At 36.8% G+C, this 72,089-nt stretch overlaps 4 long non-coding RNA genes across 10 annotated transcripts in view; 1 reads left to right on the top strand and 3 right to left on the bottom strand.

Annotated features, from left to right (window-relative positions):
• The window catches only part of LOC134479376 (uncharacterized), a 161,132-nt gene extending 157,572 nt beyond the window's left edge, over positions 1 to 3,560 (bottom strand). The window contains exon 1 of one of the 2 annotated variants that reach the window (XR_015622402.1): positions 3,384 to 3,560. This is a non-coding gene — a long non-coding RNA (uncharacterized LOC134479376). The remainder of the gene's footprint in view (positions 1 to 3,383) is intronic. The other variant, XR_015622403.1, reaches the window with a different exon arrangement.
• Positions 3,561 to 17,462: 13,902 nt separating this feature from the next.
• On the bottom strand, positions 17,463 to 25,839 carry LOC108351230 (uncharacterized). The gene is made up of 5 exons (XR_015622401.1): positions 25,801 to 25,839; positions 24,577 to 24,626; positions 21,506 to 21,694; positions 19,346 to 19,480; positions 17,463 to 17,593 (listed from the first exon to the last, which is right to left on the bottom strand). It is a non-coding gene; the product is annotated as an uncharacterized LOC108351230 (long non-coding RNA).
• A 71-nt stretch (positions 25,840 to 25,910) lies between these two features.
• Positions 25,911 to 30,735, top strand: LOC103692627 (uncharacterized). 3 transcript variants are annotated; one of them, XR_015622399.1, is made up of 4 exons: positions 25,911 to 26,007; positions 27,162 to 27,186; positions 30,227 to 30,275; positions 30,357 to 30,735. It is a non-coding gene; the product is annotated as an uncharacterized LOC103692627 (long non-coding RNA). The 3 variants fall into 3 exon arrangements; XR_015622398.1 differs by having other exon boundaries at positions 25,919 to 26,377; XR_015622400.1 differs by lacking the exon at positions 27,162 to 27,186 and having other exon boundaries at positions 25,912 to 26,029.
• Positions 30,736 to 31,437: 702 nt separating this feature from the next.
• Positions 31,438 to 66,830, bottom strand: LOC102555435 (uncharacterized). Of its 4 annotated transcripts, XR_015622395.1 has the most exons (8): positions 66,646 to 66,816; positions 58,909 to 59,027; positions 58,476 to 58,546; positions 52,687 to 53,125; positions 51,214 to 51,300; positions 34,602 to 34,762; positions 32,749 to 34,338; positions 31,438 to 31,938 (listed from the first exon to the last, which is right to left on the bottom strand). It is a non-coding gene; the product is annotated as an uncharacterized LOC102555435 (long non-coding RNA). The 4 variants fall into 4 exon arrangements; XR_015622394.1 differs by lacking the exon at positions 31,438 to 31,938 and having other exon boundaries at positions 33,809 to 34,338; positions 66,646 to 66,830; XR_015622396.1 differs by lacking the exon at positions 31,438 to 31,938 and having other exon boundaries at positions 33,809 to 34,338; positions 34,602 to 34,731; positions 66,646 to 66,820.
• Between the last annotated feature and the right edge of the window lie 5,259 nt (positions 66,831 to 72,089).

The raw sequence follows: 72,089 nt of genomic DNA, 5'->3' as shown, positions 1-72,089 counted from the left end.
AACTAATTAAGGGACAGACAAAGTGACAAATCAGAAAAAGATTTGACAGAATGAGTCAGCAGAGACAGGATATGACCAACTCTCAAGAGAATAGGAGAGGAATAGAGGCTACTTAAGACAGTAGCAGGAAGGGGATGGAAAAAAAGGAGGAGGAGGAGGAGAAGGAGGAGGAAGAGGAGGAGGAGGCAGTTTTAATGGGACAGTTATATAGAGACATGTTGTAGGTGAAGACAGAACCAGCCAGAAAATGAGAAAGAGTCAAAAGATTATAACAGACTGACAAATGCCAAACAGAGAAATTCATTTAGAAGCTGAGAGAAATCTGTTTGAACCATTTTGCTTGGAGAGGAGTTTGAGCCAGAACTGCTGAGTTGAGCAAACCAGCCAGAGTTCAGAAACAGCTAGAAAAGGTGAGCTTATTTAACAGTACGCCTACAAAATAACTATTACATTTGGAGAATAGAAGTTACTTTTACACACACCATATACTCATAATACACACACACCAAACATACCACACATATGCATATCACATAGTACATACATGTAAACATGCATACATGACACATACACCACATAAACATACATATATTATACACGTATACAAAACACATACATACACCACACATATATACACATTAACACATACACACCATATATATCAACACACACACATACACATAAAACAAACATACACACAGATTTGGGGACAGAGAGAAAGAGATAGGGAGATAGATAGATAGATAGATAGATAGATAGATAGATAGATAGATAGATGGATGGATGGATGGATGGGTAGGTATATAGGTAGGTAGATAGATGGATGGATGGGTGATGGATGGATAGATAGATAGATTGATAGATAGATAGATAGATAGATGGATAGGTAGATAGATAGATAGATAGATAGATAGATAGATAGATAGATGATAGATAGATAGATAGATAGATAGATAGATAGATAGATAGATAGATGGATGGATAGGTAGATAGATAGGTAAGTAGGTACGTAGATAGATAGATAGATAGATAGATAGATAGATAGATAGATAGATAGATAGATAGATATGGATGGATGGATGGATGGATAGATAGATAGGATAGGTAAGTAGGTAGGTAGGTAGATAGATAGATAGATAGATAGATAGATAGATAGATAGATAGATATAACTATTAACGGACATAGGTGCCTCTTCCCAGGAAAGTTCTTAAAAAGATGTAATAAAAATCCCTGGGATGGTGTTAATTGTCACTTTGACACAATGTAGAACCACTTGTTAAAAGGCTCTGAATGAGAGGCTGACTAGATCAAGTTTAATTTCACATTGGCCTGTGGATGTGTCTGCAGTGGATTGTCTTGATAATAATAATTAAGCTGAGAAAATCTTCGCACTGTAGGTGACTCCATTCCATAGGCAGAGAACCTCAAAATATGACAGAGTAAGCAAACAATCTGTGAACATGTTTCCTGCTCTCTGTACTTGATTATAAATGTAATGTAACTACCTTCCTCAAGTGACTGTCACTAAGACTTCCTCACTGCGATGAATCTGCAATCTGGAGCATTGAGCTAAAATAAAACTGTTGTCTTCTAAATTGCTTTTATTGGGGTATTTTATCACAGCAACTAAAAAGGAATCTAAAGTGACCCCTAAGAGAGGACTGTCTGCAGTATGTCTAAGAACAGAGGGAATTAACTACTAAGAACAGAGGGAAATAAGGGTCTCTGGGAATATATGCTTAAAGGTCATTACAAGAGCTGAGATTTAATCTCAGTGGTAGAGAAAACCATTAGTAAATTTTATGTGCATGTTTAATAATTTCTGACTTAATGTGCATACTCACCAACAGGCATTTTGGGAAACAGTGAAATGACCCAGATCCAAGGTGAGGGTGGCTTAGACTGGCATTACATTTAGTTAGTAATAGTCAAGAGTGTGAAAGAGAAATGGAAGAAGATGCCATCCATAGGTCCAGACTAATAACGAACTAACAAAACATAGCTTCCTACATTGCTGAAAGACCCAAAAAGGCTTGAATGCAGGAGTAGATATTTAAGAAAAGAATTGCAGTGGAGGTAATAACAGTGATTTGAAGCGTGTGGTGTGGGTATGTTGTAGGGTAGTGATGAACAAGAGAACAGAGTAGCAGCATAAGAATATCAGAAAGTGGAATGATACAGGAGAAGGAACATGAGAGTTTAATGTTCTTTTTGGAGTGTTCACAATAGTGCCTAGAACATAGACTAGAAGTTGTATTCCTTCATTCATTCACTTCAAAATCACTACTGAATTGCTTTAAAATCAAAATGAATTGAAATTTTAGTAGCCTGGTAATTTACATCTGTGAATTTGATTGTTTCAAGTAACAGAAACATGGTAAACATATTTATTTTTGACACATAGTAATTATACATTTTTATAGATATATATGTATATATGTATGCATGCATGTATGTTTTGCATACGTATAGATCTTATGTACCAATGATAATAAGTGACCATACCATCATCTTAGATCACTTTAGATATTTATCTTTGTCTGTGCATTGAAATATTTAAAATCCTCTATGCTGCAGATCACATTATTCATTCCAATTACCCTCAGCTTCACTTATTCTACTATGCTATTAATTTTATTTTCAATATGGGGGATTCTTGTGTGGACCAAGCAAACATTCCCCCACTGAGCTTTATAGTCCAAGCTCCTCCTCCTTTATTAGAAGTTGTTCTTCTCATCCAGCTGTATTATATACCAGTACCTCCTAGCTGTCTCCTCTCCTTCACCACCTCCTCAAATAAATTTCAAAGTGTAGTAGTCATCCTTCTTTCAACTTCTATGAAGTCACCTTTTATATATGAGTTACACTATCCCGTATTTGTGTTTCCATGTTTGACTAAGCTCATTTAGCATAATAACATCCATTTTCTTCTGGCTGAAAATGACAAAGTTTTATCATTTTAGAAAGGAATATTATTTTTGAGTATAAACCACATTTTCTTTATCCATTCATCATCTGAGAGATACCTGCGTTTCTTTCATCTCTTGTTTCTAGCAAGTACCATACCAGTCAGGATGATGTACTTGCCTTCATTTAGATATGTAAAGTAAGGTTTCGAGGTCATATGGGAGTCGTGTTTCTAGCTTTGTTTTATAATGAGGAAATTCTATTTTTCTCTTTTGAAGGGTCCTGCCTACAGTGTACAGCATTTCTCATTTTCCTACCCTCACAAACATTCATTATCCTCTTTTATTATTTATTTTATTTTTGAGATTACAATGTAATTACATCAATTCCCTTCTCTTTTCTTCCCTTCAAATAGTCCCATATGTCTTCTTGCTCTCTTTCAAATTTATGGCCTCCTTTTCTATGTTATGCTTACCTCAAGGAGATGCTCTAAGCGGAGTGCATGGATCTCCCTGGGGAAGGGAAATAAAATAGAATTTGCAGGTGGACTTGGACAGATGGAAATGAGAACAGGAGGGAGTAGGTGTGAGGACGAATGGAGGGAGAGAGTAAGGGAGCGAAGACTAGAATTAGAAGGCATTTGGGAGGGGGCATGTAGAAACTGCAGTAAAATCTCCCTATAGTCTACAAGGGTGACCCTAAGCAAGTACACCTCATAATAGAGGATATGAAGTCATCTTCTATTACCAGGCAACTGGAGTGAGGGGACTTGGACAGTAAACCAGCCATGAAATCTTGAACATCAATCCTGCCTTCAAGATATATTGGGGAAATGGAGGCACGGAACTTGTGGGAGTGACCAACCAATGACTGGTCAGAGCTGAGGTCGTGTAATGAAAGGACATGCTTAATATTGCCTGGGTGTCCAGAAACAAAAGTCTAGATCGCCCAAAGACTTAAGAAACAAATGTATAAAATTATTTTTAATGATATTCTGCTATACTCATACTTAGGTAATTAGCCCAGTAGTTCACAGAGAGGCTTCTGCTGGTAGCTGATGGGAGAGATGCAGAGACCTACGTCTAACATTAGGTGGAAAGAGCCCAGTGGACCAAACTGGAGATGTCCATTGTGTACCTCCTCTTGGAGCTTTCAGAACTTTGCAAAAAGGGGAGCAAGAATTATAGGAGTCAGAGAGGCCGAAGATACCAGGAAAACATGGTCCAACAGACATCAACTGGTCTGTAGGGACTCAAAGAGACTAGAACCACAATCATGGAGCCTGTATGGTTCTGCAATACGTCCTCTGCATATATGTTATGGTTATAGGTTGGTGCTTCTGTGGATCATCAAACAGTGTAAATGGAGGAATATCTGACTTTTTTGCCTGCTCTTGAGACAATTTTCCTCCTACCATGTTGCCTTGCATAGCCTTGATATGAGGCTTTGTGCCTTGTCTTATTGTATCTTGTTATGCTGTGTTCTGTTGACATCTCTGGGAAGCCTGTCCTTTTCTGAAGAGAACAGAGGAAGAAAAGTATATCTGAGGGAGTGGGGAGGTCAGGAAAGCAACTGAGAGAAATGGAGGCGGGGGCGGAAACTACATTTGGGATGTACTGAAAAAATATTTGCATATATGTGCATACATATATCCCTAGGTACAACCTGCTCAGTCTATACAATGTTATTTGTGTGTGTGTGTGTGTGTGTGTGTGTGTGTGTGTGTGTGTGTGTGTGTGTGTGTGTATTCTCATGGTTGATCATTTTATACTGAATAAGCAATTAGTGTGCTCTTCCCTGGAGAAGTCAATTTCTCATCTTTTCAACATTCCTTAGTTGCCTGTAGTTCAGTGTATAAAGCTGAGGCTTGTAGTCTTCCATTCATCTGCTTGGGCATGTCTTTATCACTCTGACTGTTATCTACCTCATCTTGGCTTTAATTGATATTTACCCAGTGAATTATTACATTGAGCATTTTTTCACATACTTGCTGCCTATTTATCTTTATTAATTTAAAAAATCTCCCTTCAAGTCATTTGTTTCTTTTCAGGTCATCTATAAGTCACATCACTTATTTTTAAATACTAAGCTCCTTTCACTTCTGTATTATCAATCTCTCATCAATTCAATATTTTAAAAATTCCTTTTTCCATTTTGTAAGTGTTTTTGTTGATGGAATCCTCTTCACAAATTCCTTGCTTTTCTAATCTACCAATTTGAGGTCATAGCCAATTGTCTGCCTCCACAAAGGTCTTAAGCTCTCCCCTAAGTTATTGCTTTAATGGCTATCACTTTGCAGGATATTTTGAAACCAGGTTGTTATTGTAATAGTCCTGTTTTCATTTTTTTCTTAAAATATTTGTGTATTCAGGGTCGCTATGGTTCTCTACAAAACTTAACCCTTAACAAACATGTGTTATTGTTTTAAAACATTATTGTAGGCAGCCAAATTTCCAGAGGTGCACAGACATATCACCTTTGTCAATTTTAACAAGGAATTTCCATCCTTGGGAAAGGAGCACAGGCAAGATATTTGATCTATATGGAATAATAGATACCACAGCAGAACCCAGGAAACTGAATGTAGGCACATTTTGAGGAGTGTACCTCAGTTAATCCTACTAAATATGCAGCTCTACTACAAAAGATATTAGCCTAATACATAGAGAGACAGAGTATGAAGGATAGACACAGAAGAACACTGTCAAAGGATTGGTAAAAGATGAGTATGCTGAAAAGGAGGGGATAGTGAAGGGAAGGAGAACGCGGTCAGAGACAGTGATGGAGAAGATAAGTAGACTTAGACCATGGGAGACCTTGCACCATGTAAAACAGTTTGCATGCTTTGTGGATACAATAGACGGACACATAGACTGAGAAACAAATTGCTTTTCTTTCAGGTCAGTCACTCTGTCTCTTGAAGAGCAAGGTGCTCTGAACATTTCTTATGCGCTAGGTCAATGGAAACAACCCAAAACTCTAATAAAAATATACTCAAATATTTGTCCTCCCTGAAAATGACTATAATTATGACAATATAAGGTGATATACAACTAATCATAACTTTGTTATTTCTTTTTTAGTTCAAAATGCTTTTACAGTCACTTATACATTATCATTTATAATATTTTAATGAAAAACCATGACATTATATTTTATTAACTTGAAAATGTTAGCTTCACTTTTGGGGAAATAGTGAGTTGAAGTCTGGTTTAAACTTTACTTCATTTAGATGGTTTAAATAGCTGTCATTTCTAAAATATGTATCTGCCCAAGGCACATTAAGCTGAGATAGAAGACATAGTTGGCTGTATTTAATGAATGCCAACATTCATTATTTTGATCTCAACTAATTTATGTTTGTAAACTTTAAGCTCAACTTCAATATGAACTCAGTTTTACACTTGTTATGTAACGGTTTACACTTGTTACTCTGTTCTTCTGTGCTGAGGATTGAACCAAAGGCCGTGCGTGTGCAGGGCAAGCTCCTCCCACTGAGCTACAGCCTTACCTACCCCACCTTGTAAAGTTTTCTCTGCTCTGATATACATCCATCATACTGGAAAGCTAATTAGAAAAGATAGCATTTGCCTATTTTTTTGTGCTTTCCATTAAGATAGTTATAGATTTATATGCAATTTTAAAAAATCATACAAAGAAATCTGTTATAATATGTTCCCAGTCTCCTCTAATGGTAACAATTTGCAAAACTAGTAATATCAGGGAAAGAAGCCTCTATATGCCTTGCCTTTAAGTCCCTGTGATTCAAACCACAGTCTTAATGTTTGTTATTCTGTTAGCGATGGCACACCCAACTATATTTATTCACCTGAAGCTTCAGACTCAAAATTAAAAATTTCTAGAAGACCTTCAGAAGCAGTTAACTCGGAGGACAAGAAGCAATAGCTCAGGCTACAGGGGTGGGGGGATCTGACTCCTGAGGCATCGAAGGACATATGAGCATGTATGCACTTACTCTCTCCCATACACACACAAGCAAAAATAAAATCTAAAAAAAAAGATATAGAGTTGTTATTTGGGGGTCATTTGTACAACTAGAGCTTTTAAGCCTGAATATTTTTAAAGTTCTGTAGGTCAAACCAACCCATGGAAAGAAAATAGTTTATTCTCCTGCCCATCGAAGTCAGGAGAGCCATGGGAAAGTTGAAGAGGGGAAAATAGTTTATACTTAATTGTTTATAATATTGTATAAGTCTAGATTGGATATATTATTACTTAATACTACCCATAGAAATGTAGAAACCTTTCTCGCTCTTGTAAGACTTACTCTTGTAGCAAAGAGAAACAGCAACATGTTAGAGTTATATCTTGCTAAAAAATATCCTTCTACCTCAACGTGTGGAGGAATGTCAATCAAGGGCATAGGGCAGCCACATTTTATGGGTGATAAAGTTTGTATTTCTTGAAATTAAAGCAGTTCTAGACACATAGTGGATATTCAGTAAATACTTATTGATTGTCAATTGTAAAACTTTTAATGAGATTTCTGTATTCATTTACTGTGTTGCTAGCAGAATCTAGACCTCCAACTTTTATTGAATACACTGTATCACATAGCTTCTGCCTTTATGGCTTATTTTCCATTGGAGAAAAACTTGTTTTCTCAGCACAGAGGAAATAATGAGGACCATAAAGCCTGCTCTTTTTAAAGCATTTATAGTAAAATAATTTAGTTCTCTGAGTTTTTACATTTCCCACAACAGAACCAAGTTTTCTTTGGTATGTTGTTCAACTAAATAATGTTGTAATGAATAATGAATAACAGCAATCTACTGCATACAAGTAGATTTTCTCAGACAGTTGCATATGGTAGAAAAGTGTTTTCAGAGTGAGTAGGCCTGGGGAATATTCAGAGTGTTCAATAATGCAAGAGCATAGAGATTGAAACTTTCTTGTGACTGAATACTGTTTACAGGCTAGCATGACTGGACAGAGAATGGATATGAACTTTTAAAGAACTGGAAATTGTATGTGGATAGAATAACATACAAGTGCAAATCATAACTTAATTTCTTGAATAAATAAAATAAAGGAATTCTCATTCAATTCCTAGCTTGGTAACTATTGGGCTTCAGCCATTGTCCTCTTAGAAGCCCCCTCTGGCATTCCCACGCCCTGCTAAGAGAGCAATGACCTTCCACACTGGCAACAGTACTAGACAGTGCTTTGCAGCACATTGCAAGGACATACACATTAGTTTTATCTCAAGTTGCTGGTTCCTGTTCACTCCCAAAGAGTAGTGTTTCCCTGGCTGTCCTAGAATTCAATCTGTAGATGAGGTTGACATTGAACTCACAGAAATCTGCCTGCCTGTGTCTCCCACGTGCTGGAAATAAAGGTATGAACCGCCACCACCCAAAAACAGGTGAGCAATTAAATTTGTCTAGAGCTTATCTGTACTATTGGCAAATATCATTTTGCAGTTTACATTTGTATAGGAACCTAAGTCAAAGATAAAAACAATCTTGCCATCATTGAATCAATAGTTTTCAAAGATTTAAAATGATGATACTGTTATCATTATTTTGACCAAAATTCATTTCTTCTGCATCTGTGATTGATAGAATAGCTGTATAGTTCCCTAAGCAACCTGCAATAAAAAAGAAATATGTAGAAATCCCTTTCCCCAGGGACCAGGAAACCCCATGGAAGAGGATAAAAGTCAGAAAGAATGGGGGCTATCCAGAAAACGAGACCTCTAAATCGCCATGATTAAAATTCTTATGAAGTCACGGAGACTGAGGCAGCATGAGAGCCTTCATGAGATTCTCTGCGTATGTATTATGGTTTTCAGTTTAGTGTTTTGGGGCTATTCTTGAGTGTACAAACAAGTGAGTCTCTTGTTATGTCTTCTCTTGGGCTCTTTTTCATCTGTATGCTGGGCTTGACCAAATCTGATGTGTTAGTTTTTGTTTTTCTTATTATATTTTATTTTATTATTATCCCTTAGAAGCCGGTTTGTTTTCTAATAAGAGACATATAGGGGGGTTTATCCACATGGGAGTGGATCTAGGAAAGAACTAGGAAAAATAAAGGGAAGGGAAACCATAATCTAAACATATTTTGTTGGGGGAAATCTATTTCAATCAATGGAAAACAAGAAAGAAATGGATGAAAATAAAACAAAAAGATGTATACATAAGTAAAGTCATACTCAAATTCACCAATCTAATGTCATGATGATTATATATTTTGGAAACAGACTTCATGAACATGTTTTTGGGAATTTCTCTATAACTCAGCTGTAAGGTGAACTAGAAGGCCTTCAGATGCTAAGCCAATTTGGACAGGATCCATATTTCTTTTGTAGATCCATGAAGCCCAAGTTGAGTAATCATGACATAAAAGGCTCTTCCTAATTGTACAAGCTCAAAAGAGAATAGGGCCATAATTTAGTAGGAGAAAAAGTGTTGTTATTCTGAATTGTTTTATGAAATCTCTCTGGTATGTTCCTTCTATGCCTTACCTTGCGAAGTCAACAGGAAAAGAAAAAAGAAAAAAGGGGGAAAAAGAGCCCTGTATTCTTAAATCAAACAAAGAAACAGATGTGTTTAGCCTTCACATTTTTTTAATCTCTGTCATTCTATACCAGATAACAATTCTTTATTCAGCATAAAAAGTAATGGGTTATTTCAATAATTAGCCATCTTCTGATTGTTTTTTCCTTCTTTAGTATTCTCCAAGTCATGTGTGTCATTGTTGTGGACGAATTACTAGAGATGAGACCAACAAAGAATACCAGACCAGAGGGAAACTAATATTCCTTGACCTCATCCAGTGGAAACATACTGTCTTTTGAAATAATTACTGTGGAAGCAGAAAATCCTTACTGGTTGAAAGCCTGAGTATGTGTGTTAGAATAAAGGTTATAGACATTTGGAAGTCATAAATATATTTGTATAATGGATCCTTCCATAAGTGGCTGCCTCCCTATCATTTGTATATGTAACATTTTGAAAGATGAAGAAGCCTTTTAGAAATTGGTTTCTAAATAACTCTACTTAAATCACGGTCTTAGTACTATTCCACTGAGAATTATTTTTTGCCCTTAGAAAATATATTTTATATTGTGATTTTCTAAGTAATTTTAACTTTGTCTCAAAACAATGGCTTTGTGGTAGTCAAGGCTATGGATGAAATCTGTCATTGAAAACCAGTACTGTAGATGGGACCTGTATTTATCCAGGGGTCTGTTCAGCATCAAAGAACACAACTAAGGACAGTGGGTGAAGGAGTCCAGACTCGATTGCTCTGGAAATGCACATATAAAATCCTCAGTGGGTCTTCAGATGTCCCACAAAAGACTTAGATAACACAATCTACTCTATATATGTATTGTCAGGCTCAGAATAGTAAATGTAGGAAGCACATGAGAAAGACATCTACTAGTTAGTGCTGTTACTAAAGCTGAGGATCTGCAAACCTCATAGCTTGATTATACACCAAGTGATGTCCCAACTCCTGCTTAACCCAAGCACAGCCTTCTTTGAACTTGTACAATACTCTTGCCCTCCTGTCCACTTGTCTAATTTGAGTGCACATTAAGGGTCATCCAATGAGTTTTTCATGCAGTGTTTAATTTTCTTCCACAACAAAATAGCACTACAAATGAATAATGAACTCCTTATTCATGGCAGGGCTCTAAGTTCAATCTATTTCAATATTTATTGGTGATAAAACTTTGGGAGACATCCATGAATTTTTCTGTATCCAATAAAATTATTTAAATTGTTGAAATCCTGGCAGCCTCTGGGAGACTACTAGTTAGTTATAAAATGTGTTTGTCAATGCAGTCCCTGCCTAGCACATGCAAACAAACAAAATTATACATGAGAAGAGTACTGGAGAGATGGCTCAGAAGTTAAGAACATTGTAAAACTCAAGTTTAATTTTGAGCTTCCGTGTCAGGTAGCTTACAAGCATCTCTATCTTCTGCTCCAGAAAATTGGACATTTTCGCCTGGCACCTTCTATCACCTGCTCTTGTGTTGCTTGCCACATATGCACACATATCTTTTAGAAAATTTCTAGACAGAGAAAAGTAAAAAGTGAAAATTGAAAGAAAATTCTCTGATATCCAGTCAATTCCCATATTGCTAATATCCTGCTGCTGTTCCCTTCTCAGAGCTAAATAAACTAAGGAGATAAAATATTTAGGGCACACTTCATATCATAAACTCATTCTTTAGGATTTGTGAGACTTTGAAGCCATAGGCAGAAGCTGTCTGGCAACAAGGAATACATGGAGTCCAGGAACCTGGGCTTTCCAGGCCCTCAGCACCCTGCTCACTTGAACAAGCCAGAAATGCAGAAGTTTCTTAACAAAGCCACCCATTACTTTTAGTTGTCTTGAATGCTATGAAGAATTCAGAGAAGCTGAAACTCTGAACAGATCTTTAAAGAAAGTAGGAACTGTCCTTTTGTTCCTGGTTTGGGGACTAGTAGAAGACTGTCTTAGAGTTTTCAGAGAAACAAGGATAAAGGAGCAAACCATGAACACTCATTAAAGCTGTGTCTCAGATAACTCACAGACTACACACTGAGCTTTAGCATGGCTCAGGCTCGACTCGACCATGGCTCAGGCTTGACTTGAGCAGCAAATCTTTTCTGGAACTCTTCAATGTGCTCAGCAGAAGAACTTGGAGCTGAAAACAAATTTAGCATTAGCAGTTCAGAAATTGCAGCTTCTGAAATGAGACATTCCCTGAGAATGGGCTGAGAGGAACAGAAATGAAGCTACACAGACGTGGTTGGTGAAGGAAACAGGAAGCCTTTATAGAGGATCAGAGTTGCTTTGGAGGCAAGTCTTAGAAAGCTGTGATAGTGCCTTCTGAAAGTCTCTACTTCTGCCTCCTCTGGTTGGCAGGGGCTTCGCTCAGTGACCTTATGAAAACAGCGCTCTTGTTTTTATGTCTGGTGAGAGCTAAGGCTGAATAGTTAAAAACCACCAGATCCATTTACTCATAATTACAGGGACATTGTAAAAAAAAAAATCTGGTCCTACTATGTGCCCAGCACTGTTCTTAGCACTTTTATTTATTAGCTCTTTTATTTATTAGCTCTGTATTTCAACAAGCCCTCATCTCACACCATTTTCCTGACATACATGCCTGTGAGCATCAGCTACAGGATGTGCCAATTAGATCAGTCTGGCTCTGATGTCTCCCTGAAACTCTAACTCAAGATCTAAAAGGATGTCCAGCCACATTCACAGGGAAAGCATACAAATTTGAGCTATCCTGAGATATGTTTTTGCTTATTGGCTTTACAAAATCAGTGTTTCAACACGATAAATCATCTCCATGTAATACAAAGGGGGCATTTTCATGGATTTTCAGTGGGAATATCTAGACAGGACAATTTTTGGCCTATTTCAGAAAATAGCAAGTGCATTTATATTTTGACCCACTGGGGCAATTTTGGTGTATTTAATAATGTGACATATTTTACATTTGGTGCAACAATCCCACTTATCAAAATGTATTTTGCCAATAGAAAGCAAATGTTATATATACAAACTACTAATTGCAATATAGGTTGAATTGTGAAGCTTTAGAATTGCTCAACCTAAATTGACATAGGAGGTATTGATTCTTTCTAGAGCCTGTGAGGATGGGAAAGGAGACAGAGGGGACAGGAGTGAGTGCAATGCTTCTCAGTATAACTTGGACAAAATTGTTTCAATAGTTATTTTTCTTATTGTGTACTTATGTATTCTTTTTGTGTGAAAATTTGGTGACTGTTGTGACCTGACTGATATTTTGAACAGATATTTTAATACTATGAAAGTGTATTACCTTTTCAAAACCACAGTAAAATAGAAATATGAAGTTTGTAACATAATATAGTAAAAGACCAATTCAAAAACAAAACACATGTTAATTTAATGGTGTTTAATACTATGTTTAAAAGTTAGAAAACTCAAAACTACTCTACTATTATGGGAAGAAGTAGAGGGGCTTGCATAATTTTTGTTTATCTTTAAACCACTTGTTGAAATTTGATAAGGTTTTAATTAATGAGCACAATACAGGCTGGCAGCTACTCAGATTTATTAGTAGAGACAGAGCTGTGCACCACAGTGGACACTGCTTCTGTTCTGGGCTCTCTACGGTCTTCATAGGCTGGCCTCTATAACATAGCCTACAACAGTGCTACCTACAATGAGCTCAGGTCCTGCTACCTACTCAATTCTCAAAGCTCCCCTGTACATTTGAACACCACAGAGAGCCTTTGCAGTCAGAGTTCACAAATGAAACCTTTTCCTTATTATTCAAAGAACACTTGGACAGCTCTAGGCAGGACCTTAACAGCCCTTCCCCTCCAGACTGAAGATGTTAGCTTTCTCTGTGGGCATTCTCCAAAGGAAGTATGGAAAACCCAGGTATTGTGAAAATCTGTGCTGTATCACTAAGAATGAGATAGTTTTCAAATATGACACTGATTATATTCTCGTTATTTGCAGATGACATGATTTGAATTACTATGTAGTTTGGATTTTCCCCACGGAATTTCTGGTTTTGTTGTTGTTGTTATCATTATTGTTGTTTGTTTGTTTTTAATATTCTTCATGCAATCATTTGCCATTTTTAGGTGGCCAATGTAGAAGAAGCACTTAATTGACATGAGATAGTAAGATATATACCTCACCTAAGTAAAAAGATTTGGTTTCATAAAGATCTCATCAAGTTATCTAGGAGGAGTCCTTCAAATGTGAAAGTCGGTTTGGTTAATACTGCCAAGGCTTTCAGAAAATAAAATGGATATGTAAGATAGAATCATTCTTTTATAGTTCCCATTAGTAGTCAATGTGGGAACAAAATATAACGCTGTAAATCCTTCTGAGGTAACTAAATAAAAAGGCTCTCACAAAGGTCAGTTTTACAGCCATCAATTTGCTGTGATGGGACATTTGGTTGCCAAAGGAAGCAACAAATACAGCCCCCAATTATGGTAACACTAAAGAAACAACATGCTGCTATGGCAAGGGGTGCTTTGTGGAGACTTAAACTGACACCGCGTACACAGGACAGCCTGTAAGTAGCAGTGTGGATGTTCTGCTAACAGCAATTCCTGTGCAAGGGCTTTGCAAGAGATGAATGGCTATGACTGCTGCACTGCAGTGAAATAGATCTGCCACAGTCACCACAGTAAGTTACAATGGGCATTTGAAATATATGCAAAAATAAAAAGGAAAGATGGTAGTTTCATGAGCAATTAATGTGATCCATAATTACCATGTACAAACAAAGAAACCACTGGAGAACAGCAGCACAATAATTAGATCTGAGGGCATTAATCTCCTGAATGGCAAGGATACAATTTTTATAAAAAACAACAGTTCAAACAGTGGCACAATGTAAAAGTATAGAGGCTGCTAATATGTACAGTGGCATCTTTTATTAGGGACATGTGCAACTTTAAACATCACAAAAGCATTAAACATCTGAGCAATAGCATGGCCCTTCCCACCTCCTTCTCTATCTGGTCCTCTTGTATTTTATCTACAGATAGGAATAGGCTCTTGTGTAGATATGCTTAGGGCCTCTTGGAATTTGTGCTTCTATTCAAATTCACTTGTTAAACCGAATGCAAAGTGATATTCATGTGTACAAATGGCTTCGGGGCCTAAGTGACAATTGTCCTACTTAAATACATCAACAGTGGCACTGATATTGAAAAAATATGACCACCAAGTAAGACTTCTGAAACCACTCTTCTCAAGAATCAGTGAAACACTAAAATGGCTACTTTTAACAGCATAAAAGAACAATTAAAAATAAAATAATTTATACTACCAGTACCAAGAAAAACCCGCTATAACATTTTAGTATATCTTTTCACACTTTCTATTATTTTCTATACTCCATCTGTGTACATGTACATAAATATATTAATATATTGCATATATCATGTTTTATTATTTATAGTCATCATGTAATAAATTAGAAGTATTTTCCACATAATTCTTTGAAATCTTTTATGATTATTTTATATCATCGAATAAATTTATCTCTGTGCACCACATGTGTGCTTGATGCCGTGGAAGCCAGAGAGGGTGTCAGATCCCCTGGAATCCCTAGCAATGAGCAGTTTTGTAAGTGTTCTAGAAGAGACAAGTGCTCTTAACTACAGAGTCATCTCTTTCACCTCCAACATAAGTCTTAATAAACATAATACTTTCTATAAAATTGCACAATCATGATTAATTTAATAATTTTTTTATTTTTCAATAAAATAAATACTATCAACCATATGACATATTGTAGGTTTGAGTATAGGAAAAAGAATCACGATATCAAAAAACAATGAGATCACTGTAATGTTGGAAGTATGTGGTTAGTGTTGAGTGACTACCACATTAGAGAGAGTGCAGACAAGTAGCAGAAGTAGCAATCTCGAGACTCTCCCTTGCTCTACAGATCTTAAACCAAAATGGGGGAATGTTGGTATTCTGTCTAAGCTCCATCCCCACAGCTACCTGGCAACAGCCAGGTATGCTCCACCCCACAATTGCCTAGCAACGGCCAGCTGTGCCTCACTATAAAGGGGTTGACCCCCTCCTCTCTCTCTTACCCCCTCTTACTCTTTGTTCTTCTCTATTCTTGCCTTCTTCCCCCTTTCCTCCATGTGCCCACTGCCAGCTGCCTTTCCTCTCCTCTATTATTCTTCTCTCATTAAACTTCATTAATTTCATGGTTCCATGTGGAACCATGTTGTCTTGGTGTGTTCTGTCCGGGCACGGGCTGAGATTTAATCAACAACATTCACACAGGTAATGTAAGTAGCCATAAGGTTAACAGAACATTCAATAAAACTGAGTATTTTAGACAGACAGGAGGGCATCTATTCAGTGTATACAGACATCCATATGAGAAATATGAAGTCTTCAACTTTCAAAACTTGTTCATTGTAATATAGCCATGGAACATGATATAATAGTGCTTGAGATAAACACTGGAGCATGTCTTTCTATCTTCATACTTGACTTTAATAATTGCCTCATTTACTTATGGGCTTTGTTTTTCCTGAGCACAGTCTCATACTGCCTGGGAAGAGAGGGAGAGAGGGACAAACGAAAAAAGTCTGTGTTAAGGATTCATGAACAAGTATATTCTAAAAAATAATTTTAGTAATTACCTTATGTAGGGAATTTAGGCAGCAAATTAGTTTTGATACTAATAAGGACTTATTGTAATTAATTTTTAAAAAGGAAAGATCAATATTAAAAAAACATATAAAAGAAATAAGAGAGATGGCAAAAACATTTTGTGTCAAAGGTACCTCCAAATCACTATTAACCCTTGAAACCCAAAAACAAAATAGTAACAGACAATGCGGTTCTATAAGGATTTTTGAGTTTAGAAAAGAAAATCTGGGACTCTTAAACCTACAGATAATGAGACATTTTTGTTCTCCTCATCGCTCTGAACTGCTTGGATTTATCCTTTGCATAACAATGACTCCCTTTGTGTGATGGTTTGCATATGCTTGGCCCAGGGAGTGGCACTAATAGAAAGTGTGGCTTTGTTGGAGGAAGTGTGTCACTGGGGTGGGTTTGGAGACCTGTCTCTTAGCTGCCTGAGGATGCTCAGTCTGTTCCTGGCTTCCTTCAGGTGACATGTAGAACTCAGCTCCTCTTGCACCATGACTGCCTGGATGCCGGGCAATGCTGCCATGCTCCTGCTTTGAGGATAATGGACTGAACCTCTGAACCTGTAAGCCAGCCCCAATTAAATGTTGTCCTTTATAAAACTTACACTGGTCATGGTGTCTGTTCACAGCAATAAGACCCTAACTAAGACATTTTGCTTCAAGTTAGTTCAACATGTGACACCATGGAAGACTTAAAAACACACAAAATTACTTTACTACTCGTAAAGGTGGTGACCTGCTTGCTTTCCCATTAAATAGTTAATACTTTCACTTGATATTCTAAACAGCTTTAACAATTTGTTTATTCTAAAGCAGACCCGCTGTTGGAAAAAAAAAAACATATCCAACATTGACATGGCAAACTAGATTTTTGCCAAACAAGATATAAATATGAAGTGTTTGAATTGTGTATGGCAGCGCTGAAAGAACAGTCACTAGTGCTCTCAGCTCTACAAGGATGGCACTTCCAGTGCTGCGTCTAAGGTCCACTGTGGAGATTGGAGAGATGTCTCAGCATCTCTCTTCAGAGGATCTGTGTTCAATTCCCAGCTCTGACATGTCTGTTCACAACTGTTTGTAACTCCAGTTCCAGGGAATCCTACATCCTCACAAATATGCACACTCAGATGAAACACTAATGCAGATAAAATAATAATAAAGAGATCTTTTTAAAAAAAGATCTGCTGTGGACTTCCTGTTAAATTAGAAGATATAGTCTAGTATGTCAGGGAACTTGGCATCTCTTTTACGAAGACAATATACCCTCAACATAAAGCATGGCAATTTTTACAGCAGAGGAAGAAAGTAGATGGTTTCTCTGGTGAGAGACATCCGTAACTGCAGGTGACAATGCACTAGGAATCATTTCAAGCTTTCAGTGCCTGATAAGGAAATTCAATTTTATTATTTACTTCCTTAGGAACTAAAGAGTTTTCAGAAATATTCAGCACTTAACTTCTTCATTACATCTTCCTGAATGTTACTCTTGTCAAACAGCTTTTGTTTTGAACTGGAAGAAGAAAGAAGGTGTTAGAAAGGAATACGTTATTTTAAACCTCGATAGTATATTAATCAACTTATATTTTAAAAATTAAATTAAAGTGTTTATTATAAATGTTTCAATAGACATGCACATATGTATGTATGCATGTATGTATGTATTTATGTATGTATGTGTATGTACACATAAATTGTCTTTAAATACCCACTGTGGTAAACATGTCTATTTTTCAAGCTTTAAAAGGAAACCCAAATAAATACCAGCTCTGCAGGTTTATCTAGGGACAGAAAAATTTAAAATAAAGTGAGGCACAATGACACCAGTGATACATAGTGAATTGAAGATGTGAAACCATGACAATACTGGGGTGATGATGCTGAGAATATGAGAACAATTTCTTGACCAGTGACATGTGTCAGTCACAACAGATGTGTATTTGAGAGGTCATGCTTCCCACTCTATTCTTCTGCTTGACTCCTCCTTCTTCACTTCTCCATCCCCACTCTTCCATTTCTGTTCTGTTACTCTATCTTGCTCTTGTTCTGTGTGGTACATAATGTCTGTCTCAATTTCTATATTCCTTACACATGTGAGTCTGTCCTTCAGAGTCTTATATGCTTCTCTCTTCCTTTCTGTGTGTCCTTAATTTTGGTCTCTTTATTTCATGTTAGCAAATTGTTATGTATATCTATCATCTGTCTACTTGTCTGTCTCTCTGCCTATCTAACGATTGATCTATCTATCTATCTATCTATCTATCTATCTATCTATCTATCTATCTATCATTCAAGCAATCATCTATGTGTCTATGCCCCTCTGCACCCAAGACCCCACATTATCCCTGGCCAGTAGGGATGAGACACCCCGCAGTTGGGGTCGGAGAGAAGGCACAAACAAGGCATGCAAGCAGGACTCATATTGTCTATCTATGTCTTTCATCTATGTATGTATCATCTATCCATCTACCTATCATCTATTATCTTTATCTCTATCTATGATCTATCATCTAGCTATTATCTATGAATATACCTATCATCTATCATCTATTTCTCTATCATCTACCATTTAGCTATTTATCATCTATCTATTAATCAATCCTCTATCTATCCACCCATCTATCTATCATCTATACTTCTCTCTCACTCTCTTTCTCTTTCCCTACCATCTCCTCATTTTCTTTATTGCTGCCTGACATTTAGTTTTTATCTACTAAGTTCAGAAAACCAATCAAGAAGTCTTTAGGCCTTGTCCACAAATGTATCCTAGAAACCAAGATTAATTAAAATCAGTCCTGATTTTAGACTTCTAAGAGAAGCAATTTAATGGGTTCTTGTTTGACCAGCTGTATACATTTACTTAAAATAACTAAGGTCATTGACAGGTATGTGGAGTCTTTCATTACAAATATAGTTTTAGGGCAACAGGTTGGGTGAAAAGACAGATGGGTAATTTTCAGACAAAGCAGACAGGTAAAGAAATAACTTCAGAAAGACTACCTAATTAAGCTAATTCAAAAAGATATTCTATTTAGTCCTTTATCTGTGATATTTTCTTTGGCACCTGCTAGCTGTGTGGCCTCAAAGAAATCATTGTTTTGTGTGTGTGTGTGTGTGTGTGTGTGTGTGTGTGTGTGTGACTCTTCATTGTCTCCTTTTCTAAAATTCTTTTAAGTATTTGTTTCATTTCTTTTCTTTCAGTGTTAGTAATAAGAATCATGTTATTCAATTGAATAGGGAATGAGAATATAGAATATAAACTGACCTTTGTATGGGACCAATGATCAACTTGAGGATGACTAGTTCTGAATGATATTCTCTAGGATTCAGATCTGTGCCAGGTCTTTGGAGACTTTGTACTCTTTGAGTAAATCTTGCAGTAGCTAGCCCCATGGCAGACCTAGATCAAGTGCTCAGAAACCCCCAAATGATTAATCAATTATGTAAATACTCTTAGGAACCTAGGAACTAAAACCCAAATGAACATGTTGCATTTCTAATTAAACTCTGCACAAGGAATCCTGAGGAAAAGGAGAGGCATATGACGAGTTATCAAGTGGCTAAATGAGTAACAGTAGATGCCTCCAGAGACAAAATGTGGGGTTTGTTTTGCTTTTAGGATGACAGATTTCAAGGGCGAGTGAAAGAGAAATAAATGTGGAAACAGACAATATTGCTAATATCCTAATAATGTCATATAAATTGATGTTAAGGTCCTGTGACATGATCTTGAAGTATTTAGATGGAATCAGTGAGCCTATCATCAAATCTCACCAGCCACAGAATAAAAATAGCTACGAGACCAGAGCCTTGCTTGTTGCTTTCTCTGTCCTGAACCCTTATCATATTGTCACAGTACAGTAGATGCTTAATATACTCATTTAAAAGTAGATTAATCAAATGAATGCATACACTATAATTCTATTTCCAGTTGGGCCACCTTCTTGGACATGCAATAAATGTAGTTCACATATCCTCCTCCAAGAAAGAGCAACACTGAGCTTAATGCTATGTGGTCAGGATCATGACAGTTAAGATTACTTTAATAAGTAGATAGTTTTATTTTACATATTTTTTTGTATTTATCTAATCAGTTTTGTTAACCAACGTGTACAACTAATATTGGATGACTATCAGATTATCATCCTGTCCACAAGCCAAGGAAATGGTCACAGGATGGGGATGTTTACAGTGAAACACTAGTGAAAATCCCATAGAGACAAGCCCATTAAAACAATATCTTCCAGATCTGTAACCAAATACTTCTCTGGGACCAATCAACTTCTCTGGAAACCTCTATTCCACATCACACCTACTTTTGACTTTGCCTCTCAAGGAGATACCAATATACAGTCAACGATCTCGCAAACTATACTAATGTTGATTTATTTACTCAATTTCAAAGTCCAATGGTGTCCTTTAAACCCCTTCACACAGTATCTCAATATCCTTGTTATTTCTGGGTATTTAGTTAGTGTCTGTGGTTTTATGTTTATTGTTTATATTGTAAGTTTTAAATAAAAGCAAACCAAATTGCTTGGGCTGATTTCAAATCATGTCACCTAAATAGCTATGGCAATATTTTAGGGCTAACTATTTAGATATTAAATCCTCAAGAGAATAAAGAGTTAAGAGAAGAAATTAAAAATTAATATATATTTTATCACATGCATCTACTTGACATGTTTTTCTTTTCAAATATCATTTTCATTATTTTTTATTTTAATAGAGTGGTTATCTTCAATTCAAGTACCTTGCGTCTGATCATAATATATGTTCTCACTTGCAGTGAAAATTTGCTCTTGTCACATAGAACCCACTGTTATTAGAGTCTATTGCAATAATTTATTAATATCAAGTCTATTAAATGATGACACACTACGCATAGAAAAATATCCTACACAGAAGAAATCATATTCCTTCAGAATTTTTTAGTTCCTTTAAAATTATTTGGAGGCATTCATAATTATTTCAGAAGATTTGTCATCCAAAAGAATAGAGCCAATATTTGAAACTAACAAAGACTCATGATTTTCTTGTGAACAATTCTGAATATGCTTGTTAGTTTAATCTTTCTATAGCTCATCACATTTTAAATGTCCCCATTAAAGTAGCACAAAGTCCTTAAGATATTTAAAAAATTTCAAGTTAATAAATGAATATAGGATTTATTCCTGTTTTCTGAATTATTTAGAACAATTCTCTATCATATCTCGCACAATTCCTAAATCTTTTAACTCTTTCTATCCTTCTGCTTTGTTTTTATTGGTCCAGAATAATATTTTTTAAAAGACAAGCAAGAGTATCACTGCCCATTTGACCATCTCCACCTCATTCACTTCTACCAAGGCTTACTCATCTTCTTGTACCTAAAATGTATTCATTTTATCATTCATGCATCTTGTTGAGAAAAATATACTCTTACCTGTACAGTGAAAGTCCTGTATGGAGAAAGCTAAGCTCAAGTTATAAAACATATTTCACTGAAAACAACTTCAATATAAAAACAGAAGAACGTATGACAAGTTGGGAAGACATTTTCTGTAGATAAATCAGTGCCGAGTCAGGAGGTTTCTCAGTAAAGACAAATTTAATACTGTAGTCATCCAGAGTTCTAAACATGAAGAGACAGTTAATCCAGATGTGGACACTGCTTATTGGTGGCTATTGTACTATATGCAAAACCACTGGGATCACTACCAAATAATTCTGACATAGTAAATAAACCTTTGCAAGCTTATTACAGGACCAAGAAACTGGAGTACAATAAAGGAAGAAAGGTTCCTGTAGATTTATTATCCCATCTATACTAGGTATTCCTGACAGGGCAAAGTTTAGCCCCTCACCTGGTATCAGACTAAACATTCTCTTTCTCATGCTTTACATAACTGTCTCACAGATGCTCATGTGTTAAAAGGTGGTCAGCAGCCAGTGACACTGTTGGGAGCTTCTGGGATGTTTATGAGGTGAGGCATAAACAGAGGAAGTTGGCTCACTAGGAGAATGCTCTACAAGGTGACATTAGGACTCTAGTTCTCTTCTTTCCATCTCAGTCACTCCCTGCTTCCCATGCAGTAACCAGTTCTCTCTGCCATGATGTGCTGCTCCAGCACAAGCCAAAAGCAAAAAAACAACTAGTTGTGGACTGAAACCTTGAAATGTTTAAGTCCAAAACAAAGTTTCCTCCTTTGAATGTGATTTTTGTTACGGTAATGAAGCAGACTATGATATTCCATAGTATCTCAAAATGCACCTAGACATTCATGTGCTGAGGTTATGAGCTGTTAAGCCTTTACCTTTCATTTTCACCTGCTTCTGCAGTTTCACCTCTGAAACTGAACTAAAGACTGTGCACATAGTACTTCTGTATTGTTGGTGTGTCTCCACTAGGTCAGCCAATAGACAGTAATAAATGAATGCTTCAGAGTGAGAAAAGGCAGGAAAAATAATTTCTTCCCATTTGCTCCCTCTTCACTTTGCCTTTCCTGTGAGCATTAACACAAGGGATGCTTTCCTGTCTCCAAAGTAGCCATTTTCTTGCACCAAAGTAGCTGAATTCTGTTTACAACTTTCCTGCCACTTAGACAAGTCTCATAATGGGCCCCTTGAAGATATCAGTTCCAGTCATCTCACCTGTTCTCTTCAGATACATGAATCCCAGCACACATGCCTCCTTTGCACACACCAAAGTTAAAATAATGCCAAATTTTTCCCATTGACTTGGTTCTCATAATTATTCATTATATATTATATTACTGTTATTTATAGATTGTTTTAATTTTCTAATTAATTTCAGGCATAGACAATTCCAAAGGCACACGTATACGCACACACACGCACACATACACACACACACACACACACACACACACACACAGGCACACGTGCACATGAACACAGTAAATTCATACAGATGCACTGCAGTAGCAGCCAGCAGCCAAAAGGGATTAGTTAATTTATCTCTGACATCTGGATGACTTTGTACTTGTGCTTGAAATCCCCCAAATGTCCTCTGGAGATAGAGGATAAAATGCTCTCACATACTATCTTAACCAGTGTATTTATAATGTTTTTGTTGACCTTCTTAGAGCTGCTCATTTGTAGCTATAATTCCAGTGTACATGTTCTATAGTAACCAATTTAAAACTATAATTATTTATTGACACATTTTGTGCTCTGGTAAACCATGAGTTCTATAGAGGCATGTATGTTTTACCTATCTCTTTACCAGATGTCATCTGGCAAGTAGGGAAATACTATGCATGATTGTTAATGGGTATGTTTGGGGCTGATAATCCCAAAGTCCTTTGAACAAATTGAAAGGCATTTCTGAGTTTTAGCACCTGAAACATTTACTTTTATTAGCATAAGAAGAACTGCCTTTGAGAGATACCAAATCATGGAAAATTTCCGTGTGCAGTTAGTCACCTTAAAGTCTGTCTGTATCAAGTATACACAATAATAGACACTCAATAAACATTAGCTATGATTTTATTCTATTTACCAATAATAATGGTTTATATACTATTGACTTATAAGCAGACACTTCTACATCCTCTATATATTTAAAAGTGTTGCTCAAGTCAATTCATTTCCCAATGATATTTTGACTCTCTACGGCAGGAATTGCAGAGTAGACTGCATATCAACATTGTTGTAATTAACATTTATTCTTAATCGGCTATGTTTATTCATTTATGCTCTGTTAGCTCCAACTACCTTCTATACACTTTACTAATATACACATGTGTGTTCTATGTTTTTAAGCTATAAAATGTTTAATAGTCAAAATATGAATATTATCCTAGCAAATGCCCTTATACATCTTACCCTTTATGTAAATCATATGCTAATGCCTGCTATAGGACACCACCAAAACAAAATCTCAACATCACTTCATCCATCATGCAATGTTTGCCAGTCCCTTCACTATTGCATTTCACCTCTTATATTCCATTAGTCTTTGAAATTTTCTCATCAGTCCAAGTGAAAGGCATCTGTTTTGTACTTTGAAATTTAGCTTTTATTTTTCTATGCAGTATTTAAATTTTATACCAAGTAATCATTTTATGTGTGTATACACATTTAAAAATATCCCTTAACTGATTATAGATTATCAAAAGATTAATTTTTTATCTTTAAGAGCCATAAAAATTAAGACATAATAAATATTTGTCATATTTTAATAAGTTGAACTGAATTGTGTGGCAGTTGTTTACCTATCCTCTCTTAATGGCTCAAGATACTCGATGATGCTTTACAGTATGGAACAGTGGGTAGACAAACACCCGCCTAGTTCCTTTCTTGAAACTTAACAACAGTGCTCAATGAAAGTCATCACTGTTGATTTGACTATTATTAACCTGTTATCTAAAGTAATGAAGTAAATCAGACTTAAAATGATTTGGAATTTGTGGAAAACAATGACTTCTTTTAAGGGAACTGAATATGGCCTAAGTCAATGAGTTAAGCTTATAAGGCTATTCAAAGACTTACCTTCAATTTCCTCAATGTCATTAGCTAACGGGTTGTTTTCTAGAATCCTTCTGCAAATGAAAGGAGATTTAAACTCATAGTAAATTCAGCCTGCTTTGATAATTAAACTCTGTTTAATCTCAATCCATAAAATGATGTATTCTAATTATTTTAGTACACGAGATAAATTGTACAACTGTAAAACTTTACAACTCAGTGGATGTGTTTGGTGCCACAATATACTGGAATTTATTGTGTTAGATGCAGGCACATAGATGTGATACATTACTATGTCTTAATGAGAATTAGCTGATTTTATTTCTCCTTCTCAACTCATCTTCATTACTTAAGAGCATAAAATGAAGAGAAACTTCTAGAACGATAACTATTTCTAGACACCCCCCATCAGGTGATAAAAGACTTCTTTTTTAAGAAAGAAAACTACAATTTATTCGCATTTACTGGCTCCAGTAGCATTTTTAACCAAAGTCTGAATTAATGAGTAATAGCTCAATCTTTCAACATATGACTACTGTCTAGAGCAAGTGGCCTAAGGTTCAAAGCATAAACTTGTCAAAAGAAAATGCATATGTGTGAAAACTTTGGCTGAACAACGTATGCCTCATTCTATTTTTTTGATGCCCTGGTATCTTAAAATACATTAATCACATCATAGCTCCATCAATATTACTTACACTGTTATTTCAACCTGGCAGATTATTTCATCCAATCACAATGATTGAGCATCTACATGAAAAATGATAAGTTTTCAAAAGCCCTGAGCTTCAATCTGTTCTTTGTGTATAGAAAGTGCAACTTATCTATGAAAATGAGTTGCCACTGTTCAGAAGAATATGTGTCAAAGTCAAAAGGCACAGAATACATGTAAACATGGGATATGGTTCTCAGAGCAAACCAGTGCTCTATGTAAATCATAAAGTCCATTTATAAAATGGAAAATGAAACTTGGAGATAGCAGCCATAATTTGGAATTGCCCTAATAAAAGTGCTATATGAGAAAATTCAAAGGTTTTATATTAAAAAAGATGCAAAGAAGTTCAGAAAATGACAACTTATTATATGAGAATGTTAGCTTTGCTGACTCACTATAATTTTGATATTTTAATGCCTATAGAAGCATACATGCACTAAACGACCTCTTAAGATCAGAATGACTTTAATTGTCAAGTAGATAAGTAATTCCCTTTTATAAAGGGGAAAATGAAATGCAAAGGGCTGTTATACCTTACTTTAAAGTCCATCATCAATCATGATGTTTGAATTAGAATTCTTATCTCCTAAAAATCTATAACCATTCTTCTAAGTTCCACTGTTTCTTAGGAGATGCAAATATTATATATACATTGTACATGTAGTTTGTATATCAAATGAAAGCTATTGCTTCCAAGAAGGAAGTACAATCATGAAGAATAAGAAGCCTTAAATCAAAAAGTGAGATAGACAAGGAATAATTGTTTTATCAGTGTTCTCTGGCTTTTCCGTCCACAATAAGAAGTTAGAGGTCTTCCTTTTAATTGACCATTAAATCTTTGACAAATTTCTCCCTTTGAAACAAGCCAACTTTTACCTTTTTATCAAGAATGAACAAATGATGATACATGTATACAATGTCCTATACTGTATCATGTACAATAAAAGAAAACGATTTCTCAACAATTTGTGCAAAATTGTTAAGGATTTTCATTAATACTTACAAAACCATCATTATTGCTGACCAAAAGAAAGATATAGGGAAGAAAGAAGAGCAGAGGAAAATATTTAACCAAGAGGCATTGGAAGTCCACACAGGCTAATTTTCAGGGTACACTTTTTTTAATTTTCTCAGTCATGCTGATTATTAGTCTTAATAATTCAATAAGTTACCTAGGTATTTTCTTTTTGCTTACTAATGTACTCACTATTAATGCACATATATTTCAAAATATGCAAATGAGAGTTAATGTCATTGGATGAACATATTGTCATAAGATAATAGTTTCCCTTTACTAGATAAATGACAATGTAAAGCTAAACTGTTACTAAAAGCAAATGTTGAGGTAAATTGAGAAACACTGCTGATTTTTACCAACATGTTCTCATAAAGTAGCTTCATTCCTGTGGTATCAAATGCTGCATGTTGATATATCATTATCTTCTCTAACAAATTTCGGTGGAGTGTGGTCAAAATGCATCAGAAAAATTGCATCCTGATTACTGAAGAGGACGAGACTTACCATGATGTGCAGTCAGTCCAGCGATTGTTCCCAGATAGTAAGCTTATTTCCTGCTTCACAAAATCATGTGCACAAGTGATTTCTCAGGAAAAGATGATATACCTTCTCATTGAAGATAATGATTTACTATTATACAAACTGCATTGATGTTTTTCCTCTGAAGAGTTTCTGCCTGGTACTTTAGAAATAGCTAAGCTTATATACAATCATATATATATATATATATATATATATATATATATATGTACAAATATATGCAAATGTATATATGTATGTATGTATGTATATATATATAGTTTGTACAGATTTATACATGTGTTTGTATATCTATGAACAAGGGAAATCACCTAACTCTTTTGTTTACTGTTACAGATTTAAAAGTTGATCCAGAATAAAGGTATAAAAAAAATCTTTTCTGGCTTTAAAGGACAATGTATTGACCTCTTAAAAACTGGTTCCCAAAAATACATATTTGCAAAATTGCAAACACATCCAAATTTCAGTGTAATGGCAGATCACCACGCAAATTATATTCTAGGAAGTTCAGTTTAGCATTGTCCAAATTGGTCAAAGCAAAACCACAGGGGAGAGTCACACAGAGAGTCTTCTTCAGAACTGAGGGAAAGTATGACTCACTGCAAGGAATTCCTTAATGTCTGAGAACTGTAGAGAGACAGAGCAAGGTCATTCCACTGGGGACAAGTCTTACTGAAAGAGAAAAAGAGGATAACAAACCAAATTAATTACCTACACTTTTTCAAGTCTAAAAATAGACTTTGAAGTTTTGTATTTTATATTTAAAACAATTTCTCTCAAATTTCTAAGTTCTAAAAGTTAAGAGAAACAGAATTCGCCTGAAGAAAAATAAAATACATTCTCATAGAGAAAAAAGAAAATAAAGAGGTTGAAATTTTATATGAGTGCAGTTTTATGTAGCTTTTTGGTCTTTAAAAGGGAAGTGATAAACTAAGCTAAGGTGATGTGAATAAGTGACATATGAATGTGGATATACATGTCTCTTTGTGTGTGTACATGTATTTTAAGAGTGATGTAATATATTTCTTCCTTCAAAGTATTAGATGTGAAAATCTTATCTACTAGTGACATATACTGAATAAATATATACTTTATTGCATATATATATATGTATATATGTATATATTACAAGCAAGCATATATATTACAAGCCCATACCACATTCAGTGCTCACTCCCCCACAACAGGATAATAAGAACTACATTTTCTCTGAATTAAAATGCAATCAGTATTCTATTTTTCAATAGGGTTATTTGGTTCTCGGGAGTCTAACTTCTTGAGATCTTTGTATATATTAGATATTAGCCCTCTATCAGATGTAGGATTGGTAAAGATCTTTTCCCAATCTGTTGGTTGCCATTTTGTCCTAATAAAGTGTCTCTTGCCTTACAGAAGCTTTGCAATTTTATGAAGTCCCATTTGTCAAGGCTCAATCTCAGAGGATAAGCCATTGGTGTTCTGTTCAGGAAAATTTCCCCAGGGCCCATGTGTTGGAGGCTCTTCCCAACTTTTTCTTCTTTTAATTTGAGTGTATCTGGTTTGACGTGGAGGTCTTTGATCCACTTGGACTTGGCTTTGTACATGGTGATAAGAATGGATGATTTGCATTCTCCCAAATGCTAAGCAGTAGTTAAACCAGAACCATTTGCTGAAAATGCTATCTTTTTTCCACTGGGTGGTTTTAGCTTCTTTGTCAAAGATCAAGTGACCATAGTTTTGTGGGTTCATTTCTGGATTTTCAATTTTGTTCCATTGATCTACTGCCTGTCTCTGTACCAACACCATACAGGTTTTTTTTTTTAAATCACTATTGCTCTGTAATTCTGCTTGAGGTCAGGGATGGTGATTCTCCCAGAAGTCCTTTTATTGTTGAGGATACTTTTCATGATGGGATTCAAAACTAAACAGAGAAATCTCTAGTGAGGAATTTTGAATGGCTGAGAAGCAACTAAAGAAATCTTCAAAATCCTTAGTCATCAGGACAATGCAAATCAAAACAACCCTGAGAGTCCACCTCACACCAGTCAGAATGGCTAAGATCAAAAACTCAACAAGGATATGGAGAAAGAGGTACACTCCTCCATTTTTGGTGGGATTGCAAGCTGATACAACCATTCTGGAAATCAGTCTGGAGGTTCCTCAGAAAATAGACATAGTACTACCTGAGGACCCAGCTATACTACTCCTGGGCGTATATCCAAAAGATGTTCAAACATATAACAAGGACATATGTTCTACTATGTTCATGGCAGTCTTTTTTATAATAGCCAGATACTGCAAAGAACCCAGATGTTCCTCAACAGAGGAATAGATGCAGAAAATATGATACATCTACACAATGGAGTACTACATAGTATTAAAAGCAATGAGTTCATGAAATTCATAGGCAAATGGATGGAACTAGAAAATATCCTGAGTGAGGAAACCCAATCACACACACATACACACACACACAAAGCCCAACATGGTATACACTCACTGATGAATGGGTATTAGGCCAAAAACTCAAATTACCCAAGATACAATCCCCAGACCACATGAAGCTCAAGAAGAAGGATGACCAAAGTGTGGATGCTTCAGTCCTTCTTAGAAGTGGGAACAAAAATATTCATAGGAGGAAATTCAGAGACAAAGTTTGGAGCAGAGACTGAAGGAAAGGCCATCCAGAGACCACCCCACCTAGGGATCCAACCCATATACATACAGCCACAAAACTCAGACAATATTGCTGATGCCAAGAAGTGCATGCTGAGAGGAGCCTGACATAGCTGTCTCTTGAGAGGCTTTGACAGAGCTTGACTAATACAGAGGAGAATGCTTGCAGCCAACCATTGAAATGAGAATGGGATCCCCAATGGAGGAGTTAGAGAAAGGAGCTGAAGGGGCTTGCCACCTCATAAGAATAATAATACCAACCAACCAGAGCTTTCAGGAACTAAACACCATCCAAAGAGTACATATGGACAAACTCATGGCTCCAGCTGCATATGTAGCAAAGGATTGCCTTGTTTGAGCATCAGTGGGAGGAGAAGCCCTTCATCCTGGCAAGGCTTGATGCCTGAGTATAAGGAAATATCAAGATAGGGAAGCAAAAAGGGGTGGGCAGGTGGTGGGAGAACACCCTCATAGAAGCAGGGGGAGGGGTATGGGATAAAAGGTTTATGGAAACAAGGAAAGGGTATAACATTTGAAATGTAAATTTAAAAATTGAGTAAAAAATTATGATATACAAAAAATAAAATAAAAATAAAATGGAGTCAGATTTCTATTTGAAAAGGTATTATATTGTACAATAATTTACAATAATAAGATGATGCATGTAATATTTACAAACTTAAAGAGTTGTTAGACCTACTTAACAAAATTATTTGATGTAATTGATTGTTTCTCTTTTCTAATAGGTAAATTGTAACAGGCCCTCTCTGCCTAACGCCCTGGGGATACAGTAAGGTAATGAATGACAAAAAGATGCCTAGCAAGTTCCCATTCTGATATGAGGTACTCATTCAAGTAATTTGTATTTTTTGATAGATGACAATATATCAAACAACACAGACATGGCCAATTGTTGGAAGTGAAGAGCCACCCTTGGATAATACCTGTCTGTGAGATTGAAGTGAGTGTCTCGGATCCCTGTGATGCTCCAAGGAGGCATTGTCGGTTTCTTGCAATATCATGCCCAAGTGATGGATATTGGTTTTTCCCCATTGACTTGAGAAGTGAAAGACCATATTTCTTCCAAGTTTCTAAAAGCCAGTCCATATGTGGGAAAAACATCGTTTTCTAACTGCACTTTGCAAACCGACAAAATGAAGTCTGATTCACCAATCTTCCTACATCATCACCTTCCAATGTAGATTTAGTCAAGAAGAAGTTTATTTATAAAATAAATCAGAACAATGAAAAGTCACTTTTCCAGCTTCTTATTTATCCTAGAATTATATTTTTTTATCTTAGGCTTCTGGGAAAAAAAACTTCTATCATTGTTAAAGTGATATTTTATTTTGCTTTTTTCTGTCATTCACTTGTGTTAGCCAGTATTCTATTGTTGTGAAGAGAGACAGCATGAAAACAACAATTCTTAGTAAAGAAAACATTTAATTGGGGCTTACTTAGAGATTCTGAGATTTATTCCATTATATGTATGTTAGCAGGCAGGTAGACATTATGGTGAACAAAGTGCTGAGAATTCTACATCCATATCTGCAGGCAGCAGAAGATAGAGAGAACCACTCTACCTGACTTGTTCTTCTGAAATGTTAAAGCCTACTGCCAGTGACACACTTCCTCCAGCAAGGCCACACCTACTTCAATAAGGCTACACCAAAATCCTCCCAAGTAGTTCCCCATCCTAATAACCACACATTTAAACATATGATCCCATTGTGGGTTGGACTTGTATTCAAACCGCAACTAGATTTAGGCAACCTAAAAATCCCATACACAATTCTATTTATGATTTTGAAAGAAATTTTCCTGAGTTTTTCATATATACATATGTTGATAAATACATATACATCCCCAAAACCACTGGCTGTCTTTAGACAATACTCGAACTCCAAATACTTAAGCACTTGATGAAAAGAAAAAGACTCAGTAGCCTATAAAGATATGTAGTAGCATTTTCACCTTTTAATTTAAATGTACAAGCAACACTATGCACAAAAGTCAAAATTAAATTAAGAATAAGACATGGGTATTTCAGTGATATCAGAACCTGTATTAATTGATGTGATATCCTTTGGTGATTCACCTCAAATGTGGTCCTCAACCTTAACTACAGATTAGAATTGCCAGAGGAACTTCCTTTTAAATACTGATTCTTGAGCCCAACTCACAAGAGATTCATATTTTAATTGGTTTTAGGTAAAACATGGATGTCAATATTTCTCAGCATCCCTGAGAGAGTCTAATAAGCTACAGGCATTGAAATGTGATCTCCATGGAGTCTTCACTTACTCTCCAGTTCAGATACCCGTCTCTTAAAACAAAAAAGCAGACATATAGCCCTATTCTGTAGCAACCTAAGTGTGAAAATGTGACACAAGATGAAAAACTTGAGACACTTCGGTACACTGTCCATTTTGTCTTGTGTTTCAGTATAGACAGTTTTCTGTGGAAACAAAAGAAATATGTATATAAAAAAACCTAGACCACTGCCCACAAGCACTAACAAAGGCTACACAGATTAACCTTTTGTTTTTAAACTAAGATGCTCAATGTATCATAGTCCTGTAAAGTTTAAGCTCAGTGTATCATAGTTCTGTGAAGTTTAAGATGCTCTGTGATATACAGCCATAAGATTATCAGGCTAAAACTGTACTCCACACCTTTAATTATTCCTGTAGAGTCTTATGAATGGAGAGTGATTTGATTTCTATGAAACTTAGAGAAAGCTTGTAGAAACTAGGGAATGAAATACAATGCAGATATAATCAAGCATTATTATAGCTTGTAATTAAAAAGACCAACATCATAAATAAGCCATTTCTCCATGGATATTCTGCAAAGTACACGTTCTTGGTTTGTTGTTATTATCATTTTTAATTTGTTAAATATTGACAGTGACTTTACTCATTCTTGCTCTTTAAATTTTTGGGAACCATAAAGAAATTAGAGCAAAAATTAACAAATAAGAAAGGCTCTTCCTTTAGTATTCAAATTTACTGAATATGTTTTTCCTACTAGTGTTTTTCTTTTTTTTCCTTTTGACATTATAATATAATTACGCCATTCTCCCTTCTCCTTTCTCTCTCCAAACTCTCTCTCTCTCTCTCTCTCTCTCTCTCTCTCTCTCTCTCTCTCTCTCTCTCTCAACTAATTGTTAATGCATGCATAAGTACTCCACATGCTATTACAGCAATGGACAGGTCTTATATTGATTAATAAGACAAACATAGAGATAAGATAATTCATAACATGCCTTTCCAGAATATGAAGGACAGTTAACCTGAGGGCAGTTAAGAAGAACTGGCACGGAAAATCCTCTGTCTTCCTTTTCTTTGTCTAAAAGCAGGATACAGGCCTACAATAATAGAAAGCATCCTTCTGTGTTGCATGTGAGAGCAAAAGTTCATTCTGAAATACAGACTCATCATCAGTGTGTATACAATACAAGAGAAGTTTATGTGAGTGGTCCTCTAAATGTCATTTGCTGGCCTCCTTGTCATTTGTGGTCATAAAGACTAAAGCTCCTTGCCTTTGTATTGCTATTTCTCTGAAATATTGTATTATTTGTGGGAAAAGTTATAAAAGCTAGTAAGCAGGGGTTGGGGATTTAGCTCAGTGGTAGAGCGCTAGCCTAGCAAGCACAAGGCCCTGGGTTCAGTCTTCAGCTCCGGGGAAAAAAAAGAAAATAAAAAGCTAGTAAGCTAAGACTTTCAGCCTCCCACTGCAGAATTTTACTTTGAAGTATACCACTTGCATTAATAAATGTGCATTCCCTACTCCTGTCCATCTGGCCATTTTTAACAGGAGCCCATCCCATCTACAAACATATGAGGACTGAGAAAAAATTACATTCCCTCAAATGCAGTAGCTAATTGCTTGTAGAGTCCAATTTTTTAATATTTCTTAGCACACACAGTTTAGAATGGATTCACTGTCAAAAATAATTAACTCTGATTTTCCTTCCATCAAGAGACAGCCTGTTTCTTGGCCCCTTTAGTTTGGTCTGGCTGATGACTTGCTCTGGTGAATACATCATGGCAGAAGGAATAGATAACAAGACTGTCATACCATTCATGGCATATAATGTGCTTTGTACTTTCTTAGAATTTAACTACTACCATGAGAGCAAACCTAGACTAACATGTGAGAAAATATTAGGCCACATAGAAGAAAATTTGTCTGTCCCTGCAATAGCTTCAGCTAAATGACTTGCAAGTGTATAGAGGAGTTCAGCTATGAACAGAAAGAATGAGCTAAAACCAAACACCACACCCTCAGACTCGCATATTCACAAGATCAACAATAGTCCTTCTCTCAGCCACTTGGGTTTATTTAACAGTGAAGGAATGCTGCAGACACACCCAAAATACAAAACAAAGCCTTTCCAAGCACACAGTGTAGTATCTACCATGAATTTCTCATGTCTCAAGAAACCAGTGTGCTTGCAGCACTCTTTCAAACCCAGATGCCTTCATGATTATGAGTGAAAGTAATTAAAATGGATTCAGTGCTCCAAAGGGTTATGGTAGTAACAGCTATGGACAGTAATTAAAGAAAGATCACCAGGCAACATCAGACTTATAATATCAGGTTCTCCCCAGCATAGTCCAGATCAGCTGAAAAGGAATTCTGGTTTTACCATTCTTTCCATCCATGTCTCTCCTGTTCCAAATGTGAGATTGCTCACTCTAATTGGGAAAAGTCAAGCACTTTCAAAGACTGTTGAGTTCTTACACAAGCACTCACACCCTGGGCTTCTGAAGAGGTTTTACAGCCCACAAAACAACGATTCTCCACCAAAATGACAAGGGTGTGGGAGAAAGAAACTGGCATCCCAAGGAACCTGAAATAGATAATATTGAATTAATTTTCCTTTTGTTTGGAACATGTGATTCTTAAACTTGACCACTGAGTGGTATCATGGACTTAATAAAAATCTGATAATTATGATAGTAATGGAAGGAAAAAGAGATGACAATTTAGGTTTCTAGATGGTGCAGCGCTTCCTGAAATGGCCCTCTCCTCTAGTGGTATTTGTTCAGCTCATCACTTCTGAGTGTGTACGAAAGATCTGTCCTGCAAAATGATGAGAGCTGGAAGACATACCTTTAAAGAAAATTTATTGGGAGTCCATTTCAGAGAAAATTCCAACCGCAATCAGGTTCACCGCATCATTATCCAGCAATTGCAGCACTCCTGTGTTCGGTCTCCTGACTTCTGCAGGTTTAGAGCACCACTATGTGGAATAATGGTATGTCTGAAAAACCCTGTATGTATTTTTCTCATATGAGTGCTGTACATGATATAGCAAAAGCAGAAAAGCAATCACATCTCTCTTATCTAAAAGAATATTTCTTCACAGGGTTATGAAATGTACATAACCTTTTTAAAAAAAATAAGAGTAAATTAAGCCTTTGCAGTTAATTGTACAAACCACAGATATTTTTGCAGCTAATTTTAGCAAACAGAAAAGCATCCAGACCATTTTTTTTCCCAGAGATTCTACCTAAATGCATTTTGCTATTGTGTTTCATCTGCATGTGGTACATTACATTTAATGGAAATCACACAATCCAATTATCTCTCCTAGGGGAAGAAGAAAGGGGGAAAGGAGCTAGAGGAATTTATTGTAAGCACAAGGAGATGCTTCTGGCAACTTAACTGGGGGAGAAATGGCAGATCCTGCTTTCTTAGCTACTCAAGTATACTCCCCAAATGCAATGAATCTGAAGGGTACAACACAGAAGAAAATGGCAAGGCTGCACTAAACTAGCGAACCCTGGGTTCTAGAAAGAATACAATTTTCTAGTTTATAAAATTGCATGGATGTTTCCTTTCTTAAACACTGTACAACTGATCTTATCTCACTTTGGTATTTAACCCAGAGGCCACATGTAGCATTCATTTCTCTTCAAAGATGCACCAAGTTGCCTAAAAATATGATTCTATCCTCAGAAGTGTTCACCTTAAAATCAAAGGTCAATGATACTATAAAGCACCTTAAAGTTGTAGTCTTAGACAAGCGTGCAAACTGTATGGCCAGTATAGTAACCAGTTTATATTTCTACTGAAGTTTTAACTAAAATGAACATAAATGAAGATGTAGTTCCTCAGAGACTGTATCATATTTCTAGAGCCCAAGCCATGTGGGAATGGTAGTAGTTGTACTAGACAGCATAAAAGGAAACCATCACCAGCACAGCAATGAATTCCTTTGTGCTGACCCTGCTCACAGACAGTGACCCCACTGACACCCCTGCTTCAGTACAGCAGCATTTCTTTGGGGTTTTGCTTCCTTTAACCGGTTATGTGTGACCTGTGTGATTTGAGTTATTTGTAGCATGGGGTGTTAAACCTGGGAGGGGTCTCATTTCCAGAATTGGTGGGGAATATAAATTTCTTCACTGATTAAAATTAAAAAGCATGGATTCACATAGAGAATGAGGAGTTGGCTTTCAGAACAAAAGGAAGAGATAACAATAGTGAGCTAAGGCATCCCGTCTTTAACCATCATGCTTTTCTCCCCTTTTAACCATAAAATCGTGCTTATGTTATGCTTTGAGAGGGATGAAATTGAGAAAATTGACAAGTGCTATGCTGAGAGAAGGTATTTCTTGATGTCTATACAGACCTTGACTTAAAATGAATCTTTTAGATATAGATAAATAATATATTTTCAAAAGGACTTACCTGGCTTGGAATTGCAAGTTTTCCTCTTCTTCATCTCTATCTCTTTCAAGTATCTCTATGTTATGTCCTCTATGTTATCTAAGCTAGACTGAAAATTCAATTTTATGTCTTTGTATTTTCAGCCCTCTGATGTATGCACAAATTTTGCAAAGTTTCTGAAGGCTCTTAACAAGGACTTTTTGAGTGAATAATAGCATTTTTATCCCTAGTGATATTCTTGGCCTGACCAACTATAACCAATTCTTGAAGATCAATTATGGTCAGGTAAGAATTTGCTGACTTAAAACATTAAAGCATGTTTCCAATGATGATGAGCTGATAGCATGTAGGGAAGCTAACTTAATATCTTTTCCTCTTCTACTTTAATTTACCTCAATTCTTGTTGATCTTACTATATCATCACAATTCATTTATTTCTCCCTGAATATTTTCAGTAGTTTTCATAAGGTCTTTTAGCACTTACTTTTGTTACTCTAGCAACCTAACCTCATAATGCTTCAAGAGTTATGAAATCATCACAAAAGGATTCAATAGGACCTCTATCCATGGAAGGCATGCAAAGCCCCCCATGATGGGTATTATCAAATACCACTGAAAACTTCTCCATAAGGAGCACATTATGAAAAACTCTCTTGATCTCAATGGGCAGATGTCTCTGATTAGCAGTCCAAAGGGATTGGTTGACACAGGATGCCATGGATTATGCTGGACAATCAACTGTCTAAAGTATAGTAGTGCATCCCAGACTCAGAAATAACTGAAACCAAAAATATAGAAACTCCCAAGACTTTGTTTCTCATCTTTAGCCCTCTCTGTATATGCACTTTGGCCACTATTACTTCAGACACACCCGCTCCACCTGGCGGAACCCTTATCAACTCCTTAAAATGTTTTTCTTAAAACAACCCCTTGGCTAGAAAAGGGAGACTATAATCCTTTCAGTACTTTCTGATTTACAATTTTAGATTGCAGACTGAGATTGCCTTCACCTGAAACATGTAATCCTAATAGTCTTTGTCACATTACTATGATGAGCAAATCTCATTGTGAGAGATCTAGGAGAAATGAGAAAGCTACCAAAGACAGTTGCTGACAAATATCTACTATAGAAACTAAACTTTTCCATTCACAAAGCTCTTTGTGAAGCTGTATGTCATCTTTGAATGCTTAGAATGTAATGGCAATAAAATGGTCTAAGTTTGATAGCCAAAATATGGTTGTTTAAATAATAGCCCTCATAGGCTCATATATTTAAAAGCTTACTCATCAAGGATTTGCACTATTTGAGAAGGATCAGGAAGTATATATCCTTGATGGAGGAAGTGCATCGTTAGGGATGGGTGAGCTTTGAAGTTTTAAAAGTCCACATGAGGCCCAGTTTCTCTCTCTCTCTCTCTCTCTCTCTCTCTCTCTCTCTCTCTCTCTCTCTCTCTCTCTCTCTCTGCTTATGAATCAAAATGTAGGTTTCAACTACCTCTCCACAGTGCCTGCCTGCCGCCATGTTCCCTTCCATCATAATGGACTACACCTCTGAAACTGTAAGCAAGCTCCCAACCGAATCCTTTTTCTCATAAGAGTTGCCATTGTCATGGTATCTCTTCACAGCAATGGAACAATGACTAAGGCATCAAGTAACAAGGATATTCTAGGAGCTCTAATGTATCTGTTATCATTTTATTAATATTACAGAGGTATTATGTACTAACAAAAATGGCCCTATAATTTATCACTTGTATTCTACAAGCCAATCACTACTACATCAATAGCTGACAATCAAGAAACTTAAGCTGGTTGTGGTGACTTGCACCTATAACCCTAGCACCAACCTGGGAGATAAAAACAAAGCATAGAAGTTCAAGGTATGTCTTAGCTACATTACCATGAACTACACAAGATCTTGTCAAAGACGAAAAGGAAGAATGGGGAATGGAGAGAAGAAAAGGAAGGTGAAGATGAAGAAGATGAAAGAAGAAAAGAGAATGAGGGGCAAGCAGAGAACAAGAAAAACTACCATACAGAAACAGTAATAAATACTCCTTGTTTTCTTCTCCCAGAGCCATCTGATGTATGAATTTTGTAAGTAATGCCAGTCTATGTCAGCCACAGTTCTCTCTCCATCATGCTTAACTGTGTAACATCGACAAGTTATCTAACCCTTCTCTACTTCAGCCACTGTATCTGTAAACTAGAGACTAACATAGCATTTATCAAAGATGCTGTATGCAAAGCACTTGGAGTAAAGCCAGCACTATATTATTAAATGTGATGACTTTGCTCCTACATGAAACAGTTTATGGAGGCTCTGCAATGAAGTCTATGTCTACTGCATAAAGTTTAAGAATACTGCTGAGTATCCTACCACACACATGAGAGTCTTTTTAAATAAAATACTATTCACTCCAAATTTCAGGATGGTCAAGACTTGAAAATTCTATACTAAAGCATGATAGGAAAATGTTGTTATTAACAACAGAAATAGCAATGATATTGGTAAACTTGGACACAACACTTATAATGTACCAGATACTATTCTCATTACTATATGTGAGCCAATTGTAATCTTTACAAAACAAATAAATGAACAAACAAAACTATAAGGTAGGTCCTATTTTCTGTCTCTGTCTTATAAAAACATGAGGAATATAAAATTATGGATTCATTATCTGTTTCTACTGATGGTAATTGGAGCCCATCAGTTAGGTTACACTAAATCTTTATGGAAAATTGTTCTCACTGGGAGATATGTTTTAATTGTAAGAAGCTTATGCAAATTTTGAACCATCCTTCTTCCTCCCTCTGCCTACTCTTACTCAGTTCACATTTTAAGAATGCCAAAATTTCCTGATGTTTTTGTTTTAATCAGATATTTAAATCCAATCATTTCCCTTCCTTTCCCTTTTTTGAGCTCCTCCCTGATCATTAAAGGTTACTTTGCAGGGATTACAGCAAAAAACTGATATGAAAAGATAAGAGATTTGAACATTTATCCTAAAGCTTAAGTTGGATTTCTTGTACTTTGATGTATAAGCTTCTTTCTGAATTTTCTCCAAACGTCTTGAGCAGTGCTGTGAAAACACGTCCTCGGCCAAAGGTCTTCAAGGTGGTGACAGAATGCCGTATGTCTCAACTCCTTTGCAGATCTTAGGACTAAGAAGCCTTCTTTCTTGGATTAATGCAATTGTTCAAAAACGTAGCAGCTATTTCTAGTTTTAAAAATCTTATTTTACTTAGAAATAATATTCTCCTGGGACCATATTGTAAGGTGGGGATTTTATGAAGAAGTAGTTACTAGCAGAAACTGAGGTAAATATATTCAAATGTCAGTTCATAAGAGCTGTTACAATATAAATAGTTCAAAACATCCAGCCAGATCCTTAATCTTCCAGGCAATAATGCCTCCTACTTCTCAGGTAATACAAGTAAAAACCATAAGAAAATGCAAAGATGCCTATGTAAAAACAAGATCACAAAAGCCATACAATTTTTATATTTGCTGATCTTTAGTTTTTCCGTAATGAACTAATGTTTGCATTGATGAAATATAACCCTTTAGGGGTTGATTAAACATGCCTCATCAAGAAAGCAAGAAATATCAAACTGTGATGCTGCACCCCTTTAATCTAGCACTCAGGAAGCAGAGGCCTCTGAGTATAAGGCCAGCCTGATCTACAGAGCATGTTCCAGGACAGAAAAAAACCTGGCTTGAGGGGGGAAAAGGCAGGGACTCAAAATTTAATGCAATCAAATTGACTGGCAACAGGTACAGGTGGCTTAGATTTAGGGAAATGATTGGAACAAACCTTTGGGACACAGCCCCATTCAAGAGATGCCACAGAGAAGTTTCTGTGTTCAGGATCTCCTCTGACCTTATACTATAACGACAAAGTCAAAAATCACAAAGGTTTAAAAATAGCCTTATTAACTCCAACAAAAAAAAGAAAAAAACCCACATAACACTCATGCAAGCTGTGGAGGAAATGGCAAGATATCACAAGCCAAGTCTAGCACCCTTAAACTGTCTTTCAGCCCCAAAGTCCCTCTAACCATAGCAAGCCTTACCTAACTCTTAACACCCACATCTAATGTTCATTAAATGTACTATGGAACTCTCCCTTGGAATCCCACAAGAAAATTAAAGATTAGGTACATAATCTTAGAAACACAGTCCTGTAACCATGGCCCTACCATATACATTTTCATGCATGCATGATTGGTGTTTGGCCTCTCTAGATGCCCAGTAATGTAAGTAGAAGGTGGATGTGTCCTGGTGAATGCAGAACCATAGGAAATTTAAATATACCTTTATTCTGAAGCAGTTCCTACGTACAGTTTTGTTTTATAGATTATGTTACAAGATGGTTTTCATAAACAGTTAAGTTACAGCTGTGGGATAATGTTGAGATGTATGTATCAGCAGTGAATTGGTCAGGGAATGGTAACCTGTATTCATACTCACAATTTATACCAGACTAATACTGTATCTGCAGAGCTACTCCCAAGTGTCTCATTCCTACACTGAGCTGTGGAATAAAATGGGCTGTAAGAAATAATTACTTTTCTATCATTTTCTTGATATAAGATTAGGAATAGCCTAATCACTAATTAACAGGAAGAATATTTCATTAGAGAAATACCAATTCTCCCAAAGGTGGGCAGAAAGAGTCCTGCACATATAAGCTTATGAAAAGCCAATGTTGAGAAGTTCCTCTTGGACTTTCTGTCCAAGTCTTCCTTTCACAGAAGCTCAAGACCTCAAGGTCAAGTGAGAGATAGAGTTGAGGCCCCTGCACAGCCCAGTGTTACTGCCATTTTTTGCCAGCTTCAAATGGACCAAAGTCAAGTACGGAAATGCAGCTCAGCATTCCAGGGTCTGAATTAGGAGGAGCAAAATAGTAGCAATTAGGTAGGGGACAATAAGGCAACCAGGAGCCACTTTTGCCACATTTCCTGTGTTCTTTCTAGGGTTTTCGATGTTTTGTTTTGTTTTTGTTTTGTAATGTTTGCCAGATATTTTTGCCACTACAAAATCTTGTGTTCTGCATCTCAGAAGTTTGGGAAAGGGAGGATGTAGGAGAAAGGTTGGAGAGAGTAAGGCTGATGTGAAAGTCGAGTGAATAGATTTTAAGTCTAATGGGCTTTGGGAAGTATTTGCAAATCCTGAGCTAGACACTGGCCGGGTTGTCATGGAAACCAGCAGTGCTGAGACCTAGCAACAAGACCCAGTGAGGAAGGTTCTCCTTGAAGTTCTGGGGAAATCTTTGGGCTTGTAATCAGACTCTACTGCTACACAGCAAATGTATGAAAACATCTCAAGAGTTAAAAGCATTCCTTCCTTTGTTGTCCTGCTGTTTTGGAAAATCCATATATCGTGTTCTTGGCTCCTCCTCTCTCTTATCTGCTGCAGAACAGGAGCAGAGGAGAGAAAGGCAAGGGCATCAGTACAGAACGCATTTGGCAAGGTTCTATCGATTTCCACTTCCTGCTTCATCAAATTACAGCAAAAAAATCCTGTTTTCCACAAACGGTGCTCATGGGGTATCAATTGTCAAAATATGTTTGCTGAAAAGCCCTTTCCACAAAGGCTATCTTGTCAAGGAAGTAATTTTTAGTGTGTGAGAACTTTGTAATACTGTTTGACTTTTAGAAATATTATTTTCTGTCTCAATTTAATGAAATTTGTGTGGAAGAGTTTGTTTATTTGTGCATGCGTGCATGGCATAGTTTTTATATATGTGATATGTTGTATATACAAATTCTTTTTTTTTTGTCTTTGTGGTACTTGACGGCAAACCAAAGGTGTCATGAATGCAATGTGTGTGAGTTTCAGCTCCGAGCTACATCCCCAGCCCAATATAATTTTTTCACTTAAATTTCATTTTCTTCTAAATCTTTGTTTGTAGTGTTTACCATTTATTTGCAGTTAGTATAAAGCATTTCCTCTGCTTTTGGAAAATTTCACATGACAACGCTTTATAAGATATATATAGTTTTTTGTTGATAAGGGAGAAAATATTACACTATCACTGTATCAGGTCTATATATGATTCCTCCTTAGTATCTTCTCCCAAGATATTCAAAACATGGTTATAATGCTTTTAAAGAAATAAATACACCTCAGTATACTAGTAAAGAGCTAAAACTTTAAAGAAAGCACTGCAGAAAGGAAGAGACCTATGTATGGCCATGGATAACAATGTACTCTGGTGGGCAGAAAGCTTCCCTTGGGGAGATGACATCTGAGACTTGGTACCCAGACTGCTTGTTTTATGCATTTATTCTCTTATGTCAGATAAATGAGACTGTGTCTCTACCCAGAGACTGAACCATGTCCACACTTTATATATAAGCTACACCTATAAAGAGAGAGGATAAGCAGAGAAACTTACCTCCTGAACTGACTGAAGTGAATTACTTTTTATTTTCAACTTGGACCAACACATGCCTCTCATTCTCAGCCTCACTTAGATTGTGATAACTTTGTTCCTAGGTTCATTATTATGACTGTCTAATTTTCCAAAGCCACTTCTTATTTGCCATTGGACAGGTCCTACACCACTAAGCTAGATCAGGGCTTTAGATTTATAATCACTTTTTACCCATAAGGTATTTATGTAACACTGTATGCATGACAAAAACATTTTGCATACTGATGACATGAATGATTTTTATTTAAGAAATTAAATCTCAGCTGAAGATTTGACAGCTCAGAATGTAGAGCATCTTAACAGTTTTCAGAGTTGATCAATACTTTGATTTCATAATCAATCATTAATGTTGAGAATACTACTTCGTGTGTGTGTGTGTGCGTGTGTGTGCGCGTGTGTATGCACGCGTGTGCATGCACACACAGAAATTAAGCTTAGGGCCATTTCAGAAATAGTTGGGAAGTCTGAGTCCCAAGCCAAATTTCATTTCACTTTTTAAAATAAAATTCTATTTAGCAACTCTCTTTTTAAACTTAAACATTCTGATACCATCTAAAGAAGGACTAATATGATGCATGCTGAGGAATAAAGGTAGGTCAATATTAAAGTCTTTGTTTTTAACAGTTAAAATGTTACATCCTATAAGAGTACAAAACTGAACACTCCATATAAAGATGGTAATTCCTAGAACAATAGTCTTGAATCTTAGTGGAGGTGTTTCAACCAACTGCATTGAAGAAACTCAGTACAAAGTACACATATTGGATGTTCAGAGCCAAGGCCACAATCAGATCCTATGGTGCTACATGCATGAGAACTGCTACATACCAGAAACATGTCAGATTAACGGTTTAACTTTGACTTCGGTTTTGGTCACAGTGTGTTCTGGAAACTTTGACTGCTGTCAAGTTCTCTATGGCCCTATCTTCAGTTATGGGCCCTTATATGTAAAAGCCTTAGTTTTCTCTTTTGTACACATTGTACTCAGCCTCTTTTCCTGGTGAACATCCTGATTTCAGTCCCTCATCTGTTTAAATCCTTTGCCTTCTGGTAGTGGTGGTCCCTTCTGAAATACCTTCCTGTTATAGGGGAAGAAAGGGCAATTATACACATTTCTAGCAAACAGAGTACTAAGTGTGAGGTGGAATTTACCCTTGAGTTATGAGATTTGATAGACAAAATACTACAATCTCAGCAGCTAGCAAACCCTGCCACATGATTTCAGTATCATTTCTCCAGACTCCTGGCAGTATAGCTGTGATTTCAGTGGGGCAGGAGCCTGTATTAATGGGCCGATGGAGTAGGCATTTAAAAAAGCCAGTGGCAAATGGGACGGCAGCTCCTGATCCCTGGATTTCAATGTCAACAATGAATTCTGGTATCAGTTGTCAGAGTCCTCAGGCCATTACAGGTAATCTAGAAATTATCAACTCCGAGAAAAAAAAAAAACAAAAAACACAGAGCCCTTCCCCTACACCTCCCAATGGTCTGGGAAGGAAGCATTAAAATTGCTATATTAAATAAATTGTGGAGTGAAATACATAGGTTTGGGTTTCCTAACCTGATTTCTGACTAATAGTAACCATGAGGTCAGATTCTATAAGGAGAGGTCAGAGATAATACAGCCTAAAACCTCGGCAAATGAGACCTTAATCTAAGACAGGATGAAGAAATCAAGAATGAAATCCTCTTGTGATCCAGGATGGCCAGGCCCATGGTGTGATCTCCCCCATCACAAGTACAAGATATATTCTGACCTTGGATGGGAACCTATTCTATTTTTGCCACCCAAACTCCATAAGCACTACAGTGATTCTTGGACTACACAGAGTCAGTGGATTGACTTGGGATGATGTATTCTGCTCTGAGACACATGCTTGAAATGCAAATACTTAAATGGCTACTATGCCAAATAGACAGGGTATGTACTCATCCCATCAGCCTTAGATCAGACTTAGAGAAGCAGTTGCTGCCACTCCCTTGGCTGTTACGTTCATATCAGAGTTGTTAACCTCTGCATCTGGGCTATCCAGGCTTCTACCTCCCACTAGGGAAGCCCTTCAGGTTTCAGGAACTGAAGAAGAGGAAGCAGGAATGAGTACCATAACATGTCAGGCACTAATGTAGCCTATGTCATCAGCAATAACTAATCAGATGAATGCCATCACTTCCATTCCTTTAGAGATTACATCATACAGAGATTATAGTAGAATGAGGTGAAGATTGCCTCATTATCAAGAGGCACAGTCAGAACCGGAATCCGGGCTATGGTAAGCTGAAATGTCTGCAAAAAACCATGGTGGAATCAATTTCCATTCAAACTCTGCTTCCTGAACTTCAGTGGGATATAGAAATATTTTTCTGGGGGTTGGGGATTTAGCTCAGCGGTAGAGCGCTTGCCCAGCAAGCGCAAGGCCCTGGGTTCGGTCCCCAACTCCAAAAAAAAAGAAAAAGAAAAAAAAAAGAAATATTTTTCTGAAGTTTCGAATTTTGGAGATGGTCACTGTGCTAAATGTGCAGTAAGTTTCCAAACTAATTTTTAGTCTGTGGTATCCTCAGTCTTTCCCACCACGATTTAGTGGTCCCTGGATATCTAACAACCTTATGGTTTTCTGACCCTTGTTTAGGGACACTGCTGGGTTAGGGTTGGCTCTTGCTAGGCTCAGTTGGCATCGTCTTCCTCCCATGTGGCAGGGAGTTCCTTCTGCCTGGGTCAATGTTCGTGTCCTGCTTCTACACTAGTATTGGAGGGAAGGAGCTACCCAGATGGAATTTAAAGAGTGTAGAACACAAAGTAACTTAATTGTGTGTGGGAGAGCACATTTGTAGGTAATGGGGAAAAGAACATTATAATGAGAACAGTTCTAGATATAATGAAATGCCCCCATCGCTGCTATTTGTGGGCATCTCTTTTATGTGTATTAGGCTTGTTTTGCTGTATTCTATTATTTTCCTGCTGAGGAGACCGATTTCTCTCCCACATCAGCATGACCCTTTCCTCAGAGACCAAGTAAAATTCTGATTTCCATTATCTTAGAAGCATCAGCTTTTTAGTTGGGAAAATGAAAGCTACAGAGGGAGAGGAAACTCTTGATAGGTTCTGCTGTCTCTCTAGGCTTCCAGGCTCCCAGGGTGCATATGCTCATATGCACAAGCTCCTAGGCCCTCAGGCTTCCATGTTGGGTGTACTCAGATGGAGATGAATGAAAAAAATCAAAACTAAATGTTGAATGAAATAATTAATTGATCAGTCAAATAATTAATCAAACAATTAATGAATTAATTGAAAGGAACATGAGTACTACTAGATATAGTGGAAGAGAAATAACTGGGAGACTCCAGTGTGTCTTAGCAAGCTGAGCTAGGTCATGCAAGGAAAGAGAGGGTAGAGAGGGAATCAAGGTGCAGCAGCTGGGGGCCTAAAATACAAAAGGGAGAGTAAGCAAAATGTCTGGATTATATAGGAAAGAACACCTTGTAGGTAAGGACTGAGGAATGCCGGGAGAACCTGGAGGCCAGTACCACTTTGATATTCTAAATAAACATTTCGGCAATTTGTTTCAGGTTTGAAACTTAACAGGAGACCTCACAGAGGTGTCTAGGCCCAGGCTCCAAGGCACCCAGGCTTCCAGGCTTCCAGGCTCTCAGGCTCCCAGGCTCCCAGGCTCCCAGAATCCTGGGATACCAGGCTCCCAGACTATATTGGACAGATGCCACCTATAGAATCCTACCATGGGTTAGAGATGCTCGTATTCTTCAAGTCCTACAAGTAAGAGGTTTCCTGAAACTCAATTATGTTTATTCATGTTTCGTGTGCTCATTGCCTCTTTTTAGAGACTTATTTTTATTTGTGTGTGTGTGTGTGTGTGTGTGTGTGTGTGTGCACATTATTTCACATGTGTGTGAGTATCTGTGGAGGCTACAAATATCCCTGTGAATGGGTGTTAAACGTATTTCTGTCTCACAGATTATAAAAAGAGCCACTCTAGGGTGAAGTAGCCAAAGAAAGGTGGCTAAAACTGGTCAAAGAACAGCTTAGTCTTTCTGATCCTAGAAACATTACTAATTCTATACATCACTGAACTGGTCTCAGCTTTCTGAATATGTGGCCAGTATGTTACTTGGAACTATACAGAAGGGCAACATGAAAGGACAAGAAATAGCTAATGCAGTCTACAGCATCAGGTAAAGTCCAAGAGACAAGATGTACAAGGTATGCTCCATTGTAAACCATTACTATTGAAAGCTTACATTTTTTATTAGCAATGATATGTTATTTTTCTCATATGAATATTATATGGCTTGGGACTAGAAAAGAAGCCATTATTGAAAAACATTCCACATGAAGTTTACGATACGTATGATCTTTATAATCTTTTTCTTCAGAGTCTTATGGTTTATTTCTGGTGCTGTGGTACAACACCAGGTTTCTCCCCAGTTCGCAGTGGAGAAGGGATACTTCAAAGGGCTTCAAGGCAATAAGGAATTAAATGAATGGCCAATGTCATTCAAAATACTCAGTTATTATATTTCTGGAAGAACCTTGGATGCTGAATGAGTATTTACTAAATGATGCCTGTACAAAAAGAAAACTAAGGAAGCAAGGATGCACTTGTAGGGTACTTCACGCCAACACTGAAGAATTTTTTTACAGCACCCAATATGATCCACTAATTTATTTCTTTATTGTTCAAATCTTGTTCAAATTTGACCAAAGCCACAGAGTGTACCAGGCATGGGGTGCATAAGTGAAGGCATCAGCCCTCACAGTTTTTCAAGACTCTCTCATTTAAACATGCTATTGGCTTTCACCAAAAGCTAGAAAATAACTATAAATGGTAAGGAAGAACCAAATGAGAGGGGAAAAAACTAAAAAAAAAATAATAAAGCAACAATAACAACAACAAACAGCCAAGAATGATCACAAAAGCCAATTCAGTTGGTCATTCCAAGGGGAATAAGGATGCTGGGCTTTTCAAGCATTTGGTACTGACCTTGCATTGAACTTTCATCTGGCAGTTCTGGCTGCAAGACAGAGGATAAGCAAATGACAATGATTTGGTTTTATGGCTTAAAAGTCAATAGTACAGGCCCAGCTTTGTTTACAATGTGTTTCTATGCACTTGCACATGTGACTTTAATTGAACCAGATTTAAAGTCAAGCAGGTGCATGAGACAAAATGAGATTCTACCTTTTGGACAGTGTCCTTTAAGAGTTTCCATGAAAGATAAGTACAGTCCCCTACTAGCTGAGCTGTACCAACAGTTGGGTCTTTGAGTTGCACACTGAGATGTAAGAGGCAAGAACTCTGAGGCCACTCATCGTTGGCATTTCAGGTTCAGTACCCTTCAGTTTTGCATGGAGCATGTGAAGCTGTAGCCGAGGCTGCAGTGAGAGGTCTTTGTGACGAGGAGCTGACACCAACCAACACTTGTCATGGCCAGAGGGCTTGCATTCCTTTGTGTTTAGAACAGGAATCCATTTCCAAGTGTAGGAAGCTGAGGCTAGAGATGATACTCCATGAAAACAAATGTTTAGATTAGGGTCTGAAAGGTTGAAACAGGAGGATATTGCTCACTAAAGTAAATTTCCAGATGAGGAGTAAATATCACAGAGAAAAAAAAACTGACAAACATAAATTTTATTTGAGAAAAATGACCCTTCTAGATTGTTAGTCAAATCTGCAAATGCCTATTACGGCTACAGTTTTCCAACCAGCCCGTTTACCTTTATTTTTTTTTTAACCTAAACAGCAGATGGTCTCTGAAGCAGGTCAAAAAAGGGAGATTTAACTCACTGTATGCGTTCAGTTTTCACTGGCTCATTAGACCAAATCCCGTGGTCTCAGCTACAACCCTTTAGAAGATGCAACACAGAGTGGTAATGCTACCGTAGTTATCAACTTCATCCCTTCCCCACTACTCTTCCCTTGGTCCCTGACAGGCTGAACAGAGGAAGGTAATGATCAAAAAGCCACCTGTTCCCCAGAGCAGTTAATGCAAATAAACCCTGGGCCATTGTGATGTTATTGGCACATAAACCAAGAAATAGATGCTGCATTCATCCCCTCCTGAACTGGAAACGTGCCCTAATTAAAGCAGACACAACAGCTCTGCAGATGCAGCCAGACCGTAAATGAAGGGGCTGCCTGCCTGCATCTTTAGCATCCCAGTCCTTGTGAAGTTGACAGGGATAATATAAACTCATCAGCAGCTCAGTGTTCTCCAGTCTAAAAAACTAGGGTTCTGCTTATCTAACCTTTAAGGTTAGCATGCAAAGCAGAGGAATTTTAGAAAAAAAGAGAAGTAACTCTTTCAAGAATAAGGTGCCTAAATGATCTAATTGAGGGGCTGGAGAGGCAGCTTGGTGGTTAAGACCACATGCTGTTCTAGAGACCCTGTTCTGTTTCCAGTACCAACGTCAGGCAGTTCACAACTTCCTCTAATTCCAGCTTCAAGGGCATTTGATAACTCTGACCACTACAGGCAATGCAGTTCTGAGTATCTATCCACACACATACACATCATGAAAAAGATAATAAATCTTCCAGCCAGCTAACTGAAAGACCTGATTACTCCACATTCTTAAGGATGCCCATCTATTAACTCTTATCACAGAGCACGGTCTTAAGGTTATCCTAGCACCAGACACAACCTCACAGTGATGTACAGAGGAAGGTCAGGACAGGGAGTTCCAAGAAGCATTATCTTCTGTACTTGAACAGAACACTTTCTCTGCACATCACCACCATCTGTCCTAGTTTGCCTTATGATGCCAGAACAAATCTAGTCTCTCCTGTGTGACATCAGCAAAGATTATGCAAATATGGTAAGTCAGTGAAAAACAAAAGACTTTGAAGGTCTTTGATGCATCAAGACGAAACTTGTTCTCTCTGAGATCTCCCAGAGAGTCCTAACACTTACAACTTAAGTTTTCTTTGCATATGTACTTCTGTGCAGGAAAGGAGGAAATTCATATGTGAAAATGTTGTTTTTATTATAGGTATTGTGTGTGTGTGTGTGTGTGTGTGTGTGTGTTTGCGTGTGTGTATAAAATGCTCAGATAGCAAAAAAAAAAAAAAAAATAGAAAAGAAAACCATATACCAAAGTAACTTTGGTCTAGGATTAATCATAAATGAAGGTGGTTAAATAGAGGCCCTTCAATTTGTTCGGTAAAAAATGGAAGAAAATAATGATGAGTATTTATATTTTCAAATGAAATAGGGCATTTTTTCAAAATAACTTCAAAGACTGTGAAGAAAATGCATACATTTAGTTATATACAAATCCAAAACTTTTATATAATAAAATATTCACAAATAAAATTAAAAAGCTAATGAGGAAGCAGATAAATATTTCTGGCACACAATTTAAAAAGATCAAGAAACTTAGTGTATTTTTAAAACCCGGTTAGTAAAAAATGAATATTTTAATATGGAATAAAAATATATACAAAAATAAGCAATTTATTACAGATAAAGTATAAATGACTTATAAATGCACAAAAGGAATTCCATTTATCTTTATGTAACTAGTGAAATGAAAATAGAGTAACCTTATATTACTGTTCCTAATGCTCTTAAAGAATTTTTTTAATTGCCAGTTACCATGGCAACAACGATTCAAGAAAAAGGCCATCACTACACTACTAGTGTATGCGAATGGCCCGATCTTTTGAAAAAATAGTTGCTAAAATAAATTAATAAGGTGGAAAGAACTGTGTTTTATCACCTAGTAATTCACATCTATCCTGATTACTTGCAGCATGTACATGGTGCTTGGGATCCATATCTCATTGGTAGACAGTTTGCCCTTGGTTCAACCCCAGTACTGTTAAAAATAATTACAATTTGAAAATAATTAGTGATATTTATCTAAAACTATGCTTACTAAAACAACAGTCACATCAGAGAGAAAAAATTTCACTGCATTTCATTATCAAAGTAGTCACATGTGGTGTATCAAATGAAGGCTCTACCCTGTTATTGTGTAAAATATTTTACTGCAAACTGCATTTGGATATTATTAATCTGCACGAGCTAGTCATAAAATGCAAGTTTGGAATTTATGTATGAAACATTTAAGATACATAATGTGTAAGGGCTGAAGAGATGGCTCAGTACTTTAAAGCATACACTGCTCTTGCACAGTCTTTAAGTTTAGTGCCCCACACGTATCCAGTAACTCACAACTGCCTATACTCCAGGACATCAAACCCTCTGGCCTCTCCTGGCAACTGGACTCCTGTGTACATATTCATACACACATACATAGAAACATACATACACATAACTATAAAAGTATTTAAAAATAAAATATATATGCTATATGGACTATATTGTTTATATTTATATGTCATATAACTTATTAAATTTTAAATATGTAAAATAAATAAATATAAAAGTATAAAATATGTAATGTATATTTTATATGTTTATATAGAGATATACAGAGACTATTATCTCAAGATTGTTCTGTAAATAAATAAAAGATCTCACAATAATCTCTGTAGTGGTGTCTTAGTCAGTGTTCTATTGCTATGAAGCGGCACCATGAACAAAGCAATTATTATAAAGAAAGCATGTAATTGAGGCTTACTTACGATTTCACAGGTTTAGTCCATTTTCCTCCTAGTGGGAACGAAGTGACACAGTGGCAGACATGGTAGCTGTTAGTTCTACAACCAGATCTGCAGACAACAGGGAGAGAAAGATAATAGGAATGTCTTTGACTTTTAAAACCCCACAGTCTACTCCTAGTGTAACACTTCCTCCTACAAATGCACACCTACTTTAATAAGACCACATCTCCTTGTCCTTATAAATAGTACTACTCCCTATACATTCAAATATATGAGCCTATGGGGGTCATTTTTATTCAAACCACTGCAAGTGGTTATCCCGAAAGCATAAAACATGATAAATTTTAGTTTTTAATTTGTATTTTGTATTTATTAAATTTTTTACATGAACAATTTGATCTTAAAATATAAAATAGAGGAATTGGAGATATGGCTCAGATAGAAACATGCTTGCTTCCTTCACATGAGGGCATGGTTTGGAACTAGCACCTACAGTCTAAGCACTGGGAATGCAGACACGAGTATCTCTAGGCACACTGGCCAATCAGTGTGCATGAATTGGTAAACTCCAAGGACTCTAGCTAGAAATAAGAGTTCAAGGACTATACAACACACACACACACACACACACACACACACACACACACACACACACACCACCCCATACACACACCAAAACTAAAGAAAGCAAAATTGAAATATAGTTGCAAAAGGATCTAAGCAAACAAGTATAAGATTAGTGGCTATTCAAATTCAGCAAATGCAAAAAGTCATTGCATGGTAAAGAAGTCTATAAAAGAGGATAAGGTGAACAGAAACAAAAAGATAAAACAGTAGATTTCATCCAGAGCTTTAATACAGGTACCATAACGTGTCCTTTCAAAAAGGGAACTGGGGACTCCAGTAGACAGAGTGTGAAATGGAATCCTGACGCTACAGAGGGAGTTCTGAGACTGACTTTTTCAATGCTCTGAGGTCAGACATTCACTCACTTTAGGTCTCATGCCTTCTTTTGAACATAAGTGTATTATAGGAACATGGAGACTGTTTGATAAATAAAGCATATCAAATGTGAAGTCTGAATTTTATGTCCCCAGCAGCCATGTAAGTCCCAAAGTTTAGGAGGCAGAGAAGTGATCCCTGGGAAAACTTAAGCTAGAATAGCCAAATTTAGCAAACTGCAAGTTCATCAAGAGAACCCCCACCTCACCTCAACAGATAAAGTAGTGAGGCCCACAGGCATGCATACAGACCACAGACAGACAGACAGACAGACAGACAGACAGACAGACACACACACACACACACACACACACACACACACACACACACACACACACACACACACACACACACATTCTTGTAAGGCACTTTTCCTTCTACAGTTCCCCAGCAGAAGCCTAACTGGGTATTAAAAACTGAGGCAGAGGGACTATTTGAAAAGGGAAAACCTGTTCTTTTCAGTGAAATAATACTAGTTTACCAAACACACACCAAGGCAGGCCTCATGCTCAGAAGTTAACATGCTAACAAATTAAAGTCCATGTTTTGTTCCATTTCTTGTTCTTATTCTTATTCTTCTTGTTCTTCTTGTTCTTGTTCTCCTCCTCCTCCTCCTTTCATCTTTCTTCTTCTTCTTCTTCTTCTTCTTCTTCTTCTTCTTCTTCTTCTTCTTCTTCTTCTTCTTCTTCTTCTTCTTCTTCCTTCTTCCTTTCTCTTCCTCCTCCTCCTTCTCCTTCTCTTTCTCCTCCTTCTTCTTCTCCTTCTCCTTCTTGTTCTCCTTCTATTGCTCCTCTTCTCCTCCTCCTGCCCCATTTCCTACTCTTCTTCCCCTTCTTCTCATCATCATTGTCTTCTTCATGGTTTTAGAGGAAAAAGAACACACGAAGTTGGGTGTGTAGGAATCAAGGAGGGATTGAGAAGAAATATGGAACTGGAAAAAAATAAGATGAAAAATATATTGTGTGAAATTCTCTAAGGATAAAAAAACACACGCAAGAACTTGGAGGCGTCATAGATAGAAAATATACTCTTTTCAAAGTTTAATTCTATTCTCAGTGGAGAAGTGAATGGCATATCTCCTAGGCTCCTACAAGCCCTTGGGAAGAGAGAAATATCTCCAGGGCTCCATGGGCTTCTTTCTGCTATGTTTAGACAATTAACCTTCCAGGAAATATAAAGTATACCTTACAACTTAAAGCACAAGTCAGACATTTTCTTAAAGGGGTAGAGGTTGTATTTGATGAATATTATTTTTAAAATATTCTTGTTTTGAGATTTTGTTTATGCATGTGAGTATCTTGCTTGATTATATGGTGCGTACTATGTGCATCCAAAGAGGCCAGACGCTCCAGATCCCCTGGAACTGGAGCTGCGTGCTGTCATGTGGGTACTAGAAACTGAACCTGTATCATCTTCACCAGTGAGAATTTTCTCCAGTCCCTTAAAATATTATTTAAAGACTTAAATATCCAATAACACTTTACAAAAGCAGGTTTTAAATTATGTCTTACTCATAGTTTTCTGATCCCTTATTTTAAAAGTTGCCATCTCTAGGATATATTTCTAACTTAATAGAGTTGAAAATTCTCACATAAAAAAGTAAGGTTCTCACAATGGAACTTCGGATATCAGTAATTATCAAGAGAATAATAAGACATTTCTATTAACCATAAATGCATTTTATAAATGCCGCCAATGTACAAATGAAGGCACTGACCTAAATTGGCCTTTGTTAACTTTACTGTCGAGCAGAATACTGTGTGTGTAGGAAGACATCTAACACTTTATTAACATCACTTAGAGAGTGTAGGGCTTTCATGAGAAAAAGCTTTTACTTTTCATAGGACTTGAGATTTGGACCATAAAATCTTTAATATTACATACACATTTTATAGCATAGAAGACTTCTTGGATAACCATTTAGCATGTTTTACAAAATCAAAATGTAAAATCATTTGCCTCTGTTAAAGGGAACACATCACATTCAGGCAGCAAACAAATGCATTGCTTAGCTTAGCCTCCATGTCTCTGGGACCAAGTGCTTTCCTGACTCTTCATAAAATACAGAAGTCAAGCAGAGGGATTTCTGGATTCTTTTAGAAAATATCAATTAGCATTTCTGAAGCTTAAGTGCAGACTCTAAAACTGAATGGAGAATTGCTTGACTCCAGAGCTTGTCCAGAAGTGTAGCAGCTATAACCTTAATGGTCAAGTTGAAGCAATCAAGACCATCTCTGGGCATGTAGGTGAGACACTCACTAATTTAGGTAAATTTGGTGAGAAAGATCCATTCTAACTCTGGGAAGTATTATTTCATTTGTCCTGGACTCAATGAAAAGAAGAAAGTCATCTGAGCACCTACATTCATTTCTCTCTAGGAAGAGCAGTCATTGCTCTTAACCACTAAGCCATCTCTCTAGCCCTTTCTCTCTGTTTCACGACTTTGGATTCAACATGACCAGTTACTTCAAGAGCCTCGTGCTTTGGCTTCTCTGTCATGGTGGAAAGAACACTCAAACTGTGAGCCAGCCCAAACAAGCCTTTCTTCCCTTAAATGGCTTTGGTCAGAGTATTGTGACACATCAATGAGAAAATAACCAATAAAGGAGAACAAGGATTTAGTAGCAGTAACTAGTGAAATGGATGTAAAGGAATGAAACATTCTAGAACTGGGCTTAGCCTGTAGTCTACATTCATAGCAAGGGGCCTCATTCCTTTGAACACATTGTCTTAGTCTGCTTTGTACTATACTGCCAGCTTCCTCAGTTGGATATACACTTTCCTTCATATAGGATATAACAGTATGTAGCAGGCTTTAGTCAAGATCTCTTTGCCTAAACAAAACAATTACATAGAATTACAGGCATATGCATAAGGTGCTAATCCTTCGAATAATGCTTTATGAACTCATCACTTAAAAGGAAGACTGCAAACTAGTTGTTGTTAAAATTGTCCTAAAATAATTTCTGAACTGCTACACTTATACCAAGAATAAGAAGGGAGAGTTGCAAGTAGCCATAGGGTGCCTGAAATTGGGTCACTGCTGGAACTATCTTTACTATTGGTGGGTTAAAGATGAAGCAGACCCCTAATTGCAGCTTCAACTTCTGTATGTCGATGTCAGCACTACTCAGGGATAAATTTCTAAAATGATAATACTTTGATTTAGTATTAGACTTTTACCATTCACTGCACTTTGCCACCTATTATTTTCTTTTAGCCTCACAAAGAGCCTAAGAGGGAGAGCAATTTTACAGATGAGCAAATAGCAGCACAGTAGGTTAAGTGACCAGCAGAGGGTCACGGAATGATTTTAATAGCAGAGCTGGGATTCCACACAGGCACCAGACTCCCAGTCTTGCACTTATTTTCTGAGACTTGAGTCTCCACTTTCCAAGCTCTCAGGATGCCACTGCTCAAAGAACTGGTGCCAGGACAGTACTGTTCTACGACTAGGGACGATCTGATACCTGCCTAGAAAAAGAAGGATAAAGCAGGGAAGACAGAGGCTTAGCCTAGATGGAAATATTCAGTAGGAGGTAACTATGTCTGGACAATCATAGTGATATAAAAGCATAAAAGTGGTTTTCCATATGCCTTCAGAATTTCATAGTCTGGTTTAGATTACAAGAGCATTGAGATTCTTGAACTCCATATACTTGACAGTTTGCTAAGAAGTTGTGTTCACTAACCTTGTCTCTATAGATGCATGAAGTTTGTTACCTCATTGTTACTTTTGAAAGACCGGAGCCAAAAATTCTCATTAATGAGCCCATGTTGCCACATAAAATGAATTCTTTGAGGATACAAAAGAGAAAGAGTGCAGAATTCTCTCTTGGGTCACATACCATGTCAGGAAGGTGATAAAAACTACAGACCTAATTTCCAGAATGAAAGAAATACTGAATTATGCACATAACCTGGACACAGTTTTATTTATATTGGAAGTAAAACTGGGAATTTGCATATGCTTCTACTAGGTCCTTATGGGAAATAATTTAGCTTTCATTGAAAAATGATATCACTTTATACAACAGCTACATACAATGTGTATTCACTAATAACTTAGTGGCAGAAATGACTTGTCAAAAAGAAAAAGTATAAATGGACTAAGTCCTTGAATACTGTCCCAAAGTTCTGTCCCCATGTTCATATATCTAAGTTATAGGTGAAAACAGCAACATTGTCCCAAAAAATGATGTGACCTCATCAAATATGAATCAATTTATTCTTAAATTGATAACTAACCTTTCCTATTATTTAAAATATTGTTCTATTAGTCTCTAGAGCATTTAAAAAAACCTCATACCAATTATCCTGCAACAAAGATATAATTGAAATACTGACCATGAATATAGATAGGTATCTCCATTGAAATCATAGGTACTTAACCAGGGACTGAAGTATTTTTCAGGGTTAAAAGCCAGTGTTAACAGATAACAATTATAATATTGTAGGTGGGAGGCTTGCTGTGGGAGTGTATGGGAGGTCTTGGGCAGGAACCCACCCATATCTAGGGAGGTGTGGCCAAGACATAGAAGTAGAAGGCAGTTGTGGTCAGATTCTGCCTACACTGCACAGGCAGAGACCGCATTTGTGTATGAAAGATGGCAGGTAAAAGGGAAAAGTCAAGGGTATGTCTTGACTTTGGTCAAGCTTTAGTCTGAGTATAGGAAGGCTAAAGCTGGCATTAACAGAGATGAGAACATAAATGTATCGAGAAATAATTTTTGCACGTTAACTTTTCTTTATTTATTTGATAACTAAATTATAATATTTAATAAATAATTGATAAACCTTATAAGACTTCTGAGAAGAGTTCTGCTCTAAATATAAACATTTGAAGATTGTGGTATACAAAAAGGATAGTGAATTCAGACAGAGAACAGCAAAGACTTAGCCTAAGGTATTCGGATATTAAGCAGTTAACCCTTTAGTAGGCTTCTCCTTGCCACAGGAATCTGTCCTAGAAGACAGCAAGGAGAAACAGGCAAGTATCAGTTTCTGTTCTCCGGCCACTAGGAGACATGTATCTCCTGTATCGATAACAGCTTATCTCGTCTGGATTCCATGTTGCTAAAACAAAAAGTGAGTGTTTTTGTGATGTCTTGTATATCACTAGATGAAGTCTAGGGCAAGAAGTGAGAGACATAGGCCAGACTAAGACATTGTCATATGAGGCCTGTGCAAATTAGAATGCATGTAGAACAAGCTGCATCCCTTCAAGAAGCCTGGAAGAAAACAGGCTAAGAAGGTAGGTCTAAGTTACTTTTCTCTTGATATAATAAAATACTGTAACCAAGACAACTTATCAAAGAAAACATTTAATTTGGCTTCTAGTTTTGGAGGTTAGAATCCATGATGGTACACTGAAGAAACAGCTGACAGCTTGTATCTCTGTCTACCACCAAGAAGAAGAGAGATACAGTGAAAGTATTAGAAATCTTATGAAACTTCAAGCCTTTCCGAAATGAAGCAGTTCCTCCGTCATGGCCCCTCCCCTTAATGCTTCTCAGCTGGGGACTGAGTCTTCAAATGGGTGTGCCTGTGGGGGCCATTCTGGTTCAAGCCACCACAGAAGATAGATGAAAGCTTATGGGGCATGCCATCTACAGTATTATGCCCTGGCTAGATCCTTGTATCAGATGATCTATAGCTCTATCCCCATGAATTGTGATCTGCTGAAATGCAAGGGTATTTTTATGACTAAAATGTTATTGTTTTAGACACATAACGTCTTTACTATTTGTTAAATTAAAATGAACTGATATGGCGTGAAAAGCAAAGTGAATTCAGGTGCTATGTGCTGCTGATAGGCTTATATGTGAACTATCATCTGGGCTTTATTTCCTCCTCTGGTGATTTAAAAGTAGAAAATTGATGTAAAATCTTGAAATGCTTTATTTCCTTTGGATCTGTGCTTTAAAAAATAAACACCAATGACAGAAGCAGAAAAATTCACATTTTGTACAAAAAGCAATGACTGAAAAAAATAAAGCCTTAATTGCTTCCCAAGCTACCTTTCTTAAATTTGTGGGAATTAGTTGTAGGAGAGGCTCAATCAGGCCTCTGGGCTCCTCTGAGCTTCATTACAGCCTCGGGCTGCTTGGGAAAACTTTAAGCAAAAGAACAGAAACCTCCTCCATGCTCATGAGTCTCCAATGTGTGATAGGGTCAACCCACTCTGTCCCCTGTGTTCACTGAGCTGTTCCCATGCTTTTCTTTTCTCCTTGGTTAGGCAGGATCCCATTAGTCTGGATGCAGTGAAGGATCACACTTACCTGAGCTTGATCTATTCGATAATTCCCCACATGAGAATGTTTCTTGATTTTCTTCTCAATGCCTTTGTGAACTAAAGGCAAAGATAACATGAAGATAGTGAAAAAAAAGTCAATCTTTTAAACAGACTACTGTTGATGAGCAAATTCCTTCTCCACCAATTAATATTCAAAAGCCCACTGCTTTGTATTATTTTTTTACTTTTCCAAAGCATGTTTTTATGAAAAACGAATCTTATAGGAAATAAGATTTAGCACTCTCAAATATCCATCATAATTATCTTCATTAAAGGCATCAAATTCATATAGTCTAACCAACAATGGCAAGAGGTTAGAGGGTAAAACTAGAGAGACCATAGGGAGTTAAAGATCCCCACCCCCACCCCATCGCCGCCAAAAAAATCTCCAAAACTGTGCTAGTTAACTTTAGGAGTACCTGGTGGTGGAGCTCTGCTCAATCCCTGAAACCACAGTGCTTTCAGAAGGTGCTTTTGGCTTCCACTTCAACCCAGGGAAGAATCAAGCAGGCAGACAGGAACCGGATGTAGATCTCTCCTGAGAGACACAGCCAGAATACAGCAAATACATAGGCGAATGCCAGCAGCAAACCACAGAACTGAGAATGGAACCCTCATTGAAGGAATCAGAGAAAGAACTGGAAGAGCTTGAAGGGGCTTGAGACCCCATATGAACAACAATGCCAACCAACCAGAGATTCCAGGGACTAAGCCACTACCCAAAGACTATACGTGGACTGACCCTGGGCTCCAACCTCATAGGTAGCAATGAATAGTAAGAGCACCAGTGGAAGGGGAAGTTCTTGATCCTGCCAAGACTGAACCCCCAGTGAACGTGATTGTTGGGGGGAGGGTGGTAATGGGGGGAGGAAGGGGAGGGGAACACCTATAGAGAAGGGGAGGGGGAGGGGTAAGGGGGATGTTGGCCCGGAAACCAGGAAAGGGAATAACAATTGAAATGTAATAAGAAGTACCTAAGTTAACAAAGATGAAAAAAAAAGTAAAAAAAAAAAAAAAGAAAGAAAAGAAAAGGAATGCGAACACACAAAGAAAGGAGGCCCTCCACAGGCAGAAGTCTCTCCTAGCTGCATCAATTGTCCTCCCTAGATTTCCTCTCCCTCAAGAAAATACTCAAGTTTTCTGTTCCTATCACCTTTCTCTAAAGCAAATTAACTATTTTCTAGGTTTACTGCCTTTTTTAAAAAAAAATAAAACACAGCATACATACGAGTTGCTTCAGTATAAGAAACCCTTGCCTTTGCTTGGCTGTAGCCTCCTTTTCTTTTGTAAAGAACTTTCCCCTCTTCTGTCATTCTTTGTTCTCAGGGTCTTTTCTTTGTTTCTTCTGCTTTCTTGCATAAAGATGTCACACAAGAGAGTGTTTGACCTTTGCTCTAAATTTAATCCACCACCACCTCAGTTACTCTCCCATGAGAACTTTCATCCCAAGTCTCACTTTGAACTGGAGAATACTTTAAATGCATTTCAGAAATCCTCACCGCCTTTCGTTTAATCAAAGCATAGTTCCCACTAACCTTACACAGAAAGGAAGTTACAACATTGTGTCTCAGTACCCACCATACTGAGAGGACTGGAAACACACGAAGAGCGAGCCATGTAAGAGGCATGGCCAAGAGCATGTGAAACCCTGTTCCGTAAGGACTGTGGTGGAAGCCAAGTCCTTTTCCCCGGCAGTCTGTAAATATTGGAGAGAAATACTTAACCATTATCCTCTAAAATGAGCAAAGACTTCCTAAATATATAGAGCATGCTTTTCCAGAACAAAGAACATGTGTAAAACAAAGAAAGAGACGCTGGTATCTTCCATCTCATGTGATGACTCAGAAGGTGCAGAGTGGAATATTCCATACTCAGGTGCAGACTGTGAGCCCTCAGAGGCAGCAGGGGGACGCAAGCCTGGGGACCGCATGACTATTTCTGTTTTTAAGAGGATTCTAATGGAGGCAATTGGAACGGTTAAGCACAGTTTGAAAAGACTTGATTCTGATATGCCAGTGTTGGAGACAGTAAACAAACAGCAAAACTATGAGGGAGGGAGGTAAAAGCCTAAAGAGTCAGGAGCAAGGGGACTAGAGGACAGTTTCCCCCCACGGCTCATCTAGATCTAAAGCAGCCTGAGAAAGTCGCCTAAAACTGCTCAGACAGACAGAGATGGCTGTGGGTCACTAAGTACATTTATACCTGAGGCAGAAATAAGTCTCTTCATCTTGCTTTAATACATTTTACAGTCTAGATTGTAAAGTTTTCCTTTACTGTTTTAGGTACTCTGCATATATCTGTTTTCTGGATCTCAGAAAACAGCTGGCTGTATTTTAGCCAGAAAATATTTTTACTTCCTGTACAGTGCTGGTTTATAGAGCAACCATTACTGATAACAGATGCTCCCCAAACATTCTAAGGTACTTTATGTTCCTATTCTACCCCAAGATTTTTAAATGGCTGTTAAAACATTTTATATAGTTTTCTATCCTCAATATGTTTTCTTCCTAACATTATTACTTATTTTCTCCCAATGTATAATAAAAAAATTAACAAGTCCTGTTATTGTTTATTCTCCATCTGTTAAGGATGATATAAAATTTCAGATATGCTTATAAAATAACAACTGAACATGCCAAATATAATCTATGATATACTAAACATTATGTTCATTGTATATGTTTTATGTAGCACTTCTGTAAAAACGTGCAGTATTATAGCATGAGACAACCGGCTTAAACTATTGTAATTCTCTCAGATACTGCAGTGGCAAAGAAACTGAACTGGGTATCATACACATGCACAGTAGAAAGCATTGCGACATTTTCTACACTTAAAGATCAAACTGTTCTTATTAGGAACATCAAAACCAGTGTTAAAAAGCATGTCATATTCATGCATAAAGATTGAAAGTAAAGGAACTGAACATATGAAACAGCAGCGATATTGTGTATTTTTTTTCTTTGCCTTTTGAAGTATTTTTATTTTGCTTCATTGCTTTTATTTCATCACATTACCCTTCTTTCCAATCATTCTTACTGGCTAAAATAAGCTAATAGATTAAGCATTCTTAAATATTAAGTCATCTCTCCAGCTCCAGTTTCATAATTTTTTTAGTGATAGCATGTAACTACTATTATTATATAAGTTAAAGTTTATAATAATTATATCTTAATTTTAAATATAGAAGTTTTGATTAATAAACATTATATAAGGCAACATGGTGGCACATGCCTATAGAGCTTGCTCTTCAGGAGAAAAAGAGGAAGAGAAAGGTGATGGTCATAATCATGGGTTCAAGACCAATTGGAGTTAAAAATATGAGACTTTGTGTAACAAAACAAAACATTGTTGGGATAATCTTTTTATATGCACTATGTACAGGTTGGCTTTGTATTTACCAAGTAGTTTCTGTACCAGCAGAGAGTTGAGTACAGATAAGACTTTGGTATTGTTATTTTTATTAGATCATAATCTGCCTGAGAACACTCGTCTCTATAACTTTGTGGTTGCCTTAGTAAGGAGCTGACAGCCTATAGCTGAGGCAAGAGAGGAAAGGTGGGAGTTTTTGACAGAGATGAAAACAATGGGAAGATCTGAGTAGCAAGAGATTCAGTAGCCAGTCCTGGAGGAAGTCAGGTGAACTGGGACATAGTGAGAAGTAATAGGCCACGTGGCAAATGTGGACTAGTATAAACAGGGCTAATAAAGTTATATGAGCTAGTTGGGAAATAGCCTAAGATTAGGCTAAGCTTTCATAAATAATAAAATCTCTATGTCACTATTGAGACTAAGTGGGTCAGAGATAGTTTGACTATAACAAATAAACAAAATTTCTGCAGGGTTTCAATATTTTGTAAGAGAATAAAGGGATATGGTAGAAAAATAGATTCTGTCATATGGCTTCCTCTTTTATGAAGCAGAAGTGGCTACAGAGAGAAAAAAAATCAAAATCAGAGGATGCTTTGGACTGGCTGCCTTAAATGTTCCTCAATATGTTCATATTTTAAACTTTATTTTGAACCTATATTCATTTGGTTTTCAATTTTTCTTCAACCTTAACTAATATTTCTATGTTATAATAAGAACAAACAGATTATTAACAGATTCTCCATAATTAATGCAATAGCATGGCAAGAGGAGGAGCAGAAAAGTATCAACACTTGCTTTCAGACATTTTAAAATATGAGGGTAATTATGAGCAAGATCTGTAGGGTCCAGTCCTACACTTCACAAACTCAGTGAGCTTGAAAGAACACCTCAGCCTCTTTCTGTCTCTGAATACTCATCCGCAAATGCTACACTTTGTTGGGTGACCGTGAAGAGCAGAGTAAGACATTCCTTGTGCAGTCAATGCCTAACAGAGAGTAAACACTAGATGAAACTTATTTTGCTACTTATGTGAACCTTATAACAACCTGGAGAAGAACTTGTTATTAAATCCTTTCATTGGGAAGGAATTCAAGGATCTCAAGGTCATGAATGTATTTGTGATTAAGACTACAAGTGGTAGACTTCTATTTAAATCCATAGCTGCATGATGGAGAAGTACATGCATCAAACACAGCACCTCACACTGGATCTCAAATCAGAATCATCCTTCCTCCAGTGTTTCTCATTTGTAGGTAAGTCTAGAAGAGAGTAAAAAATATGAAGCAAGAATAACTTACCTACAATTGCTGATGCTACCATCAGTTCAAGAAAACCATGCTTGAGTCACAGTAATATTTATTCCTATAGTACCATCATTAAGCAATACAAAATATGTTTGCTTTCATAGTTCATTTACAAACATTCCTTTTCTGGTCTATCCTATATTTCTACTGTAATACAGAAACAACCAAAACTTATGATTGCTTTTATAAATTTTTAACTAAAAGAGTGTCTTAGCTACACTTCTGTTGCTGTGATGAGACACCATGACCAAGACAACTTATAAAAGAAAACATTTCATTCGAATCTTGCTTCCAGTTTTAGGGATTTAGTCTATGATTGTCATGTTAAGGATTATAGCAGCTGGCAGGCAAGCATGCATTGAGCAGTAGCTGAGAGACTTTATCTGAACCACAAGATAGAAGCAATATGAGAAAATACGTATTGTGACCTTCTGAAATCCTAAATGCCACACCTGTGACCCAGGACTTCCAAGACGGTGACGTGTCCTAATCCTTCCAAAACTGTTCCACCAATTGTGAACCAAAAATTAAAATATATGAGTCTGTGGAGGCCATTTTCATTCAAGCCATTACAAAGAATAGCATTACAATAGACTTGTCAGTTATCCATTCAAAGTTATTAAAAAGGTTAAAAAACAGAAAATGGCAGTGAATCAATACAAATAGGTCTATATTTCCCTATATGTTACATCAAAACAAAACTCAAGATAAGCCAATGTGAACGCCACTCGATCTCCTTACCCTTGTTACTTCTCTTAACTGTTACCTAGACATAGAAGTCAAGTCTAGGAAGAATTATTTTTAACAAAAGTACAGGTTGGCTCTCAATTACCTAGAAGTCTTAGATTAACCATGGCAAAAATGAAACATTTAATGAAATTGAAAAAGAGGCACCATGCTATTATGTTCTACTATTCCTCAAGAAATTATCCTGTAATTGGAAAGCCAGAAGGTGAGACTAAGCCAGTGAGAAAGGATGCCTATGCTGCAGGAAAATAGATGAATATGCCTGGTGCTGGCTATTCTATTTTAGAAAGTCTAGGTAAGATGTGAAAAGTAAGTTTGTTGAAGGCAACTAATCGTGATGTGATCTGAGAAAGGAACTGAAACTTCTATCTCCTTGTGTAGGTGAGAAACCTCAAGAAAATCAGTCTTTGTTAAAAAAGCATAGGACCAGAGACATAAATATCATATGTTAAGTGTCCTGAAAGGTTGTATTCCATATTTTCCTGAAACGAAGGTGGGAACAATGCACCCTAGAAATCATAGCTTTCCTCTTCCTTTTTCCTACACTACAGTTCTATCCACTCCCTCTTCTCCCATTAGAGTACTATTGTGCTCCAAGAAGGCAGGGAAAGCATGTAGTTTTTAGCAGGGAATTTTATAATGGAAAGCCATGATTATTTCATGAGAAAAGGTGAAAACATAAAAGAACTCTGACAGATTAACAGATTTGAATTAGGCATTTGGAAGAATTGTGAACCATTAGAAGTGTTTACTGCTCAATGAAGAGACTGTTTTAGAACAAAAAAGCATCTGGATGTCTGAAGTGATCCCCATCCAACAAAGAATATTGAATTCTCTCTTAATAATGATTCTGTGGAGAAAAAATACTGAAAGTTAAACATACCTAAATTAACTTTGGCATACTATATCAATGCCATAGATGAGTCAGAAGGCAAGTATTCCTGTTGGCCTTGAAATCCAGATTTTGTAGGAACCAAGACTACTCACTTGAGTGTGATCTGCACAGGACTACTTCAAGTTTACAATTGATATTTGTGGAACTGATGTGTTTCCACATGCTAATTGCATGCCATGCTTGGGAGAAGTGACACAAACTTGAGAGCAACAATGTCCCCGTACAAAGTGAAATCTGGTATATATAGTGATTACTCCTATGTTTTATTTCCCTGTGCACATGTTCTTAATCTACATAGACATATTCACCCTACAGGAGAATTCTTGCAGTCTCGTTCTTTCTCAACTAGAACAACTAGAACTCATCCCAGCTCAAATATATTTCCCTTTTCCTCTCTAAGACTTGTCTGATGAACCCAGTATGTACTGAAAAAGGATCTATTCCTGATAAAATTATCAACCCATCTCCAGAGAGAGAGTGAGCTAAGCAAGAGAATTGCCATTCTACTGATGCCGGAAACCTCCAGCAACAAGCTTCAGCCTTCAACCATTAGAGCAGTCAGCAAAAATGCACAGATTTAATTACAACCGAGTAATTGTAGAAATGATCATTATTCTAACTGCAATGGAAGAGAAGAGACTGCTCTAAAATGACTTGTAGTAGTATAAATGGAGATCTATTCATTAGAACCATGAAACAAAATGAAAATGTGTTTTGTTTGTAGAGCAATATGATTACCACCAGCAGTAATGACATTATCAAAGGAAAGCATAGTGTCTGCTAGGACACATGCATTATATCTGCCTTGGACTTCACTTTCTTCCTCAGACATGCTTGCAATAAAACCTAGATAGTTCAGATTATCACACACATTCTGTTCTGGTGCTTAGAGTTGATGCTTCTTAAATGAGAGTATTCAGAATTCAAGACTACCCAGTCACTTCTTTCCAATAACTCTGAAACTATTTTAAAATTTTTAGAATTTAAACTTTTGGGGTTATTTTCATAGTATGTAGATTAAAAGACTAGTACAGCATTTTTCTTATAAAAGATTTTATTTAAATTGAAAAATGAAACTGGGTATTGAGAAGGTACAGAGACTAGAAAAGTAGACATAGGGTCTTAGTAGGAAAAGCTTGAGGTATTTGACTTTATTTTAATCTTAAAGGAGGATTTGGAGCGAGGATTATACAGAAGTGGCAAGGAGATTGAAGAGAAGAAAGAATACAGTGATACTGAGAAATCTGAAAGCATGTATTTTATATAATTTTAATTGAGAATTCAATGTATTGCAAACACTGAAATTATAATAATGCAGAATGAGACAGATTAATTATTTTCCGCTGAAAATCCTTTTACTTGGCCTAATAGAGACAAAGGACAATGAGGGTAAGAAGCAGAGCAATTGAGAGGAAGACTTGGTATCTCTTAGACAAGACTGACTGAAAGAAACTCAGAAAGCTGCATGGGGTTGAAAAGAGGAGAAGTAGTTACTTAGAATTATTTCATAGAGAACTAGTTATTTGCATTGGGTATTGAATAGAAAAAGTAGAGATGGACAATGGCATAGAAGCAGCTGCTTCTTTGGTACAAAGCCTTATGTGTGTGTGTGTGTGTGTGTGTGTGTGTGTGTGTGTGTGTGTGTATGTCTGTGTCTGTGTCTGTGTCTGTGTGTGTGTCTGTGTGTCTGTGTGTCTGTGCATGCGTGCATGTGTGCTTACAAGCTACACTCCCTTGGTAGAGCATATTCACCTTGATTCCTTATCACAAAACCTTCCTTCTGTATTTAGGGCAGAAGCTTACTTTATAGATGGTGAAATGAAAGGACATTTACCCACCTTCAAATTATAGTGAAGAGCAGGAATGGAACTACAAGTCTTTTGAGTTACAGGCCAACTGTCTTCTCCCAGAATTTTCCATAGTAATAGCATGCACCCTTCTTTTCCTTATCTTAGACAGAGACAGGGCAAAGATATATGTTGCTGGTATTAAAAGTACCCAATTAGGGCAAGTGAGATGGCTCAACTGGGAGGGGAATTTGATGCCAACTCTAACACTGGGCTCTAACCCCAGGACCCACAGAGGAAATGAGAAAACAAACCCCTGAAAGTTATATTTTGGTGTATGTGACAGTATTCACACACACACACACACACACACACACACACACACACACACACACAGAGAGAGAGAGAGAGAGAGACAGAGACAGAGACAGAGACAGAGACAGAGAGACAGAGAGACAGACAGAGACAGACAGAGAGACAGAGACAGACAGAGACAGACAGAGAAACAGAGAGACAGAGAGACAGAGGGGGGAGGCACAGAGACTCACACGTATATGCACAAACACATGCTATTTTAAAAATCTTTAAAATTCTTAATTACTTTCATCAGATCAGCACCTTCAGAATCTGTAGTTACCTGGTAGAAGGGACTAAATTTGCATCATTTTCTTATCAGCAACAGGACCATACGTTTAGAGGCAAATGTACTAATTTTCCAAAATTCATATTTAGCTTCTGGGGTTTTTTTCTCTATAATCCAGGATTCATTATCACATCAGAGCAGTTACATAAAAAGCTAAAGAAACACATGCAGGGAAAAACCAATACAAAGAAGTCAGTGATGGCCTGGACCAAAACATTGTAAAGGTGTCATAGACATCTGTCTCTAGCCAACTTAAAAAAAAAGTATTTTTTTCCCTAGAAATTCTTTGACAGATTTCTACTGGACCAGATTGCATACAGTTTTCTCCTAATAAAAAGCAGCTCCTAGGTAAAAGTTTTAGACCCACATGTTTACAGGTCTTAATATTTTGGAATAAATTCTCTATGTAAGTCATTTCAGTATCCTGAAAATGAGTGAGCTCTTCATTGAAAACACTTTAAATAGCTGAACTACTAATCCAGTTTAATTTTCTCCTGGATCAAAGTATATAAAATAGAATATTTCAGGGGTTGCTTGAATAATTCTTGAAAATTCAAAGCTTCAGGTAATATTTGAGCCCAGTCAGTGCATTTGACTGAGTCTCTACTACATTTTGCCCTCCATAGAACTTACTGGAATTTGGACCAGGAGACTCAATTTAGGTTTATTATCAGTAAGTTATGGCTGATGCATCTAATTTATTTCTTTAAAAGAATCACTGGATGGGATAGCCTTAGGATTCAGAAAGCATGTTGCACACAAACATGATATGGTGAGACTTCAGCAAGACAGTTAATGAGGTCGGTCACAATGGTTTTGACAAGAGATGAGAAAACTCAAATTAGAAACTAAGAAACTTTAGATAGACAACTGCAGTTTTTAAGTATTCGCATCTAAGTGATGATTCCACAACAAGAACAGATTAGCAAAAAAAGCATCTTCTTCTATGTTATAGATGATGCACAATGCTTTGCAATGTCTTGGAAAGTAACCCGGAAAGTCCATTCCTGTGCAGACTCAGTGAAAGTACTTGGAGTTGATGTAATTCTGTGTTTTTCCCCCAAAATTGTTTCTTCCTTTCTCCCCCTTTTCAGGCTCTTATATTCTCTCTGCTCACTCTACAGTGTTACCCAATCCTTCACATGGATTATCTAAATACCTTATTTAGACTGAGCCCTTGTCCACCACTTATTTTTAGTACCTTGTGAAAATGTTGGCTGACATCCCTTGGAAAGGGAAGATTCTCACATTAAGGCTCAGATTAGCATATGTCTGTGGATGTCAACATAAATATATGGAAGGGAGCTTGATGTTCTATCAATTTAGTTAAATGAAATATGTTCCCCTGTAGGGTAAATCATCTCATAGATTTTAGACCAAATTTATAGTACCAGTCTTGACTCCCTCCTGTGGATCAGGTCTACAGGAGCAGTGATGCTATTTCACAAGCAGGCAAAGTTTGTCTGGCAGACTGATCTTGTAAATCACAGGAGTCACAACTGGCTAAGACCACTGATGCCTTTTCTCCACCAACCACCATGATAATACACCCTAAGATTATGAAAGATAGAGTCAATTTCTAATTTGATCTTTCATATCATACATATGTCATGTCTTCAGCAATATCATCTAGATATGACAAGCAAATATGAGGAATAGAAAGAGTCCTGTTTACCTGGGATAACCTTTGGAACTTCCCTGACCAACAAATAGTCAGGAGCTATCCCACTCCTGGTACTTAGGGATTTTGTTTAGTCATAGGTTTATGACTTAGCAGAAATTGGAAAGACAAATGAAAGTTAAACTGAATGATAAAGTCTCAATACTAAGAATACATGGAGGATCAAAACTAACAGTTCTTAGTATAAAAGAAAACTTTATACTCACAGCTATACAAAGATTAAATAGATCGTCTCATTGCAATTTTTTATTTTATTTTTATCATTGACTAATGGTCTTCTAAGGATTTGGTAAAAATCCATATATCTTGAGACATCTGGACTACATAAACAAGAACAACAAAATAAATCTTCAAATAACTCCAATTTATTATTTGGGGATAGATTAAAGAAAAATGCCCAAAGATTGAAACTCAGTTTCCAACCTACATATAATTTTCCCAAGCCATTTCTTCTCCTTCTACCTCTATATTCTTGTCTGTGTAATAAACGTAATTGTATCTGCCATCTCAAGCCAGATGAGAGAGTCTGTAATGAGTTTGGGGCCGAGAGTATTTTTTTTACTACTGCTGCTTTTAAGAAAGAAATCCAAATTTTCTGTTTGAACATAAACTGAGCTCAACCTTTAGGAGAATATCCTCAAATTACTGTTTTCTCTGATAAAGAAATTAAAGTGGGTTGAAATTTGAACCAGTAATTCCCTTGATAGGAGCAGCTAGCACTATACTCCTGGATCCGCACAAAGCATTGTATGAATTGTGCTCTGCTAACCCAAGAACTCCCAGGTTCTGCTTAAGCACATTGGCTAGATACAAGCTCATCTATCAGGCTGGCCTTTCCACCCACAAAGGACAACCTGCTAAAGGGAACAGAAAGCAACAACCAGAGGCTTAAAGCCTTTCCAAACAGTATTTTCAACACATTTAAATATGAACTCAATATTAACAATATTTTATTGAATTTGATATTTCTTAGACCCTTTTCTTCCTCTAACCCATGAGCTCCAAATAATCCGATTTTAAAAAGCCGAAGAGGTATCTGAGCCCACAGAGGTGTCTTCTACAGCTCATTTCAAAGGGACAAGATTCGCACAGAAAAACCATGAGACAAATGCTATCTACACAAAATATTCAGGTTGTTCATAAAAAAAAAAAATCTGAATTCTAAACTAAATGGCCATCAGAGCTTTCACAGTCACAACAAAATAGTAGATAGCTTTTATCCTGGTGTACTGGTGATGTCCATTGACAAGATAAGGTTGTATTTATTTTACTTTCCCCCCTTTTGTTGCTTGTTTAAATAAAAAAAAATTATTCAATTCTCCAGAAGGTAAAAAATGTCAAAGAGTGGAGTTGTTTGTTTTGTGAGAACTACTAATTGAAAATAATCATTATTTTAGAAAGCAGTAATGGTGACTAAAATGCACTTGTTTTGTAAATGCGTGATAGGCTGTGAAAAAGAGAGTCATCATCATGTACAATTGTATGGGCAGACTATTAAAACACAATGCAAATAATGCCTGCCTTCCTTAGAGAAACAAATTAGGCATCTGAATAAAGTTCTTAAATCGTTTTTTAATGGTCTCCCAAGAGAAATGATTCACAAGTTAGTATTTGCTGGGGATTCAATGTTATTGATTTGGGATATAAATATCAGTTATTTTCAAAAAACTATATTTTAATCATTTTTTTCATTTATTATCCACCCTTTTTTAATTTAGATCTGAGGCACAACTTAAGCTTCTAAGTTTGAATCAGACTCACAAAAATTTCCCAATTTTATGCTTTAGCTATGATAATCATGTATGCATTTAAGGCTAAAGGGGTTGAGGACACAATAGAAATCAAGAAGGTATAAAGTAATGAAGGGAAAGCAAAACAAGCGGATTTTTCAAATCCATTAATTGTAAAGAACATTAAAGATATAATATTGTATCTTCTAACACACATCCAGCAAATGGCACCCCAGAACCATTTGCACATCAGAATTCTGACAGAAAAATTCCAATCACATAAAACCCGTGATATTCAGTAATGCATACAGAACAGGTATCTTATTATTTACGTTATTTTTGTTTCATTTGGTTTATCTTCATTTGAACATTAAAGCAATAAAGAGGGATATGACGGGAGAAGGCAAATCTTTCCATGAAAGATTTGAGCAAATAGTATTGGCCAGAAAATGATACCTTGCCAGTAATGAACCCTGTGACCCTTTTGCAAAACAAACACAACAAAGCAAAACCACCCTCTAACACTAGGCCGCCATGCTCCACAGTGACAGGGTATAAAACTGTTTCCTAGAGAAAAAAAATTCCCAGCCTGGCAATTGGCTGTTACTCTCGCTTCAAATTCCATTTCTCTTTATCCTTTCTCATCAAAACATTTATATTGTTTATTTTTGCCAAGAAGGTTTATAATCCCTCTCATTAAGATTCTTAATAGATATTGCAAGCCTTAGAGCAGGAGCCACTATGAAGCAATTTAAAATAACTACGTGTCAGTCGCATAGGTTGTGTTGGACTGGAGAAACAAGATAAGAGCATAATATTAATAAACAAGAACATTTCAACTCCTAACTGCATTTCCATTATTTTAATCTATGGGTTTAACAGCTTTCAGAATAAAAATTGTGCTGGAGATCCTTAATATATTACATGAGGTTACATGATGCCAAGCACTAATATTAAAAAAGATATAAAATACGCTTTACAAGTTTACAGTATTTATATTCATTGTGGTTCAGATTAACACAATGTCAAATTGTTTATCAATAATATTAGTGTCATACTTGCCGTTTTGTCTACCTTAGCCTGTGAAAACTGTGGAATTAAGGAGCCAGAAGCAGTCACTGCCATTATGATGAGGTATAATCTGCAGAAAGCCACAAGGCGATCATATGCAAGTAAATCCACCCTTGATGGAAAAAAGGAATCCCACCTGAAAGCTGCAAATGTCCTGAAGGATTCTGGAAGATTGGGTCATATTGTAAGTCAGCACTAAGTAATTTAACTCAGTGAGATGCCACGATAGTGAATTCTCCTCCACATAGGACATGGTATGCGATTGACCCAAGAGGGTTAATGTTCACTGAAACAGTGATAGTAGTTTGGGATTAAAATTAGCAAAAACATGTTTAATGCTACTATTTAAGCTAGCTTTTTAAAAACTCAT

This window comes from Rattus norvegicus, chromosome 6 (genome assembly GCF_021556685.1).
Source record: "Rattus norvegicus strain SHRSP/BbbUtx chromosome 6, alternate assembly SHRSP_T2T, whole genome shotgun sequence".
Taxonomy (NCBI): Eukaryota; Metazoa; Chordata; class Mammalia; order Rodentia; family Muridae; genus Rattus; species Rattus norvegicus.
Note: the sequence above shows the minus strand (reverse complement) of the source record. Positions and strands in the feature narration are given on the sequence as shown.